The 72,089-nt window shown below is 39.4% G+C and overlaps 1 protein-coding gene across 1 annotated transcript; it reads right to left on the bottom strand.

Moving 5' to 3' along the window:
* Positions 1 to 15,201: 15,201 nt before the first annotated feature.
* On the bottom strand, positions 15,202 to 66,703 carry ATP10B (ATPase phospholipid transporting 10B (putative)). The gene is made up of 21 exons (XM_086758549.1): positions 66,201 to 66,703; positions 55,653 to 55,857; positions 52,190 to 52,275; positions 48,809 to 48,915; positions 45,041 to 45,172; positions 42,521 to 42,648; positions 41,135 to 41,387; positions 39,978 to 40,213; positions 33,658 to 33,837; positions 32,517 to 33,093; positions 31,879 to 31,985; positions 31,016 to 31,142; positions 29,336 to 29,520; positions 24,822 to 25,134; positions 23,560 to 23,636; positions 22,921 to 23,046; positions 21,363 to 21,563; positions 19,515 to 19,595; positions 19,301 to 19,405; positions 18,652 to 18,839; positions 15,202 to 15,709 (listed from the first exon to the last, which is right to left on the bottom strand). The coding sequence occupies exons 1-21, from the start codon at positions 66,701 to 66,703 to the stop codon at positions 15,202 to 15,204; spliced, it is 4,425 nt and encodes a 1,474-aa protein (XP_086614675.1).
* Positions 66,704 to 72,089: the final 5,386 nt, after the last annotated feature.

Raw genomic sequence — 72,089 nt, 5'->3', positions numbered from 1 at the left:
AGTTTTTATCCATCTAGAATGGAAGCTGATTTTCCATTGTTGTTGCGCGCACAACGTCTGGATGAAGATATGTCGGGCTTTTCCTTCCCAACACCTCCGTTCCCACCGCGCACCCGGTGCACACCAGCTCACAGAGACACGGCTCTGTTCAGCCAGCTGGGCATGTTTCAGGGTGTTCCTGATGGTCTCCCACCCACCAGCAGTCGTTTTCATAACGCTGCATTTTCTCTGCATATTTCCTGCTTTTCTCTTCTATCAATGAGATGAAGTACAACTACCTGGTGCTATGACACAGCCGTGAGAGAACATATTAAACTGAAGGCCATCACTTCATCAGCCTATGGGTTGCGAAGTATTTATACACAAGTCAAACTGTTTTCCTCCAAAATGAGGTCATTTGTCTCCTAAATGGGAACTTCCCTATGATGAAGAAATCCAAACTTCCATTGGGGTTACAGCTTCACTTCACCACTGCTTTTCTCCAGTAGCTGTGGAGAAATGTGATGATAAAAAAAAAAAAAGGAGAAAATTGTTTTTTATTATGTCAGTGAAAGGAGAAGCGAAGTGAAGAAAGTTTACTTTAAAAAAAAAAAGTCAGAGAGAGTTTCTATTACAGATGGAACTGAAAACACTGGCAATCCAGATCAAATGCCATACAGCTAGATTCCCTCAGTGATTAATTAGTTTATCAGAAAAAAAAATCAAATAAACTGTGTTTTTTGCTGTTTCTTTTGCTAGATCCTGTGTTATGCTCTCGGCGATCCCAAGGGGAGCCGTCTGCTGCTGTCACAAACCACTTTGTTCTGGTGCCCTCCGCTCGGTCCCAGGCTGCTCCCGCCCACAGGAGCACGAAAAGAGAACAGAAAAACCTCGACTCCTACGGGGAACAGTTATGGTTGGGGAGGGATTGTCACTTCACCTTTTGTTGCACTCTGTTTTGAGGCAACAAGGCTTTTGCTGTTCCCTTCTTTGCACGGTGATGTGCGTTGCTCAGTGACTTTAGGACAAAACAAGTTGCTCGTTCTCTCTCATTAAAAATACCCCGTGTCTGGGAGGGAGCGGGGAATAGAACGGGGAGAGAGGAAGCCTCACGATGGATGTGAATTGCTTCTCTGATCTGGTTTGGTTTCCTCCTAGCCTGTGGAATAAGAAGTGTTCTGACTGCCTGCAGCAATGTCAGAATAAGATAGTTTTTAATTACCATCAGTCATTATATACATTTGTGTAAGAGAAGAATTGCTCAGTAAAGTCTTTGTTTTGTGAAGCTGTGGGAAATTTGCAGCGTGAATAGATGTGTATACATTGGTGTCAGACCTTATTGCATAAGATATATATTCTTAAGAGGAAAAAAATATCATATTTAACCACTGCGGTAGTAATAATAGTGCTTCTATCTTGTACCAGGCCCGGCCACCCTTACCCTGGAACGCAGGAGCGCCGCACACCCGTGTGCCCTGCAAACCTGCGGCTCGGTGCTGAATGCGGTATCTTGGCTCTGCTCATAGCTCGGCTGGAGTAAGAAAGATTGATGAAAATAGAAATGAAAATGATATAACACTCAAGGAATAATCAGTATCCTCAATTATGTTTGTTAAGTGAATCTGGGAGTAAAATCTGCCACCCTCTAAGGCATTGCTGCCAGCCCTTCCCACAGCAGGGCAGAGGTTTACAGATGTGCACAAAGCCACGTTGCCCCCCGCACAGTGGGCCTGGGCATGAGGAGTCAGTGCCTTTTTTGGTGATTCCTCAAGCTGCTGCTGGAGACAGCTTGCTCTGAAGAAGTCCTGCCACGAGCTTGAACACACTCTCCCAGCTGCATTCAGCACAGCCCGTGCTTACCTCTGGGGCACATCAGAGCATCACGTCCCACTGACTACGCCGCAAAAGATGGCGTGTTGTTCTCCATCTGAGGAATCAGCTCCTCAGTCTGTCTTTTCTTTTTCTTGCTCCTTTTTCTTCTGGTCCTGTGGCTTCCTGAGGCCCTGCAGAGAGGGACATGGGTGAGATGCTCTCATCCCTGCATGAGCAGGATGAACCCAGTACCATGTGCATCTGAATGCTGGAGCACAAATCACAAAATTTGAAATTTATTTCAGGCTGCTGAAAGAGTACTAGCTGTGCCAATGATGTTTAACAAAACGTCTGTTTGTCCTGGGTCAGTAGGTACCAAGAGCAACCACCCAGTCCTGCCCATCCGCTCCCTGGCTGAGCAGTCTGGACCTGACCAGGCTTTCAGGCTGTCAGCAAAGGTATCGTGTGTGCCCATACAGGGCAGAAATGCCGGGTCCCACTGAGCCCAGAGGAGCTGTGCTGCTTGCGAGCAGCCAGGTACCCAACCGGCTGATTCTCAGTTTTAATGCAGGTTAAGCCCAAGGGTCACGGGAGACAGGAGGAAAGTAGAAGGGAAAGGTTTTGAGGCAGAGCTGTTAACAAAGCCCAGTAAAATATTTTTTCCACTCTCACTGCTATTAAAGTATATTTTTTTTTTTAAACACTCAAACTGATACTTATTTTCCAGGCTCAGATTTAATTTAAAGCGCAGTTAGGCTTCTCAGATCTATTTTTGATCAGCCTGTTTAGACAAGCCTGCAGCAGACCCCATTAGCACCTCCTCTTTCACCCACCTTGGTGGAGCCTTTGCGTGACCTGGAGGGTGGTGAATGGCTGGGAGTGTGAGCTCAGAGACAACCAGCGACTGCAGCGGTGAGCACACGTACAGGGACCAGCTAATTCACCCGCAGAGACCGTGCAGGTAAAGAGAAAATGTCACAAACAGCGAGACAACGCGATGCGATATGTACCCACTCGTCTCTTTTTCTAGAATATTTCTATTTCCCTTACTTTTAGCAAATACACTGATGCATTAGATGTCTGCTAATTCTTAGGAAAGCTCCTTGTCTGATTTTTTTTTTCTTCTGTGAAAGCTTTTAATAGTTCAAATCCAACCTAGAAAATCACCACAAGGGACGCTTTGTCTTCTCAGATGTACGGTGGAGAGCCTGGACCCTGCCTCCCTGATGCTGGACTCCCCCTTACAAGTTATTAGGTCTAATTTAGCTTTTATTAATTCTGCTTTTCCCTAATTTTATAGACCAAAGAGACTAGCTGGTTGACACAATCCTTGCCACAGATGATCCATCAGCCAAAATCAGTCTTGCTGACCAACGTGCCTGTTAATTTTGGCTAAGCTCTTCCGTATACAGAGAATTACCTACTCCATGCAGGCAGCTCTAGTAGCAATAATTCAAGGGGAAGTTACTGGATTTCAGCACTACAGACCACCCCGCGCTTCCCACCTCGACCCTCAGGTAGGCTGGCAGAGCAGGGAGGTTACGGAGGTACTGACAAACGAGGCATTGTGCGTACCAGGAGGTGTTAAATAGGATGGGCAAAACCTAACTGATTTCTTCTTTAACATACATACCTGGAAAAGCATGAAACTTATATAAAATAATATACATAGATACATGCATATATATATATGTATATAAATCTTACGGCTATGCACTTTTATATTTAAAAGCAGGGATACTGGAAATGCACACCTTTGCTTCCCAGGGTTGCAGCATTTCATGATTACTCATTCTGAATCCTCCCACTACATAACTGCCAGGATTGAAATTATTTTTTGATTCCTTTCCTCCTGTACAGTGTTAATTTTTTTCATGTCAAATGTGATGCTTTTGACACTCATAAAAGTACTAATTTGTAAATTAACTTATTTATAGGCTTTGCTATACAGTTCAACATCGTCAAGTCTGAATGTCCTTCAAAAGTTGCTAGGTGACACTGCCATGCCTCAGTCTGATGAACAAATGAGAGCTCGTAATGTTGATGCAGTGACTTCAACCAAACATCCTGCTTTCATTTTTATAGAGGCTTCTTTTTTTAAAATTTTCTTTTCTTAAAAATCCTTGTAGGTTTGTTATGAACTGCAAGCAAGCTCAAATTATGCTTTTCACTGGTTATGATTTAGTTCCTAACTAAACTAGTTCATAAAGTCAATGCAAATTTTTCCATGTTGTTTTCATGGAAACCAGAGCAAATTCATATATTTGCATGAGCAACGATATTCATAGACTGGTCCAGAAAAAAAACATTTTCACAACTTCTATCTTGAATTGCATTTATTGACAATGTAGCTAACGCCTTGTTTTCCTGCCCGCGCTGCAATGGAGTACAGCTAACCTGGAGTGCATCGTCTTTGTAACACTCCTTCACAGTCAGGAAGACGAGTTAAAAACAGCACACGTACAGTGAAGCCAAGGTCCTGCACACAAACCAGAGACATACGTGTGCATGTACGAGTTTGTCAACCCAGGACAGAGGAATCAGTTCTGACAACACGGATCCTTAATCAGAACAAGCATATTTTTTTCCTGGCTCCTTCCCAGTAGGTGGAACCACAATAGCTGATATTAGAGATTTATGGCAGGGAAAAAGATGAAAAGAGCAAACACCCTTTTGCTTTTTCCACATTATTTTCCTTCTTTTCTTGTTTTTTTCTTTTTTTTTTTTTTCTTAAAACAAATGTTTCCTGATTTCTTTCCTCACTGTTTTGAAATAGTAACGATGCTACATTGGCTCAGAGTGTTCACAAAGTGTTCCCGCTCACATGGAATTGGTGAGAAATGTGTTTCTAACAATTTCCCTGCAGACAGGAACCTACGGAGCTGGGAAATGTCTCTCAGTGGGGCTCATCCGCAGCAGAACTGTGAGTTTGAACAGGGATTGTTGATGGGCTTTCAAGGCTTTGGCCAGGCTCTCTCTCTAGCAACATTTTTGTGATCCAAATTGGCATCGATTCGAGATATGTTCCTGTGCAGGGTAAACAATAGCTTAAAGCAGCTGCTAATTAGCTGGGCTCTGTTCTGTTCTTGCTTTTCATGTCTAGATATCTCCTTCAGAAATAAGAAGCAGAAGGAAAACATCCAAGCAGAAGAATCAGAAGGCAAAGGAAAAGAAACGGATGGGGATTGCAAGTGAAAAATTAATGAGGAGAGACCTCATTTCACAAAGCTTATATAAAGCCAGGCTGCATCTGTGCAAGGAACTGTGACCCAGAAAGAGAAATCTGTAAAAATTTAGAGCAAGGTGCAAAACTAGGTAGCCTGTTTCCCTCCGAGACGCACCTACGTTCACAAACAAGGATCCCTGGTTTACAGCCGCTGCGAGCTCAATCTCTGAAGTTCCTAGCTCGATCCCCTCCCCTCCGGCAGGCCCTGGCTCAGGAAGGCGCAGGGCTCTTGGGGCTCACGGAGAAGGTCGTGCCAGAGGAACCATGCTGCGGGCTCAGCACGGCTTATCTCACGTTTACCTGGGGATTCCAAACCTCCTTACGCAGCCATTTTTTTTTCCTATCCATTGGTCATACATAAATATATGTATGTTCTATATCTATACTAACAAACAAATTTAGCTTCTGGCCAAGATGAAACCCTTTGTAACACATCCAGCTGCCTGGTGAGAATTCCCTTTCTGGAAAGTTCAGGATTGTTCCCAGCGTGGGCCAGAAGCAGGTAAAAGTCTGTGTTTGTGGGTGCAGCGGAAGTCTGCAGAAAGTCATTCTTGCTGAAAAAAAAAATAAAATACATAAAATGGCACCTGGATAGTTCTAAAAAGGATGAGGAATATTTCTCGTTATTTTACAGGTCAAACCCTTAATTAATGGGAATCTTTTCCATAGCTGATCCCAGAAGAAAAAGACCTTTAGCACCTTGCATGACAGGGCTGAGGTTGTCACTCCAAACACTCCCTACTTAATACCTGAAAAACCAGGACTCTTCACAGTTTCCCGGGAAGAGAGAGGAGGATCTGCAGGAGTGCCAAAGCATCACGCTAATTTGGATTACATTCCTTGCTTACTTGCCTGTTGCCCTGAGTGAAGAATTATTTAAAATGAAAACTTTTGTCTCAGGTAATACTGAGTAGCTTGCTCTCTGCGATTGATGGGTCTCCAGGTATTAACACAGCACTTATCTCTCCTACTAATGTCTCCTGCCAATCTTTGCTTTACAGTTCGAATAAAGGGGTCGAGGCATCATCTTCTAATGCATTGCATACGCTTTTTCTCCGAGTAGCCTCATCTGTGAGCAGTCAGTCTAATTTGATTGTTTCCAAAGCAGAAAGGACAGCTGTCAGCCGCCTCCCAGGATGGATTCAGAGACTATAATAAAGAAATCTTCTTCAAGAAGTTGTTCAAAGCTGGTGCTTATCGCTCTTCAAAAGGCTGTACAGACAATAAACTAGTCAATTTACACTAATGGACAGGTGCTATCGAGTATTTAGTGTCTCGTTAATATTGACTGGCAAGACTTAAAGGAATTTGAATGCCATGGATGTCAGCTGCTAGACTGGCAGGACATGAAGCAGTGATGATAAATATTTGTACTCACACAAGAGACTAATTCCAGTTTATTTTCTGAGGTGTTAACTACTGAAATTAATAACATTTAAAACTTGCACTTTGTGAATCTGTTCACATTTCCCTTTTAAATAATCAACTGTGAGTTCTCATAAGGTTGCGAGGAGCGACCTTACAATAGCAGGGATTTCTCCTGATGAATCTGACCTGGGTTCTCTCTACATTTGTTACCAACAGTTCCTGCCCTCTTCCGACTCCCCCACTTCTGCCAGCATCCCAGCCGCTGACAACTATGTCTTAAAGGATGCTTATTCTCAAATCACTTGTGCCAGGTAGGGCAAAGGATTATTATTTCCACTTACAGGCTGGGAGGGCAACCACAGAGGGACTGCTCCCCACCTGCTGGATGATATTTGGCTCTGTCAGCATCACTGAGCGGCACCTACAACTGCCGGACCCTCAAGCACCATGTTTATTTTCCTATGTGAGAGCTCTCCAGGGCCAGACCCCCTTGGGGGATGTCAGCTGGCAAGGCAGCCTCACCCCAGTTATTTTAGGGCATTTAAGTATTTTGTTTTTGTTTAAGAATGCTATTGCAGAGGGAGAGACTGTTAAACCATCTGTTGTGCTGTTAGATCTAGAAAAATACACACTTCCCAAAGTCTGGTTTCTTTCCATTTTAGCTGCACATTATCCATTTTGCTCCTGGCACCTGCATCTCTCTGACCCTGGGACCTCTCTGCTGCGGGAGGAGCGTCCCTGGGGACCGCCTCAGGAAAGCCGGTGTAGCCAGCAAGTGACTTCTTAACCTCGAGATACTAATTAAAAAATGCCCTTGAGTCCGCTCCAGGTCAGGAAACAAAACAAAAGGCCTTGAAAGACCTGGAGAGGGATGGATGTTCAGTAAATAACAAGACCTCTAAGACCTTACTGTTGGTGACAGGCAGATAGTTCCAATACATAGAGCTTGAGTCTTACTGAAAATTATTTAAAACCACTTACGTACAGTTTCTTTTTCAGAAATACAGGAAAATTGTTCACTTTTCTCTTCCCAACTATCTGATTATTTAGCAGAGTTGAATTATTAGTGGCTTAACAAAGAAAGAACTATACACAAGCTAATAACACTGTTTTTACAACAAATTCTTGGCTTTGCCTTTTGTGAGCTGTAACAATCTTTTCAATGCTGGCAGACAATTGATTAGAGCTAGATCAACAGTATTAAGCTGACAAAATTTTTCTTGAATGTAAGGACTTAGGGGGCTCTGAATAATTTCCTAACCCTTATCAATCTTTAAAAGGATTTTCAGTTATCACAGAACAGCATATCTGAATAAATTGCAAAACAGAGGTTTCCATGTAAACCATTGACTTTGACTATCCGGTTTTTATCAAACACTACTAATTTGCACTTTAACCTATTTCCTGCTTTTTTTTTTTAGATGATTGTAACTTTCCAGTATGACAATAAAACATTATTATATGTAACAAAATAATCCATATCTAGGGACATACTTTCAATGAAATAGTTTTCAAACTTTTGATATTTGTGGTCATCATCATGAAGGTTAATGATGATAAGAATAACAGCAAGCAATAGGTGCTGAAACTCTTACAACAAAAGAGCAACAAAGTGAATATGAAGCTTTAATGTACTGACATTTATATCCACCTATTATCCTAGTATTTTACAAACTCTGCAAATTCCATTTTACTTCAAGATTTCTGCATTTGTATACCAAAAGCATTGTACAGAAAGCTGATGTTTGAAAATGGACTGATCACATATTAATTCTGCATTGTGGTAAAACTTTTGCCATAAGCCCCGTGGCTGCTATGAAATATATGTTTCTATTTCAGTTGATTCAGAAAAAAAAATATCAATTTCTATATAGCATGGTGATACAGAAATCCAGAAAATCTAGGCTGTATTGAAAGAGATGAAGCCAATTTAGTTAGAAAAAAAAAGTGAAATTATCAAAGACTTGCCTATTTCTTAGTATATACAGGACCTATCTGTGCTGGTCAATGCAGTAGTGGCTTTGCCATTGACCCCAGAAGGTGTTGGGGCTCTGCCTCAGGCACAGCACCCACCCCTCCTTTCACAAGAGAATTCTACTGTCTCTTCCAGCCTGCCCTTCAAGTCTCGTACCTGCTAATGAAATTGCTCTAATCAATCAGTGATTACTGATCCAAATATAAAAAGGTAGCTCCCCTCAGCAGAAACAAAAAAAAAATGATGAAGCTCTCCAATAAAAAATTCTGTATTTTCAAATGCTGTGGTTAAAAATCCAGTTCCAGAAACACATAATAAATATAAACCAGCGAGAGCTCTTAAAGATAGGCTATAGCTGATTTCCCTGTACAGCTTGTCTTTCAGTTCCTCTGGTTGCTAAGATACTGGCAGTTTTACCTTTCACTGTGTCTTTGGGATTTGAAGATTTATGTTCTCTGACCCCCTGTAAAAGTCTCCTCCATGTATTGCATCCATACTTCTACCTGCACCCTTCCTTTCAGAAAGAGCAGGTGGGGAGTGTAGGTGAGATTCTCCACACTTACAAAGCCACAGACCTCCAAGTTACTCCAACGGAGCACTCCTACCTTCCAACCACTTACAATCTGGCCTGGTAAATACAACTGCTTTATTTAGAAATTAACAGTTTTGAGGTTGTGTCATACCAGGTAATGTAGACTCTTCTATAAATGCAAATAACTTCACTGTCCTAAAAGATGCCAGAATTATTTTATATGAAAGTTCTAATTTTCAAAGTTAACTTTCAATTTCTATGCTCAAATACCTGGTTGCTTCCATCAAATTAATTTTGATGTCTAAATACTCTACTGTCAGTCTTCAACCATCATGAACCTCCAGGCTGTGGAAGTTATCTTCAGGATTTTATAAAAGATGACGTCCATTTCCAGGAGAACTGAAGATGGAGTGATTTGAAAGAAACTCATTCTTTAAAGTTCATCACTCTCACTAAGCGTGATTAAACACTATGTAATTTAACATTATTTGCTGATAGAAAATCAAAGCATTTGCCCTCAGCATGCTGACATTTACAGCAGTGGAGAACATTTGCACATTTTATGCTTATAATAACAGATGAGGTATGAAATGGATTCTGATAATGCTTTGAACACCATGGAAGTCTTGTCATTTATCACAGCGTATGAGCTTGCTCTGGATCCCTGCCATTGTTGTGATATATTTCTATACAGTGGAAGTAAAGAAAAGCTTTATTTCAATGATGGATAGTGGATGAATCTTCAAAAGTCCAGTAAGCACATTCTCTTCAAGGAAGCCCCACTGTAGTGCTAATCTCATTTATTGCAGGGTTGGTTTTTTTTTTAGTTCCCCCCCCCCCAATAAAGATTTGGGTAGACAAATAGCTGATGTGGCTTGTCTGTAACTCCTTACTTCAAAGAGATCAGATTCTCTCTTGAGATGCTCTACTGTCTTACATTTCTACGAAACTGTGATATATCCCAAATAACTAGTTATATAGAGTAATCTCAAGAAACTGCAAATCAGTCTAATTTTTAAATGAATGCAAGTCAAATGCACATGTGGTGTCAGAATATTCCTTTTAAATAAGCTGCCTTCTGAATCCGTATTAGGATTTAAAATATTTATTTGGTGTGTGCTTGGACTCCTTTATCAAAAAGTGCTGGAGAGTTAGATTCCTTTGGGCTGTAAATTTTAGCTTTGGGTTTTTTTTCATCTGCGAACTAATAGCTGCAAGCACAATTCGGGCTCTTTGATGTCTCTGGACTACATTCCCTCCTTAATGTGAAACTGAAGATTATGAAAAGGAGGAAAGGACCTTAAGAACAGATTCCCATAATTTATATATGTTCAAAATTTTTGAGAAATCATATTTGAATCTTTACACAGCATTACCTTCCCTCAAAACAAGATTAAAAGCATTTTAGTCTACTACAAGTGTGGAGCCATTCTTCACCATCCTTCGTCCTTAAACGAGAACATACATGGATGCACACTTTACTCATTTTACTCATAAAACATGCCAGGTAGACACTTCAAGCCCTGAGTGGCCTCTGAACAATGCTTGAATATTTTTCAGTGTTTGGGAATAATACATTCTTTCCATTTGAGGTTCTTTGGATGCCCACCATGTCATGCGAAGTATGATGCCCAGGAAGACTAAAGTATCTATCAACCCACTGGAACATGGTACTAGCACAGCATAGCTACTATTAAACCCGTGCATTAACTTTAGAGCCCAGCTTTGCTTTTTGTCTGGCTTTGAACTCTTACAGGGACTAAAGGCAAAATGGAGAACAAGACCGACCAACTGAAAGCATAACTAAGGGCTCTGACAAGTTTCTTGTCCGGTTTATCTGAAGCAGTTGAAGAGATTATCTGTGACTGTGATGAGGGCAATAAACTGTGGCAGAGAAATAGTCCCCAGGGCTGGCAGCAATGATGTGTTAAACTCCTCCCCCATAAATGTCTTGATTCAGCTTTATGAGGCTGAACCAATGGCAACAACAAAGCAGCAGCTAGTGACTTGGTTTCTGTGAAGTCAAGGCCAAAATTCTCTTTCTGTAGAGTCACAACTTGACCTTTTATAGTGGTGGTCATTTATAGAGCTCTGCTCTCCTGTTGAAGAACGCGATAGCCACAGAAGTTCTTTGGGCACCAATATGGAAAGAAACCTGTGAAGTGTGCCTGGAGGTGGGAGCGTGCTTCAGCAGCTGCACTGGGGATGGTGGATAAATAACCATCGCCCTCAATGACTTCAGACAGCAGACAGCTACTCCTCTGATATTTTTGGAAAAATAATGATTCAGACTGTTCAATCTCAGTCTTGTTTATGTAGCTGAGAATAATCAGGTGTTATATTAAAGAGTCGGGCAGCAACTTCTGTTCACAGTTGTCTCATGTACTGATAATTGCAGCAAGTTCCTATCACCGGCAATGTCAAAAGTACTTTATAGATCTTCAGTGTTATTTGGTCAGCTCTCTAAATCCCACCCTCGGTGATCATTATCTTCAAGAGTCTCTTGTCTCCGCGTTTATATTTTTACTCATCAGTGCTGCTTACAAGTACCTAATCATGCCATAACCTGCCTGCAGTCACCTTACCCCTAAAGCAAATAGCTCTGTGCTTGCACACCACCTCAAACTGCAATCAAACAAATGAATTAAGCATTGCAGCATCAGCCAACAAAGTGGCAAAATCTATGCAATTCATCCTTTGGAAAAGTGGTTTCTGTGCTGGAGCACAGCAGCCCTATCTCTACATGGTTAAAACCCTGGTTTTGTATTGCTGAGATACACAAGAAAAGAGAACAAACTGGATTCCTCCCTCTATCTCATGAATAATTCTGGATTTTAAACCAAACAGTTATTGCCAATATCTAGTAGACAATCAGCTATAACTGTCAAAGACCACTTCTCCAGCTTACTGTGGTAAGACAGACACAAAATGTAGACACATGTATGCATTTTCCACACCTTGTATTAAAAAAACCCGAGCAACTTGCCTCTGTTGAGAATGACGGATGGGTCTTCACTGATCACTGCAAGCAGCTTGCGATTGCAATTGTTACTCAGCCAACAGACTTGGTGAGTCAGCTCCCATTCACCTCATACGAGATGCCACCTTCAGTTTGTCATGCAGGTATCGCTCTGTATAGCTCAAAGCACTGTTGCATATGCAGTATCATTGTTATAACAACATCATAGATCAAAATAAAAAGTATGCAGCAATTTCACAAAACTCTCAATAATTTTAGTGTTTTATAGTCCAAGTATATGAAATGTTGAATATTATCAGAGGATACATTAAAAAGTGAGACACCTGTTCCGTTGTGAAACATTCACATTAGAGCTAATGGAACATAAATCTTGACAGTATTATTAAATATATCTTGAAATTTTTTAAAAAAAGCTATTTTGGAAATCCTGTTAGGTCTAAATAACCCATTTAGTAAAGATCCTTCCTCTCTTGCTTTCATTGGAAAAACAATGCTTTTTAACTCTAGATCCTACTTCCCAAAGGGATGGAGAGTCTCAGCTAATTTACCTCATGATCAAAGGGAAGTACCTGTTCGCCATCTTTTTAACATGAGGTAGTTCACGATCACTGTTTACCCAGGAGTATAGAAAAGCACACACTTTTTAGCAGTGAATACAGGTCCTGAACTATGGCTGCATTGTCACCCAGGAGGAGGGGTATGAGGGGGGAGCTTCATAAAACTGTGGAGCCAGTTGGGATGCAGAGGCCAGGTCTTGCCTGATGCTGCCTTTATTTTCTGGTTGTTTCAGCTTTCCCTCTCCTCAAGGATCAGGGATGCTTTTCCTTTATGTTGCAAACTGTCCAGGTAAATGAATCTATTGGGCCATTTTGTTGTCATCTACCACACAACAGAATTAACAGATTGTAGGTCTAGCTGTAGAACTATTTAAGGCAGCCATGCAAATTTTGATTCTTTCTTTCTTTTAACTGAAGGAACTATTTTTGGTCACAGCCTAGAAGGTAGTTAGAGAGGGACCATCTTCCACTTCTTTCATCCCATGACATAGCAGAGACTCCATCACTATAGAGCTTTTAGGGGCTATTTTGCTGGAGATCATAAGCCACCCTTCCTTCATTCCCCTTCTTAAAAGGACCACCCCTTAACGCTACGCCCTTTCTGAACCTAAGCCCAGCTGTCAGGGCAAAATGCATGGTAAAACAGTTTTGCAGAAGCTGTGTTGAGAAAACATGAAATTAATTCTCGTCTTTGAAATCAGGAATGTCTACAAGTCTTTCAGATTTGCTTCAACATAACCTGTCTGGTCCTTTTCCATATGTGGTCGGTCCTCTTGGACATTCAGATAAATTTGTTTTCTAGTTTTTATGGTAGGCATTCCTGTAGCATGGCCTACTAGGTAGAGGAGTGGCCTCTGAAAACATGAGTTTGCCACTCATGGATGACAACAGGAAAATCACTCCTCTGCCTCTGTTTTTGTCCTCTCAACAGCACACCAAGTCATGACCATGTTACATTTATTACTATAAAAACATTTCACATTTTGTAATAAAATGTATAAGAAATTGACATCTTGTTTAAGTTAAAAGGAAATGGACCATTTAATGTAAAAAACATGGCTGTGAATCGTAAAGGCTTGATCTTAAGTCTTGTCACCCAAGGTCCATTCCCAGCTAGTGAGCAAACATTTGAGCAATTTCACACTCCATTAACAATAATCTCAGCTATGCCTAATTCCCTTCATTTTGTACATTATGCAAAAAAAAAAAAAAAATTTCTGAATTGTTTTACAACTGACATTTAATACTTCAACAATTACAGCTCTGTGTGTGCTCTTCCTCTGGCTACCAGAAATCTCAGTGGCAGATACACCACTCCATTTTGACTGAGCTGCTTTAAAGTAACAACTTGAAGACTCTAGTTACAGTGATTATTATAACACACATAAGTTAAATTACCATTTGCTAAATAGGTTATTAAACAGATCATACATTGTGACAGGTAGTAAATAGCTAAAATTAATATAGCATGTATAAAAAAAAAGGCTAAAAATCTACTTAAACTAGAACCAGTGGTAGATTCAAAAAAGTACAGATGCTTGAACCGAAAACATAGTTAAGATTTCACCCCACATTGTGAAGAAAAACTTGGGAAGTGGTCTTACTAGTCAACATTTCTATAAGAAATACCAAAGTCACCTTTCATTGCATTGCAATAAGTAGCGATGATGGTGACATTTTATTGTTTTTTTTTTTTCCTGCATCTTGTTGCCCCAAGATACTGAAAAAGATGAATGTATTATGCATTCTACACCATGTTCTTACTGCAATGTGATTAGTGACCTTCATATATTGCTTGTCAAAATCTCCGTTACTGAAACCTCCATCAACTACTAAATGTAACCATCTGTGGGGAGGAGCAAGATTTATACTTGATTGAATGCAGTAACACGACGTAATAATATAGAGAATGGAAGGAAGAAACTGAATTTCTAGGTGAAAAATCAGGGACAACTTTACAATTCTAGAACATAAATCCTTGAATTTGACTTGTTATATCTGTCTGCTTTTCTAGGTATGAAGAAGTAGACTCCACTTATCCCTGAGTTATCCTGTCAGTTCTTGTAATTCAGGATTTGCATTCTTCTACTTCATAAACTCATTTGTCCTTTTCTTAACAGTATCAGGTCTAATCACTGCCTGCATAAAAATACTAAGCTTACTTCTCAGGGAACACAGACTATAGACCTGATATTTTTATGTGTGTAGAGTCCATATATTAAAAACTGAAACATTCTCTACTCTCTTTCCATTGCTGTTATTCTGCAGATACCTTTAGTACCAGAAGGTAATATTTTTTCCAGGCAGAATTATAATTTTTAAGTTGGTAAGGACTTTTTGAGACTTTGATAGTAAAAGCCAGAGTGGGATGTGTTGTTCTAAAACTTGGCTTAATATAGAATGGATTCTCTTTCTATTACCTCAATAGCATAATAACATTGAAACATCACTGGTACAATTATTCCTTATTACTGTGAAAGAAAAATATTCCTTGATGAAAGAAAGTAATTGTACATTTCTCAGCAAATGTGTGATGCTCACGTAACATTCCTCTAATGAGACAAAACCACAAAGATAAAGAAGTCATGTAATGACAAACTGAAACTATACATGCACTTAGGAAAAGTTGCATATCAGAGATGTTATTGCACCACTCCACACGCCTCTCTCTCCTTTAGTAGCGAGCATCATGGTTAAGTATAAATAGACTTTTTATTTTCCCTACGTTATCCTTCTGCACATGGGCTGTGGATCCCATTTCTGAATGTTTATTCACAGCGTCACTGCACTCACAGATCGCCGATGGCTTCCGTGGATAAATTTGTTAGCATTATCTTTAGTCAGTTTGCCACCATCCTGTCCAGGAGCTGTTACCCTGCTGGGTACAAGGGGGTAATGGCCAGAGAAAGGTCCTGCTGGAGAGTCTGTAGCAGCAGCTTCTTCCTCTGCCCACCTATTAAAGAAATAGTAGCCTTCTTCAGGTGTCCATTTCCTGAGAGGATTCACTTCAGAGGCAGAAAGTCCCTGACTTTCTGTGTCCCCATGAGACACAGCTGCTGCTGCCGGATGTAAAAATGGTGACACACATAAGTGGCTGATGTTTTGCTCAAGGTCATCTTTAGATGCAGGTGATGCTACAGGTGCACCAGAAATAGTTTGCTTTCTTGATCTCAATTTCTGGATTTCAAGATCCTGTTGCCCTTTAGGAAGCTTATCTAGTTGCTGTGCTTTCAGAATCAGAGATGCTCCAATTGTTCCTTGTAGAGTGAAAATAAAGAACCTGATGAAAGAGGAAGGGAAAGGATTGCTTTACTAGTGCTTCCATAACCTCACATAAGACAAATACAGTTGCTAATTTTCCATTGCTCTACAGGCGTCTGCTAGACACCTTATACCTGGTAGATGAAAGTTAACTCCTGAATCTTAATGCAAAATGTAACTAACTATACACTTATCTTGACCCATAGAGAGTCAACGGCATGATTACAAATACTAAATAAATGATAACAGAACCATGTGATTACTAACAGCGCAACAAATATACACAGAAGCTCACTGAGAGATGTATCATTTGGGGAGGTTGATATTATATTTATACTGCTAAAATAGGTTAAATAATGGATTTTAATTTGGTAGATAACATAAACCCAGAAATCTAAAAACCTCAGCTTATGGAGAGAACTTGTGTAACTGTATATTATGCGCAGTGAGAGAGCATACATCCTCTCTCCATGTCATGTCAGTTTTGTCTGATAACCAAAGTGTCTTTCCAAGCATCTTTCTAATAGCATTTGACCTTTATGTACATGGCCTGAATACACATTTTAAAACAAACATGGGGACTCTTTGAAATTGCATTAATGAAGCTGCCATCTTCACATCCTGCTGCTAAATGTATGCATAAATAAGTACCAACATTTAAAAGCCTAACTAGCTGGACTAATTACAAAAGGGGCTTTTAAGGTGATGGTATCTGCACAAGTAGGAGTGGGTGAACATACATTGGGTGTGCCTGCGCTCAGGTTAGCCAATCCCATAACATCTCAGGTCTGGGAACTGCACGGTTGCTAGTTATGGTTGGGCAGTGAAGAGCACAGCTACAGAGAGCCCAGGTCTGTCTGCGTGGATCTGGTATAGATCTTACTGTCCCTTGTCTTTTCCCTCAAGCTTGTCCTCTGTGTCTTCTGTGCAGTTGCAGGTGGACCAGACAGGAGGACAGAGAAGGGGAGGTGAGCTGTGTCTTCCATTCCCTGAACTGCTTTCACTTGCTCCTGGCCTTCCCTCAGCCCTGCAAGGTCCAAGACTCAATTACCTGTTGGCCCCCTGCAAGGCTTCCTGGCAGACCGCAGTCTGCCTTCCACATCTGGAGAAATGTATCTGGCTCGCATGCTGAAATCCCTCAAGAGACACTGCGCCTTCCCTTGCCAATGAACAAACATGAAATTCAGGTCTCTTTCTTCTTCTCAGACTTTAGGGTTTTAGTACCTAACACTGTGCATTTGTGCCCCAAAACAAAGTTCAGAGGCAATTTTGAGATGAAGATGCACAGAGGATGCTCTGCAAAGCGCTGCCAGTGCTCCAGGAGCACACAGGCAGGGCACAGGGGAGACCCCCCCAGTGCCTGCAGAGCCTCAGAAATGTCAGCTATAGCACAGAAGGCTCTAGCAAATGGAAGAGCCAAGGAGAGCAAGGATTTTAACAAAACCTCTTAGAAAGAAACCAGAATCTCAAGGCTCCAACTGGTTTCTGAAGGAGATAAGAAGCAGGCAGTGTGGTGAGATGAACCAACTGAAAATTAAATGCATTTTAACAGAGGGTGTTTTCACCATTGCTGTGATACGCTGACACAGCTAGGTTGTAGCAGAAACTAGGGGCTGGGTATTTTGTGAACTGAGGTCTCTGCAGAAAATAATCTAGGGTACCTACATGAAGGAACAGCAGTTTTCCAACTTTGAAGATGTCAAGATACAAATCTTTAAGCTCAGTATCGTGCTGAGGCAGCAACAATCTTAACCTTGCTGAATTCCCAAGATGGAGGTACGAGTTCTCTAACCACATGTTTGATGTAGCTCTCAGTAGAAAGCTCAGGGTCAACAATGACACTGTGAATGAGGGCTGTTAGGAAAACAAAAATCACACAGGAGCGAAACAGACTGGAAAAGGGTGCCCTGCCTAGAAGACATGAGACCTTACTGAACTATGTGCTGTTTATCCTGACCTGAAGTTATATAACGTAACATGAAATCACAAGAGCATCTCAACTCAGATGGGGAAATAATAATAATAATAAATTTTAGAAAAATATTATCTAGTCTTAAAGGTTCCTTTTTAGACAAAGTTAGGGCTCAGATTCTAATGCCTTAAAGCACTTACAAAACCAGATACTAAAAATATTTTCCTGATTCTTGCAATACCAGTGTGCTGTTCTACTTCATGACAATGAGGATGAGGAGAGTAGCAAGACAGTCAAACAAACCCATCTATATCACTGTCCAAGTAGAAATGAAAATTTAAGTAAGTGGTGCAACTCACACAAAGCATATCTGCTTAAAGAATGATTAAGGTATTAAGCATCAAAAGCAGTAAAGTTACCATATACACATATATGGGAACAGAATAACTATGTTTTCAAATCAGATTTTTTCAGCAACCTATCACTATAATTATCCCTCTCTAAATATTATTCAGCCTCAGTTAAAGCTATCTTTAACATACGTGATTTGTTGCACAGGGTAAAACTAAGATTCTGGATGCAGAAAATTATTTGATATAGAAACATATTCTTAAAATTGGCTTAGTAATGCACTGTGATGTACCAAACAAATAGAATAAATTTTGTAACTCTCGAAGCATATAGACATATTTCAGAGACTTGCTTTCTAGTCTTGATCAGCTCAACAACGGTGTGTTTACAGTAGTGAAGAATTACGTAGCAGATTTGTACTGGTAAACTTTGGAGCACCCTAGAAAAGTTTTCCTGATGGGAAAACAAAAGTAGTAGATATGCAATGACTAATCTAGGGTTATATAACTGGATAAATCAATGGTTTGTGAACTGGAAAGTTGAACCCAGGCATCTGGCTTCCATGCTGATCACCTATCCCTGTGCAACACATGTGCCTGACATCTCTCATACCTGTATACATCATCATTGTTATTTCACTTAAATGCCTACAAATCCACAAAATTAAAATTGAGAGGAAAGCAGTGCATCATCCAAACCTTGGCAAGAGTGCGATGACTGGGGTAATAAGACACAGTAAGTAGAATGTGGGGTCTGAAAGCTGTTTCTCCATGATCCAGTAGGGGTTGGTGGGAGGGTTGCAGACCACGCAAGCAGCGTTGTAGATCAGAGAGAAGACGAGGTAGAACACCACACTGCCAACCATCGTTATCAAGTGGAAAAGGGTCTGTAAGCAGAATTGCACGAAATGACAGTGATGCTTGTGAGATCCTGACTCTGGGTGTAGGACAGGAGGGTACAAAGACTAATTGGAAAGGACATATCCAATAGTCCATGCTACTGAAAAGTGCAGTAGGAGAAATACTAGGAAATGAATTTACAAAACAACAGTGACAGTGAATACAGTTCTTTAAGAAACACATCTGCATATATTGAAGTATGGAAAAATTGTGTGCTGTCCTGTCCCAAGGCACAATAGAAGCAAATTCTGTTGCTGTGCACATGAAGGTATCATCATGAGGCTAATAAGAAATTCTGGCACATAATGAAATCTCAGTTTATCTATTACTTACTTTTTGTGACCCAGAATTCAGGTAAATGGCTCTGAAAGATAATGCCATGTCTACACAGTATGCTATGTTCAGAAAAGAAAAATAGTCCTGTGAACAGGACAGGTCAAACACATACCCATGTTTTCATTTCTAGAGCCTGGTGCAAGAGAATGGTCAGGAGGGAGATGGTATTGATGGGGTTTCCGAAGGAAAACACGTCTATGTCAGAATCCTCATACGTCTAGAAAACAGGCAGACAGACTGTGATGAATCCGGACTATTCAGAAGTTAATTTTTCTATGTTTTAAGGACGATAGGAGAATGAGAGTATTAAAGACCCTGGTACTTACCAAATAGGGGACAAAGAAGCAAATAAGGCTCTGATAGAAGGCATCCAACATTGTAATAATAAAAGTTGATAGCTTGTATATCTGCAGGAGATTACAGATAACAGTCATTACATCTCTAGTCCTTCCTGCAGACATAAATACTGTCTGTTTTTCTTCCATTCAAATTATTGATTATAGCTAACTGGTCTCCTTTCATGAGTGAATGCCTCCTGAGCAGCTGATTTAGACCAAAAGCTTATGTCTGAACAGGTATTTTCTCTGTATTAAATAGACACACCTTAGGAATATTAGCCAGTCAACTAAGGGTCTTAAAAGCTGAATGAATGCCCCATCCCTCCCCAAAGGACCTTGTTCCTCAAATTCTTTTTCAAACAAAGCTCTTCCCAGAGCTATAGAATTGGTCAAAAGTCTTTTCTGTGAAGGTTCTTTCAATTTAAACATCTATTTTGTGCCATTTTTATTTGACTACTTTTCATATTTAAACTTATCTAGCAACCTCTGGAGTCACAGCTCCCATGGAGTAGGATGCATTACTGGAGTGACAGTAGCTGGGCTCATGTTGTTTCAGTGCAGACAAAATACCAAAGCAACAATGACCCTATCAAAACAGTAAAGAACATATATTTTGCATATGTGTGAGGTTCAAGAGCTCCTAAGAAAAGGGATGTAAAGTCCTACAGAGAATCCCCAAATTCTGCACTCACTCACCTAGGTTTTTCAAACCATCATTAAACACGATGTGAATCACCAGTGTTCATCAGTGCTAAAAATCACAGTTCAGGATAAGGAAATTAGGTATTAGGAGAAAAAGGAGGAGAGAGAAGAATTCCTGAATACCCTGTGATTTAGAACTAAGGCCTCCTCATTAACATCTTCATAATTTCCTATTAAAAACGTTAAGGTAAGTTGGAAATAAGTGCTACTGTACTGTATGTATATGCAAAACCAGGTACGTATGTCTGTATATATGTGCTCCTTGGAAACATACAGAGATCAGACTGATTCTCTAAACCTGACAGGCAAACTGAGGTAAAAACATACTTCATGCATATTTTCTGAGGGTTACCAATACTGGCTATTCAAAGTAAAAGAAGTAAATAAACGAAACAGTTCATGTCTGGAACAGCCTAGACACCAAACTGTGACAAAATCCTTAATATATAAACAGATATATTTCTGAACCTGAGAACAGGAAAAAATTGGTTGTTTATTGATGTAAGGGTTTTGCATTTTCTTGGCACTTTTTGCTGTAAACTTTTTAACAAGCTTTTCTTCTTCAGTAGGTTGAGACTGTTCAAAGCACCAAATCTGAGCAGAGTTTAATCAGGGACCAGCTAAACTATTTTGCCCTCCTTCATTACATTCCTCATCCTGTTTCATTTATTTCTCCCTATGCCTTCACAGAGAAATTTTCTCTATATACAGTGCGTACATATGTACGTACATACACACACACACATTTGCCCCATCATCTCTTCTTCAGGTAAGAAATACCAAACACAGCGCTGATTCACTAGCACATCACTTTAATTATAATGCAGCATGCTGGTACCAAACTGGATTGCTCCAGGTATTTAATGGTAGAATAAACCTTTCCATTTACATCTTCCAGCTATGGCCACGCACCCAACCTCAACTCAAGGAATAAACTTCCATCATATATTCCTTCCCAGTTCTGACAGCTACAATTATACCTTCTTTTAGTGGACATCAGTAAAACTAGAAATAATAAATGAATCATTTGTTTCCAAGTAAGTCTAAATTCTTCTCTTCCCTCCCTCCTCACAAACCCCAAAAACCTGTGGTCCTTTGGCTTATCAAGCAGTTATTTCAGCAATCAAGACATACCTCTGAATTTTGTCCAATCTTGTACAACTCAGGCAAACCTAGGAGTGTTTTTGCAGAAACATCTTTATTCAGGACTCCAAAGAGAAGAGGAGGCATCGAGGTGAAGAAGAGATTGAAAAAAATCATCTGCCAATAATCTATCATTGTGCTGCCCGAGAACCCACAGAAGAACTGGTACCAGAAGAGCAGGTTGACGTAGCTCTGTAGGGAAGCAGATACAAACACAACGTCCTGTTATAAGCTGAACTGTGGCTCTCCACATGTGCAGAAGCACATCCTTCATGCTGATGGGATTTCATTTCTCCTTGGGTTGTGGGAGTCGTGAAGTTGCATCTTTCCTGTGGTCTCTCCTTTACGTCCTCTTCCTTCCCCCACTCTGTTCCTTACTATTACAGTTGATCTGGACCCTTTAGTTTCAATGCATAAATGGTGTCTGTCTCTCATAGTTACACCCACAAAGTTTATGTAGAACATTGGTTATTAAAAGAGTCTCCCAAGAATACATTATTTTGGTTAAAGGTACCATCAGCAGACAACTCTGCACTTGACTGCATAAAGCAGGATATCTTAAGGGACCGCTTCACACCGATCCACTGTGATACAGCTTTTTAAAAGCCATTAGGTTTCTTTAAGAAAATATCAGAGAATAATTAAGTAAACTGTCCACGGCTCTGAGCACCAGATTTTAAAATCCTTCTATGAACTGGTTGTCCACGCGGAATCAAAGGCCTCCTGCTCACTAATGGTACTGGGGAGATAATAGAACGGCAGCATCCCAGCCTGGAGAGCTAGTTCACATTCCAAATAAATATTCTTTGAACTCTGAAAGAATGTTCAATCAAGAAAAAGTTTCCATTTCCACTACAAATTCTAACACTGATAAGAAGTAATCCTTATTAAAAATAATTTTAAAAAATACAGATACTTTGAATTCTAAGTAAATAGTCTCTCACGCTCAGAGTGTATTTCATGTCAAATGGACATGTTTGCACAGTCTTGTAGAAACAGTATTACTATCAGGTTTTTTTCACTTTACATTATTATTCAATGCACAGCTTATTTGCATATACATTAAATTTTTAATAAAAATGCCAGATACGACTGCATCATTACTTGCAAGTTGTTCCTATCAAATTAAATGCAAAAATTCAGAGGTTTCACAGGCAACCAATTCTTAGTGCAGAGTCATCTTCTATATTCTAGCACTAATAATCCGCTCTTCCTTATGCAAATTTTATTTTGAGTCTCATGGGTATTATTAATAAAGTTTCTTGAACTACCATATAAAAGTTATTAGCCTTAAGTCCTTTTTCCCTCTGGAATAAAGCTATTTTGAAATATATTTAGAACCCATATTTTCCTCAATGCTTTATGCAACACATTACTAAGAAGGAGGTAGCATACTATAAACTTGCAAAGTGAATAAACAGGAACTGTAGCTTCATAAAAAGTGAGAGAGTATAACCTGCAAAAAACAAAACCAAAACAAAATAAACCCCTACAGCCCTGGACTTAACCCTTGCTAGGATGAAAACTTCCAGAATTCTAATAATCTTACCACATTTTTGTAGAAAAAGTAAATCACCATCTTTGCCAGGCGAGCATAACACCAGTGTCCGTGGACAAGAAGCAGTTTTTTGAGATGCTTAAATCGGGATATTGCAAAGTCACTAGCCATCACAGCCTTTGGTAAAAATAACAGAAGTTAATTTTCAATATATTTTTCCCACCCAATATGATGAAATTTGAACATGTACATCGAATTGATTTCCTACTATTGAATATTGTAGAAAAAAAAAACCCCAAAACCTTGAGAAAATAGTTGGAACTTTCTAGCTGGAGAACGAGGAAGGGGGATGTGTGGAAAAGAATTTGGGGCAAAAAGCACTGAAAGAATCAACAAAACTTGGAAATGCTGTAGCAGAGATGATTCAGAACCAGATGCTAACCTAACACTGGACAGGCATCTGCTAATTTTCCAGGCTTATGAGCAAACACACCTTTGTCCATGCATGCTAATTGCTGGCTCAAAACACTCTTTTTTTTGGCTGGACTCATAATGATGAACTACATACTAATTTACAAGAGTAACTTGTGTCTCTAGGATGACACTCAAGAGTACAGGGCTGCTATGAAACCTATTAAGCAGCAAGAGACTATGTGACAAAAGAGGAAAGGAAATAAATTGAAGGGATACCTGCATGCCTTCTTGGCCAGATATTCCAATTCCCACATCAGCTGCTTGAATCATACTTACATCGTTTGCACCATCACCTAGAATGGGATGACAGAATGGAACAATAAATGTGCAAGAAAGGTTGCTTTATACAAAATGCCTATATCAGAACAAGAAAAAAACCCCCAGCTATCCTGATACACAAAGGCAATCCTGTACTACCAGAATGAGATAACTGATACTCAGCATCAAGCAATCGTGATTCTCTAGGCTCTGGTCTTGGTTGGAACATCCTCCTTCCCAGGAGAGCTTGATCCATCAGGGCTAAGCCTGACATTGTGTCTGTTTGGGTGGGAGCATGGACACCCCGACACCATGTACATCTGCATTGCTTTGTATGATTCTGTTTGGAGAGTTCCATATGCTCAGCAACATGATCTGCAGCACCCTACTTCACGGAATTCTCCAAATTATATGATAAATTGTATTGCAGTTGATAATGTAACAAGCCAATTTCAGGAGTTATTCTGCTCATTTCTACTTGCAGCAATATGTTAAATACATAACCAAATTTCCATGGAAAGAACAGCCATGGTTGTTGCCTGCAATGTGGAGATTGTGAATTAGGTTAACTGGTAAGGCAAAATAAATGAAGTGGAAGGCTGAAAGCTTATATTTTGAACTCTAAGGCAAAGCAAGAAATTTTAAAATACATCAGAGTCTTCCTTTTCTGTTTGGTTCACAGAGGTGTATTTTTTTTAGTTTTAAATCAATTCTGCAAGCATTTTAGTGGGATCACTTCCCCAAAGTGGAGCAGGAAACTCAAACCATTTCAGATCAATTTGGAGGTAAAAATAAAATGAGTCAGTGCTTAATACCACTCCGGGGATAACTGTTTTCACCAGTTGGGAAAATCTGACAGGAAAAGGGCTTTATGAAGACAAAACAGTAACTACTATCAACTGCTTTCATGCCCAAAGTCAGGGCATTCTGGAGGGAACGTGTGCGTATGTTTGCACTGGTGTGCATGAAAGGGACTGTGGGCAGATTCTGAATTTGGAGTGCCTTCATCTTGTTTAAATGGGGGCCAGATTTGCTCAGTGAAAGCTGAAGAAGGGCTTTCATATGGCTTTTGATCAGGAAAGACTCTTCCATGCTATATTCCCGCTGTATCTATCCGAGGCACAGGAAATAGGTCATACAATATATTCCATATGTTTCCACAACTCATAAAGGAAGAACCCGCTTCCCTCTTTCTCCTGTGAGATTCAACAAGGAGGTACCTATCGACAGGGTCATCACTTTAAGTTGCCTCCGGACCAGCTTGACCACCATACTCTTCTGAAGAGGGGTGGAACGGCAGCACAGCACCGAGCGGCAGTGCTTTGTCAGTGCCAGGAACTTCTCCTCCAGGCCCCCTTGGAAGATGACGTTCAGTGTCCGTCCATCAATCACCAGTCCGAACTCAGGACTGGGGGCCTCAGAGGCTGAGAAAGATGTTGGGATAATGCCAAAAAATTTCTTCCGTGGACTTTCAATCTCATAATTCTTCCTCACCTCTTCCAAGGTTAAATTCAAGAGAGATTCACAAGTTTCCTATGAGAAAACACAAGTAGTTCTAGAAATAGTTATCTCTATCTCCCTTTACAGCACAGCACCTTACAAAGTGTATATTTGTATAATCATGCCAGTGGGTTTAAGCCTATCAGATAAACGTTAGGGAGAACTGAGAAACGCACTGATTCTTCAGATTGGAGATTACTTCAATGGCATCATCAAATCCTTCAGTGAAAACACTGCACATTTTATCAACTAATTAACTGTAGTAGGAAATCATTTTAAAAGAGAAGAAAATAATCTTCACATCAGGAGGACATATTTGTATTTGCAGTACTGAGAGTAATTTTTTTTTTTAAATATCCTTTTTTTTTTTCTAAAGGAGATTTAAAAAATCTAGTTCTGATATGGATGATGAGAGATACTGCAGCATTTGCTTCCCTCAGAAATAAACTACAGTAGAGAAACAAGAGGTTCAGATTTTCAGAATGACCCAATAACTTTGACAGCTTGACCTTTTCTAGGTCATAAATCAGGTGTGTGTCACAGTCAGAGACAGAAACAAAGCTTCATATTGCCCAGCACTGTGCCTCCAACACCAGCTAAGTCTTCCCCTCTTAGGAAATTTGCTCTATTTTGAACTGAAGTCTCCTTTCAGATGCAAACAACTGGAACTGGCTCAGTATCAAACAGAAACAGATTTAAGGGGAGCACTTCACCTCTCCCATGTAGATCTCCTAAATTGGCACACCACTATCAGAGAAAACCCGGAATGATCTAAAAGTTATTTTGCTGCCTGATAGTACTAAAAGTCCTCCTTCTGTGGCATGGCATCGAATACCTGAGGAGCTAATCACTCCCTTTTCTACCTTTTCTGTCAGCTTTATTGAGTGATGATTCAGTTCTAACTGTTATTTTCACTTTATGTTGCGTAAGGTACATGTGTAGGATGTTTGCAAGATTTAAATTACACTTAAGTAGGAGGTTCTGGAATCAAGTGTACCTCTGACATCTAATAAAAAGCTGCATCTAGACTGCATACTGAAAATCTCTAAAAAATATTGAAGTAGCAAAATATTTCTGTGAACAAACACAAAACTGTAGTGCAAATTCCTCATTTGTCTCGGCTTACCTCTTTAAATTACCCCCCAAACTACATACCTGTGTTGTTTCTTCCTAGAATATATTTAATTTTCAGTGTTGGAATAAGCCTTCCCACTGGAGTCAGTTCAAGGGTTAACTTTGGCAAAATTAATGGGTTAAACACGTGGTGTGTATTCTTTGTTTTTCCTCACTGCTGCCATTCGGAAACACTTTCAGAACCAGTGTCCTTGGCTTCATTTTGAAAGGGATGGAGATAAATCTTATCGCAGGGCAACTCCAGTGCCCACTGAACCACACGTATTCGCACAAGCGCCCAGACGCACACAGGCTGCACCTGAGCCCGAATCTAGGGCTGTATGGGGTGCGATGGGTTAAGTGTGCGCGCCTGTGTTTCCTGGAGGCAGGGTGGTCCTGCCTGCAGCATCACTTCTCTGACAGAAACCATCTTCTAATTTCCATCCCAAATATATTCATTCTGCCTTCCGTTAAAGCAGATATGCGTATCAAATGAAATTACACATTGAAGCAAGGAATGTATGCCGTGCCAAATTCTGTATCATCTTTGCATGTTTCCCTATTTCCATGACATTAAAAGAGAGAGACATTTGCATAGGATTTTATTCTTGTTTGGAGAGCTACTAACTGCAGACAAAAACAGTTAGAAAGTAGGCCATTTAACTGCTCTATACCATTGCCCATCACGAGAAAAACAGTCAGTATTTTAACTATATTTAATGAATCCCCACAACAGCTTTATAAAGGAAGGCAAGCTTGTATTGGTAACCTCCCTTCTGTGGGGAGAAAAACTGAGGCAACCGAGACAAGTGACTCGCCTGGTCACAGAAAGAAGCCCTGCCTTCCCTCGTTAACCTCCTATCTACCCATGGAATGGCCTGTCTCACCGTAACTCCTGTTACTGTTGAGTACGGGCCATGAGCGTGCGCTGTGTGAGAAGGATGGAGCAGCTGCTGCCTGGGATACCTCAAGGACATCCAAGGCTGTTTGGGAAGTAAGAGGTCACCAGCAAGAAAATAAAGAAGAGGGCAGCACAACTGGCATTTGAGAGTCTGTTTTTGAGCTTTAGGAATGGTCACAGCTGGCTTCTCCTTAGCAAATGGGTCCTGTTTAGATATAATGTCTGAACTCGCTCTCTCTTAAATGCATCTCATGCATCCTCTGTCCCACCAGGATGCCCAAAGGGGTGAGACATTAGGCTGTGCACAGCACTGGCCATCCAGCTTTCCAAAGGCTTCGCAATCTGCAAAAGCCAAGGCTGCTTTTCTAAAGCGTTTTACTTTCATCATCCTTAATGGCATTTACCCTCTTCAAAAGTTAGGGCTATTTTCTCTCTTCTGTTCAGATGTTTTCAGGAATAGCCATAGATTGCACCTCAGATTGTTCACTCTATTTCAGTGAGTCACAGGAGCTGACAGATGCGCCCTTGAAGTGATTACCCTCAGTTTGGAGGACGTTTGCTTTGCCTACCATCTGACCTTCTTATTGCCCATGGAAATTCGGGAATATCTGTGCACATCAACAACTACGTGCAGCACCCTGGAATGTCAAGAAAGTGACTGTGTTTTTAACCGGCCCACAAGAACTATATTTAGGTTTTCAAGAAGATGAAATGCTGCTTTACACAAAAAGATACTAGATTATATTCTTCACTAATAAATTTCTGATTAAGCCTAATCCTATCAGGGAACATGCGACTAGAAAATTCTGAATTTAATTAAATCTACACCTGCATACTTTTTCCACACTGACTCATACACTACTTTCCAAATGTCTTCCTACAGATATAACCTGGGGTTAAAAATATCATTCTAACTGAAATTTCCATTGCAAAGTGAAAACCCAGATATCAATACTGTTAAGGAATCAGACACTTAAATTGCATATTGTATCCTTTCTGAAGCTCACTATTCAGGTAATTTTTTAAAAAAGAATATTTTCATTTGGAAAAAACATTGTATGTTAATTGAATAAAACTCCACATAACTTGTCTTGACCTGTTCAACATCCTTGTCGGCGACATGGACAGTGGGATAGAGTGCACCCTCAGCAAGTTCGCTGATGACACCAAGCTGTGTGGTGCCGTTGACTCACTGAAAGGGAGGGATGCCACCCAGAGGGACCTTGACAGGCTGGAGAGGTGGGCCCGTGCCAACCTCATGAAGTTCAACCAGGCCAAGTGCAAGGTCCTGCACCTGGGTGGTGGCAATCCCAGGCACAAATACAGGCTGGGCGGGGAATGGACTGAGAGCAGCCCTGAGGAGAAGGACTTGGGACTGCTGGTGGATGAGAAGCTCAACATGAGCCGGCAATGCACCCTTGCAGCGCTGAAGGCCAACCGCATCCTGGGCTGCATCAAGAGGAGCGTGGCCAGCAGGTCGAGGGAGGTGATTCTGCCCCTCTACTCTGCCCTGGTGAGACCCCACTTGGATTACTGTGTCCAGTTCTGGAGCCCCCAACATAAGAAGGACATGGCCCAGTTAGAGAAGATCCAGAGGAGGGCCACGAAGATGATAAGAGGGCTGGAGCACCTCTCTTATGAGGACAGGCTGAGAGAGCTGGGGCTGTTCAGCCTGGAGAAAAGGAGGCTCCGGGGAGACCTGATAGCAGTCTTCCAGTACCTCAAGGGGGCCTACAGGAAAGATGGTGAGAGGCTGTTTAGTAGGGCCTGTTGTGATAGGACCAGAGGTAATGGTTTTAAAATAGAGGGAGGTAGATTTAGATTGGATATGAGGAAAAAAATTTTTTACAATGCGAGTTATAGAACACTGGAACAGGTTGCCCAGAGAGGTGGTGGATGCCCCATCCCTGGAAACATTCAAGGCCAGGCTGGATGAGGCTCTGAGCAATCTGATCTAGTTGGGGATGTCCCTGCTCCTTGCAGGGGGGTTGGACTGGATGACCTTTGAAGGTCCCTTCCAACTCTAACCATTCTATGATTCTATGACTTCCAATTCATCCTGTTACACATAGTCTAAAATGTTTCTGGCCTAATGCTGCTGTGTAGGTTTTTGGTTGGCTGTTTTCTTGTGTCGAACGCAGCCTGAAGCAAAACAGTGCCAAGCTGCAAGGCACGAAGGAAGGGAAAGATGGCAAATTCTGTGCATCCCTCTGTACTTACCTTATTTTCAGTGTTAATGGTGAAGACAGTGTCTCTTTGGTTCAGGAGTTTACAGGAATATGCAATGTTTACTGCTGTTTCCTGTTTGTCTCCTGTCAACACCCAGATTTGTATTCCAGCTTCTCGAAGAGCCGCAATAGTGTCAGGCACTCCATCTTGCAGCCGATCTTCAATCCCTGTGGCTCCTGAGCAAACAGGAAAAGAAGTGAATGAGTTTTCTTTAATTTGGAAATCACATTGCTGTTTTCTTTTTTAAGAAAAGGTTCTTGACATCCAACTCTGAACCTGAAGTTACGAAGAGCTGAGCCAAGGTAGTGTCCTGCAAATAAACATGCAGGCACAAGATCTGCATTTGGATTAAGATCTGGAAGTGTCAGCAATCAAGTTCTGGCTCTTCATTTTACTCATTGCTAGAACAATGCATTTCATTTCTTCTTAGTAATCCAAAATGACAATGTACTGGCAGAGGAATTAAACCATATGCATTTTTTAAGTACTGCATTAAGCTTCATCGAAGCAAACAGAAAAGATGAACTTTGACTATTAAAATGAATGCTCTCCCTGTGGTCAAATTAAAGGCTTCACCCATCAAAGGGAGAAGAAATGGTACAGTAAGTTTTCTTTCTGAAAATGTGCAAACTTAGAAGCCAAAGCCAACACTCATCCTGACGGTAAATCACCATCTGAACGTTACAACACTCCTTATCTCTTCCACTAGAGGTCAGTTTGAAGATGCTGTAACTGCGATACATTAAAGATAGATATCAATCCAAGCTAAAATAACACTTTTTGTGAAATAAAGTATGAAAGCACACAGAGCCTTAAGAGCTGGCAAAGGTAACAGATTCCGACAAGATCTACAGTATCTCTCATGTGGTTCTGCTTATGGCATTTACTGTTATTACTCTAAATTTTTGAATCACTGCAGAGATTATGAGAAGCCATAATGCTAATAGCTTGCAATCACAGAAATTCAGTATAATGAAGCACGGGCACAGATTAGATTCACAGAAAGATGAGACAGACAACTCTGAAAATCAGTCTTAAAGAACAAAACGTTTGGAAACAAAATAGAAAAGAAAGCACTGAAGTGCTTCGTAATTTAACAGAATAGTGCTATTAGACATGACGGTGATGGATGATGCACAAGTGCCAATGAATGTAAGTTTTAACATGGAATATCCTTCTACAAACTGCAGAAAGCAAACACGACAATGCAACAACAGCACATGTTCACTAGCAAAAATACCGATGTGTGGACAGCAATTTAAGTTACCTTTTTTTACTATACTGTTTAATTACCAAAATTCGCTTGGAATTTGTGATCCAAACTGAAGTTATAGTATTTTATAGGTTTATCTAAGGACACAGACACATGCCTGAATTATGGGAACTTCATTATCTACTGTGTCAGCTGAGGCAAAGGAGCAGCTGAGCTCATGTTCTTTGCTCCTGGCACGATGGTTTCAGTACACTTTTTGAAGGTTACTGTTGCTCAAAATGCACAAGAACTTGTTTAGACACTGTCACTGGATGGTATATCCTCACCCTGGGGTTTCCAAACCTCAGAAGAAGAATTTTTGATATAAATTATTATAAGCTGTTGTCTATCTGATTGCCAAGAATACCACAGGAGAGCAAACCACACTTCATGCAATGACAATTATTGTTTTTAGCTACCCAGCAAGGTGAGTTTGGTCTCCAGATGCTGCGCTGTCTCCATTAACAGCTCATCTCTGTTGTCAACGGCAGCTTCTGCCTCCCGACGAAAATTGGCCCATTTCTGAAAGTCATCTTCATTCAAGACCTGCATAACACAATTTAAACAGAGCTCATTTTAAATTTAGATAAGAGAAGAATGCCAGCATTCTGGATCACAGAGACTTAACTCCTATCCAGGCTGGTAAAGTGCTGTGTCACTTTTAAAATAACACAAACTTTTCTAAGAGAAGACTACAAGAACTAGTAGTACTGAGAAAAATAGACCTGCCTTCCTGTTTGTATAAATGGCCTACAGCTGAGACTTAAAAACATGACCTAGAGAAACTCTTGATCACACAGCCCTTAGTTGGGACTCTGAACTGGAACAAACAGTTTCTGAAGGTTTCTCTACATTTCTCCAGAGCTTGAATATGACCTATTTGTTCCACATAGACAACTTTGGTATTAAAGTATCAGAGTACAATGTACTAACTCAGGCTGAGGGCAGGATTTTTGAAAGCTGAATGCCAAGAAAAACAGAAAAAGGTTGGCTCCCCTGCGGACTTTTTATTTCTTGCTTGGAATCACTGTAGAGAAGGTCAGCTAGAGTTACCATAAGAGAAACAGAAATTAATGTTTTGAGGCTGGCTAAACATCCATCATCCACTCACACTGAGGAAAAAGAGGAATAAAAAAGACTGCAGAGCAGTCAAATACAGGGACAAAGATGAGCTGTATCTGACTTGTTCTCTGAAGCAGAAAGAATTGTAACCATTACATTTTTCTAATAAATCCATTGACAGAGCAAAGCCATAAACAATAATTGGCTAATGTCCTCCTACCTTCTTAGCTATGCACAGAGTTCGTAGGCCATCGCGCGCATAGTAGTCCAGATGCTTCTGTGTTTTCTCTTTTATTCTTTTCATTCTCTTCTCTGCACTAATGTCAGCTATGAAATAGAAGGAAAAGATTCCATATTTTAAGCACAGATAATTTCAGACCTAATGGCCTAAGAATGAAAAAGAGTAGGCATTAGAGAAAACTGGATTCCAGTATAATAGCAATTCTTTTAAAAGCTCAAAAGTGTTGGCTGTGCAGAAGCTGAAGCTGGCTAAAGACCCTTGTTTCCTTTAAGATAACTTTACTTGGATTTTTTTATTTGTTTGTTTGTTAATGTTCTAGCACTCTTGCTGACAAGCTGAGATACAATGGTCAGGCCCTTGTGACAGTATTATTGCAGAGTACGCAATCCACACGGGTTCGTGCTGTCAGTGTATTTTAATTAGCCCATTCCATATTCTGAGCGCTACTCAAGTTAAATAAATACCTCAGCTCTGATCTGCAAGGATAACAGTAGAGAATGCTGATTCCTTTTTTATACTTCTAATGCTTAGATATATTATTTCATGCAGAAAAGAGTACTGCAAACTTCTTGAGCTTCTTTATAGGAGACAACAGAAATAGCTCCTTGGCTAACTACCTTTGGCAGAGTCTTCCAGCAAGTCCATTATAACAGAGTCAGCTCCTTTCGTGTAGACGACAATCTCCTTGGTTAGAGGGTGTCTCACCACTACAGACATCCTTTTCCTTACTGAGTCAAATCCCAAAGTGTAGAGAATATCGAAAGTCAGAAGCGTGCCTTGCGGCAGCCGTACAGTCACCTGCTCAGGAGTTCGGGACACTAAAGTAAAACTGTATGCCTGCGCAGCGTAGACCAGCGCTGCCTCATCTGGGCTCTCAGCCTCATAGCAAAAGTCTGTTGGCAAAGAACTGTTAGTCACGGATTGAAAAACTTCATCCAAGGAAGCACTACCAATATCTGTGCTGCCCTTGCACTGGAGATCATCCCCTCTACCACAGCCGTCGTCATTGGCACAGCAATCCAACGCAGCAAGATGCTCCTCAGTGTTCTTTGCACTGAAGCTAGCGCCCAGGTCTGAACTAGATTGAGATGATGAAAAAGATTGACTAAGGCTTGCTAATTTTAGCCGTTGAAATATCTGATGAATCTTCTCCAGGGTGATTCCTGAAGGTTTTATTGGTGGTGGGACTGTAACCTAGAAATACAAGAAAACCTTAGGTATACTGTGGTTAAAAATAAATAAATGTGAAGTACAAGATACTTTCCAAAACTCAATATATTTCACTGTATTTAAATTACAATAATTTAATAAGTAGTTTTTTTTTTTTTCCTGTTTAACTGTGGTAGGGGAATTCAGTAGAGGACTCATAGGTGAGTTGGCATGCGAATGTAATGGTGATTTGTATCTCTACCTCTGCAGCAGAGATGGAACCAAGCCCCTTGTAGTTCTGTCAATAGCCTGAGAGATCAGAGAAAACACCATATATTCAACATACTACTTACAGACTACTTAATATAAAGTCTAAAAGAAAAAGTGCAGATACTGTGGTAGCCATGGCTATTCATCAAACATAAAAAGCCATGTTAAGAAGGGATACACACAGGCAGTGAAAGAGTAGATATTACAGAAAAGGTAAAAGAATCAGAGGAGAGCTCCCAAATAAACTATTTTTCACCATTTCAGGTTTCACTGAACACTGCTCTATCTTGTTATATGGAAGCATAATCAATTTTCCTCATACACTTATAGTTAGATTACCCGTTGTCTTGGCTCGGTAGCTGTGGAGACCAGGACTGTATTGCAAATGGCAAGGGCAAGAAAAAAGTCAGTAAGGGATGTGGAAGTCTTCATATGTATAAAAGGAGAAAGATTTTCAGTCTGGAGTGCAGCTTCTCTCACTCGCCTCAGCAGCCTGCTATCAGGAGTCACATCCTTTTCCTGGAAGACACATTACTTAATGAGGTTAATTCCCATTTACACTTGTCCCCAAGAAAGAACTATCAACTTGATAGTTTCTTCTTGCCTCTCACTGAATTTACACCTAGAATTATGCCTTTTGTACTTAACATCTAGGGGAAAAAAAAAAGATACATTTCTAAAAGCTGCATAACTAGATAATTAGAAGGAAATTAATCTTGAAATAGAACATTATTTCCTTTGAGATCTACTAGGAATCAAGAACAGTCTATACTGTATCCCCAAGCTTTGAAACTGTTGACTACTGAATTAAAGGGCGTTCCAGGTGGAAGTGGACTTGGGATCTCCCATTTCCATGTGGGAGCTGATTGTTATTTCAACAGAGAATATATTGGGCTTATGGCTGGATTACAGCAGTATCACTTTTTGTTTCCAGAGTCATGTTGTTTTGCACTCAGAAAGAGAAACTGTCCTTCCTCAGTTTTTACAATAAATACATACATACTTCATTTGTTCCTGAAATGCTACTGTAATTTTACTACCACACTCTTTCTAATCAAACCTAAATTTGCAAGCCAAACTACTTAACAATGTCACTTACCTACAATTTAATCTGATATAGGGCTATGGAAGTATTACTTTTAATGGAAATTTCATGTTAGCTGAGTCTGATTTGGATTTAATTCAGGGCCATATTTAACAAGAGCTTCCAAATTTAAGACACACTTTACTGTAAGCCAACACTTTTGGATGCCTTCTTCAAGGAACTGCCAAAGTGATTTAGCTGCATTCTAGTTCGTCTCAACTATTACCCTCTCCTCTTTCAATCTGGCACAGTTTTCCTAAGTCCCCTAAACACGCAACAGAAGCCAACCAGCCACCTTCACGGCTGTGTTGTGCTGAGCTGAATATGTTGCATTGTAACTCCCACTTGCTAAAGTGAATAGAGGTTCTTAAATCATCCTAATAAATGCAAACAAATCTACTGCTCATTTTGCAGCACAGAGCTCAATTGAAAGCCAAAGATGGAACAAAGATGGAACGTTCTCTGCTGCAGGAGGCTCTGGTTCCTGTGCCTCACTGTTTTCCTGCTTATTTGTTTCACATATGGGGAAATATTTTAAGTATAAATGCAGTCCTTGCTCTAGCAAACTGAGGACAAGTCTGATTTTTCAGTTAGCTTCTCAGGTCTCTTAAAAGAAATCAGAGTCTGAAAAGTTAAATGAATCACAGATTATTACACATGGATCTCAGCCATTCCATCATCACACCACCAAATTTCCTTTGCCTCTATATCCTCAATATCTGCCTCTAGTTCATGCCAAAAATGACAATACACTAGTAAGTATTCCACTTCAGCAGAAACTTTCTGAACTAAAAATCTTCTTCTGGAAATCCAGAAAACTGTCAGGTCAATTATGGCCCCAGAGACAGGTTTTTTGTTTTTTTTTAAATAATAATTAAAAAAAAAAAAAATCAATATTTATCAAAAAAAGTTTTCCCATTTTTTTTTTTTTTTTCACATTCAGTGAGAACAGGGCTGACCTGTGTTTCCAGACTTATGGAACTTCAGGAGACAAAAATTCAGACAAAAGTCTGTTCATTGACCATCTTGAACATATATAAAACTAACAAACAAAAAGAAAATGAAATAAAACAACAGTAATGATGATGATCAGTTAAACATACCATCTTTTCAATGTTAGCAATTTCTTTAGTGAAACTGCTGACATTATAAAATGGCTATTGGCATTTAGTTTTTAAGATTTTCTCCTTAATTTTATAGCATTTCTTCTACTTGATGGCACTAAAACCTGATCACAATAGGATAAGTGAAATCTTCATGAAATGTTTCTAATAGCAAGGCACTATTTATTTGAATTATTAAATCTAGAAGAAAATGCATTGTAATGATCTTAATTCATAAGAACACCTAAAGGTAGACAGTGTAAATGTTAATGCTCTGTCTTGTTCCAAATTTGCTTAATTTTATATTTTTCCTACTTTTAAAAAGTTTCCTTAAGTCCTTCTGTCAGCCACAACTCTGTTGTTTTATAATACATTATTTTATTTTTCCCTCTGAGAAGTTGCAGCAGCCACAAGGAACCAAATTAATTAAGTATACTGCCATTGTCTCCTTTTGAGTACCCAAAGAAACCAGTAAGTTGGCCAATTCCACCTTCTAGGTTCTTAAATGAGATGGTGTCCTCTAGTGGGGCTGAAAGTTGTCTCTCTGGAGGGCTAGACAGGCCAGACAAAAATCAGTTTCTGTTTTAACAGGAGGTGTGAAAGATCAGGTATGTCTGTTCTTTCTCCAGTTGCAGTAGATACTTTAGATATGGACGTATCCATGAGCAGATGATGTTTTCTACCTGGACTTCAGTAAGACCTTTGACACTGTCCCTTGTAAGATCCTCATAGACAAGCTGTTGATGTATGGGCTGGATAGGCAGGCAGTGAGGTGGACTGAAAACTGGCTGAGCAGCCAGGCCCAGGGGGTGGAAATCAGCAGTGCAAATTCTGGTTGAAGGCCAGTGACTAGCAGTGTACCTCAGGGATCAATCCAGGTCCAGTCCTCTTTAATATGGGATGAGGGGCTGATACACCAGAGGGTCTAGCTGCCATCTAGAGGGACCTCAACAGGCTGGAGAAACGGGCTGACAGGAACCTCATGAAGTTCAACAAGAAATACAAAGTCCTAGGAAGGACCAACTCCAGGTACCAATATAGGCTGGCGTCTACCCAACTTTAAAGTAGTTTGGTAGAAAAGGACCTGAGGGTCCTGGTGGACACAGAGTTGAACATAGGCCAGCAGTGCGCCCTTCTAGCAGAGATGGCTAATGCTATCCTGGGCTGCATTAGGCAAAGCATTGCGAGCAGGTCAATGGAGATGGTCTAACCCCTCTACTCAGCACTGGTGAGACTACACCTGCAGTACTATGTCCAGTTCTGGGCCCCCCAGTTCAAGAGAGACATGGACATACTGGAGAGAGCTCCATGAAGGTTCCATGAATTTTTGGAAGTCGTAACTGGAGACAGAATTCATCATTTCTGATGAACTGCATAAATTGTATGTAAGGAGGTTCCACAAACTGCCATGGAACGTGAAGACTATGGCAAAAATATAGGAAGCGGCAAAACCAGAGGGTAAGCCCTAGGAGTTCGGCACTGCATCATACCTGTGTTACTTTTACAACAGAAAAGACAAGCAATGCTATTTAGTTATTCCTCTAGGATCTGCAGACTCCAGTTTAATTAACTTTATCAAATGCTGTGAAAAACCCGTCATCCTCATCTCTATCTCAGAGACGCACTGAGATGAACATGTTAATTGATAAGAGCTTCTTGGATTTCAGCAAAACATCAAAACTTGTCAAGCAGAGAACACTCTCACAAACAGGCAGGCAGAAGTACATTCTGTAGCTGCAGAGCTTCCTCATTGCAGAAGTGCTCAGAATACTGAGACAAAGTTAAAACATGCTGATTTGCAGGCACAATCAATTACCGCTGCACAAATGCACTTAAAATATCATATGCAACCTGCTTATCACCAATTCATGTAAGGCTGATTGAGAGAAAGTAAATTTTGTGATCACTGCATAGATAATTTTCCTTTAAAAACTGCTCATTTATAAATTTGACATTTGTAAATGATTATCTTTTGTTTGGCACAGTCACTTTCCAATTAAACTCCTTACATTTTGTAGGATACTTTTAAGTTAATGACCCTCTTGCTTTAAAATGCTTTTCTTGGCAACAGTTCTGACATGCAGGTGCTGACAGCAGATGCCGTGCTAACCTTTACCCAAAAACCACTTTGTCTTCTCAGCGGTACAAAGTTCTTCAATTTTACTATTACCCGAGGCTACCAGATTTCATGAATAGTTTCATGCGGTTGGCACATCAAACCTTGGAAACTTGACATTTGTTAAGAAAAAGGCCAACAACAACAAATTGTTCGATACCAACTACTGGCCTTTGGACTTTACGTGGTTTATTATGTAAAGCAGGTTTTTTTATTCTCTTGCAATTTGCTGATCTGAAGAAGCCGAGTCTCACAATTTCATAGTGAGGGTTGTGTTTGACAATTATTTACTGCCACTGAACACTTCAATACTTTTATTTTAACAGAGCCATTTATCCAGAGGGGCTCTGCAAGCCTTAAATTATCCAAGTCAAATAGCAATCTTCGTGTCTTTAATCATGCATTGTTCAAAGACGGATTTTTCTTAAGAAACTTTGGCTACTGAGACACATTCAGGCCTGCAATAATGCCTACATAACTGGAGTACTCAGGATGCTCCAGATTTGTAGCAAAGTACAAATGCATCCGACAAGGTGATATAAGTTCCAAAGGGCAGGAACCAGAGAGACACAGAAAATTTTAATATCCTCATTTTATTAGTAGGGAATTGGCTTGACTGGTAAAGAAAAACACTACTATACATCATTAGAAGGATATCAACATACAGGACCGCCTCTGGGCTATACCTAAGTGTCTCCATTTTTACTATATCTTCATATTTGTCATAGAGGTTAAACGATTTATCCAGATAGCATGACACCTATTAGCAGCTAAGGCTGGTTATTTCCATGACAGCAGCTTAATCTTCCTCTACAAAAAAGATGTTTGATACTAGGTTCCTCAGATATTGCTTTTACAGTGAAAAAAAAAATAACCTGGCAGTTTATTTATAGAAGAAAGCAAAGAGCGCTGGCAGTAAAAAGCATAGTTGGGGAAATATACTGGCAAGAAGTTCCTTTATCACACTTCAAAGTCATGACCCGTAAGAGGTTCTCAAGAACCCATGGAGAGGTTCTCAACATCCCATGAGGTCTGGGCTGGAAAATACTAGGATAACAATTGACAAACCTCCCACTCCAAGAGCAGGAGGAGTACTGACTGATATATACTACATGACAGAGCAACTGAATGAGCCAAGTGGGACCTTATAATGCAACTACTTTGCCAAGAAGAACAATTGCAGAAAATAGACTTCTGAAAATTCTGTATTTATTAGATTTTTTTTTTTTTTTTTAAAAAAGAAACAAAACAAGATTTGGGAAGCTTTTCCAGGCATTGAATTTGAATTGGAAGACTAATTTTGAAAGTGTTCAGCCTGGAGTCCACAAGAGCCTTATCTAAACGTCTATTAAAAACTTTCAAGAAAAAGAGTATTCTGACTTTAATATATTCTGACTTTAATTAGATTATGTTAGATTTTGGGAAGTTTCAGATCTAAAATTCAATTAGTCTACAATTTTCCTAGAATTGCAAGGAAGACAGGTACTCCAAGTCAGTACTTGAGGTGAGGCAGAGGCCACCTAGCTACTGAAGGTGGACAAGGCTCTTCAGCGTCTTGCAGCATTCAACATCTCACAGGGTTTACGATCTTATTCTGATAATGTCTTTTGGCATAATTTATATTATCTTTGTGATAAGTGCTGCATTTTTTTTTTTCCTTGAAAAATGCAATATTTATGTTTTGACACAGTAACAAACTCCCAGAATTCTCTGGAAAGTGCTGCTTGGCCATTTTGCATGCACAGTGCAGGGGTGGCTGAACTTTGTTTAACAGATGGTATGTTGCAGTGTTAGTACCAGTAGTAGTCTGTTGCTTTCTGAGTTATCTTCAAACTCAGACTTCAAACCCATATTCTCTTCTCGACCATCATCTCCCACGAGGACCTTCAAAGCCAGGCCCCACACTCGTGTCCCTATCACCTCTTGCACAACCCCAGCCTAGAATCCCCACCTCATTTTCCTTGGCATTTTAGTGCATGCTAACAGTACAAAAAGCTCATTCCCCTTTGTGCAAAGTACCTATTGCTGTTATGAACCACCGCCTGAATCCTTGGACCCCAAATTCATGTCTCATCCTCCTATCAAGCAACCATCCCAAAAACCTCACCTGTGTGCCTGCACTGTTCTGGCTGCAGTCTTTGATGCAAGGACCCAGATTCCCAAGCCCTCACCTAGCTCCCCTTGACTGTAGCCTGCACTCTCAAAGCATGGACCCCAATGCTTTGCCTCCCCCTTCCCTCTCTTAGCTCCATCAGGGCTTGGATTTCTCCTATCCACCTGGTGGCTTTGCATCACAACATGCAACAGAACGTTACAATTCTCTTAAAACATGTTAGCTCAGTCTGCTGGTACTCACAATGGTACTGCTGAACGCCACTTGAGACTGGTTGCTGTCACGACGACCAAGTGACCTGTTCCTTGTATGCCCCTGAAAATGAGCTCTAGCACTCTGGCATCTCCTTAAAGGTCTCATGGTCCTCTGCTTATGAATGGCTGGTCTCTCAATATTCATGGGAGGAAGAGTGAAGTGTTGAAGTTTTGCAAAGTCCTCATCATCTAAATCCAACTCTTTGTGGGTTTCTAGGCGCCTGGCTGGAAAAAGAGAAAACGAAACCTCATATCTTATTCTGTTCTTTGCATTGCTCAGGAGGAACTCTTTGGGTGGTTAAAAAAACTGGAAGAAACTAATCCAAAGCCATCTCAAAAACCAGCAGCAGAAAAACTTCACTATCCACTTCAGTTTCTGGCAACGCCTGCTTTCCAATGTTTGTTATTGCAAGAAAACAAAATGCATTTTAAAAGCCATCAGTCACTTTTATGGACTTCTGCTAGTGCCTGGTCCTCTTTAGCTGCATTTTGCAGTTGACTGGAATAGGAGAGTGAAATATGGTAATTCACAAATTTGCTAATGTTTTCAGTCACAGAGCACAAACATCTTTTTGGCAGCTGCTTGCCAGCTTAATAAAATCCTTCACACTATGTAGAGAGAGAAAGTAGCGACCAAGCATGGGGCTGAGTCAAACGCCCAGATTCAGAGCAATGAATGCCAAGAGACTTCAGATAGGGACTGCAGGTAGGGTTGACTCAAGAAAATGCATAGCTGTACCCTTCATATCACTCAGAAGACTATGGTAATTACTTTTGGACCCACTGAGTTTAATTTCTAACTAATCTCAGTTTGTGAGCTCATAAAAGGTTGGCTGGCATTCGTCTTGAACTGAAAGAGAAAATGTTCTCTTTGCGCTCTCATGTGGATATTGAATGCAGGGCAAAGCTTGAGATGCCTGTGGAGTGAACCAGAAAAAACAGAAAACCTTTCCCATCTGACTTCTGAATCATTTGGAACACCTTCTTTTTCATGAATCTCCATAACAGGAGTCCCTCACAAAATGAACACAAATCCATAAAGCTCTACATTCAGTCAGAGGGCTCGGTAGGGTTAAATATTAATATTTAAATTAATAATGTTTAGCTGCTCCGAGAGAAAAGCAAGTAGAAAAAGGTGTTTCTCACCATTTTCCTGATGTGAAAACTCAATTCCATCCACAGTACAGCGTCGGAATACCATTTTGTTTTCTGTTAGTGTCCCAGTTTTGTCTGAGAAGATATACTGGATTTGTCCAAGATCTTCAGTAATATTTAGAGCGCGGCATTGTATGGGCAAATCTGCTTCTTCATCATATAGGTCAATGTCACTGTGAATTAAGAAGACTTGGCCCATCTTGACTAACTCGATGGACACATAAAGAGAAATGGGGATTAAAACCTGAAAGAGAGATGAAATTCTCAGTGAGAGGTGAGATAAGTCTTACTGCTTTCTGACAGCAATGTCCTGGCACAGGTATAGTAACAATTTTCAGAGAAATAGTTCTTCCTAGAGACATATGGACTGAATAACAATAGTTCAGGGGAGAAAAAAAATGCTGCAAACAACAGGAATGGATAAACAGGGAGAGTAAGTGAAAAATTTAAGACAAGATTCCTAGAACATCAAATGCAAAGATGGGTCTTTCAGAGGATGCACTTAAAAAGCACATCTTCTGGACTGAGCTGCATGCTGCTCTTACCCTCCTGAAACTCTGAGAGGATGAACTAGCACAGACTAACTCTTAAAGTAAAAAAGTTTCACAAACAGGTACTTTGCATGCAACACTTCCCACCCACTAGCTTCCCTGCCCTGAAATAATAATGAATTCTTAAGATGCACAAATATTCTATTTCAGTAACGAAGAATAATCCCCCGAAGGAATTTTGAGCAGCTCTGAAAGTTATCTTCACATTTCATTCATATTAAAAAAATTCTGTCCACTTAAATCTCAGCAGTTACATCAAGAAATCTGAAAGGTAAATGTGATTTTTTTTTTTCCCCCCTCATCCTATAAAATGTTCTCTCCCAATTATGCTAAATCAGACTCAGATATACAAGCATCCTACATCTAATTTAGCTTCTTTCTTAAACCAGCTGAACCATATTCCCAACTGGCAAAAATGACAATTTTTGTTTCGCTGTTTTCCTGAGACATTAAGTGGCATTGTTATTTCAAATTCTGCACATAGGTAAAAAAAAAAAAAAAAAGCTGACATTTAGATGTAAATATCCTCCTTGGGGCATATGCTGGAAATTCTGGAGTTATTTAAAGATATAATACATGTCCTTCCTATCTATATCCTTGTGAACTTTCAACAGCAAGTTGAAAAAAATCTGCAGTTAGAAAGGAAAAAAAAAGGACGATACATTATTTCATACTTGGATGATTTTAAACACTTCTAGCAGTATTTTCAAACAGGATTAAGAAGTTACTGCAGAGTTATTAGTTATTATTAATCGTTCATTAGTGATTATACTAAGTTTTGGATAGCTTCTTCCTTGGAAATAACAGAGAAAGTTTTGACTTTTACCTGCAACAGGATTATCATTGTCAAGAACATGTAGAAACCAGCAAGAACAGGAGACAGAAAATTGCCATTCTTGTCTGGGACCTCATAAGGTGGATGTTCTGAGAAGTTTCCAGTCCAAATGCCATGCCCTGTAGGAAAGATAGACAGTATTGAAACACGCTGAGTAGCAGGGTGATTGATAAGGCTTCTGAAATTTGCAGATATGGACTGCTATGACAATTAAAAAGAAAGAACATTTCCAAAGCAACAGTCCCGGCGCAATGCTGTAAATCTATTGGAGAATGCAAAGTATATGCAGATCTTTGTAGCACATGCATATAATTGATATCCTGGCAAGAAATGAGCCATCATGGATATTCTTATTCACCTCTCCTTCAGCAGGTGTCCCCCAGGGCTCTCAGCTCTGCCCAGTTCTCTCCTCACTCTACATCTTGCTGCTGGAGGACTCCATCTCTACCACCTATCTTCAAAAACCCTCAGTGCAAAGACTGCCATTCCTCTTTCTAACAGAAGGTAACTTTATATCCTGAAATATTTCTTTCCCTTCCTGACCATTCTTGATTTCGATCTGTCTTTGTTAGAGTTGACAAACACCCTATAATTCAGCTTGGGCAACTTCTTGTTACTTTCCCTTCAATTAAGTCATACTCCAGAACTACTTCTTCCCTGTCTCTTAAATATCTGTAGATATCATGGCACTGCTACAACAAAGTCTCCAGTTCAGGACTTACCAACATCCCATCATGATTACTTTGCCACTTTCAATCTGCCCTTCCTGAATTAAGCTTTGCTCAAGGATGTTGCTAACTTTACGGCATCAGAAACTTCACACAGAGCTAGGACAAACAACTCTCTTTCCCTCATTGCATCATCGCTCCAAATGCCTTTTACCTGCCAAAAACCCCTATTAGCCCACTTCACATATCCAGCTCTGATAAAACTTCTATTAGCACCAATTAAGCAAGCAGTTGTTTTGCAGCATCTGCCTACTAAAATGCTGCCAAAGGAATTCAAATTATTTCAGCAATACTTTCTAGCTGCCAGAGACCACAATCACATCTGAGCAAGGACAGCTATGCTCTACAAGCCACTTATTACCTCGATTTTTCACTGTGTGCAAGAAAAATACTGGTAACCAATCCACTAGTGATATTTTTCCCTTGAACTGTACAATCAGACAAGGTTGCAAAGTAAGATTTTTTGGCAGAGCTACAGGACATTCTGAATAGATGAGAGCTAATGGACTCATTACTGTTCTACATGTTTCACTTAGACTATGAACATTTTATGTTCTTTTTTTTTTTTAAAAAAAAAAAACCTGAGCAGATAAATTGTTTTTTAAATACTGCTTTTTTTTTTTTTTTTTTAATCTGAGACCATTTTAAATCTTAAATTAAAGGACTTTGTTACTCAAGGGCCCCTACACACCAGACAAAGACAAGTCTCTAAATCTACATGACAGCAGCCAGGGAGCAATGAAAATAAAGTCTCTCTCTCTCCCTCACACACAGCTCAGCTGTCAAACTGAAATCCCAGCTCTGTGCCAAAAAAAAAGCCCAGTGCAACATGAAGCAGCAAAATTTAAAAAGCGATGAAGTCAGTTCAATTGCTCATCTTTTTGGATGGTCCTTACTTCTAATGGCATTACACTGGTGACTGGCTGGTGTATCACATCACATGTCTCCAGGGCAGGTTCAGGAAAACTTGACAGGGCCACATCATTTGACTTTGTCACTACAAAACTAATTCAGAGCAGTAGCACTACGCAAGTTATCACTGACATGAAATAAATTAAAAAGAAAAGGGACTTTGAATGCAAAATGCTCAGGGGAGCCTCTGATCCCTTTAAAGCAGTGACCCTTTCGAAAGTCAATAGGCTTAAAATTTGGCTATGTCCTTAGGATTATGAGATCCTGTTAATCCTGACCTGTCTGGGGCAGACTGCAATCACAGCTGGAAGGCAAGCAGGCGCTTAGATGTTGTTTTTGAGATTAGCAATCTAGGAATGCTGTAAAGGAGCTTTTGAGAAGCTGTGGAGACTGCAAACTGGACAAATGAGTGATATGCAGCTCTCGGGTTGTAAATTGGGTAGCTCTGGCTAACATCCCCCTGAACATAGTAGATGAAGATGTTACTGAAATGAAGGTAAGGTGACATCATTTTACTTTTGCTGTTACACACAAGGAACAAACATCCACTCAGGAAGCACATCTCAATTAGCAAGTACTGATTCCTATGATGCATTAACCCAATGGCTTTCACTTGCTTGCTTTACATGTATTTTACCACAGTGGAGATGGGGCTTATCTGAAATATTTACAGCCATGACTGAGTTTTCTTCCATTTGAATAGCTCAGATTTGCCATTTTTAAGTTGTCTATTGGAAAGAACAAAGAGCCTAAAGACCCCAAGAGCATTCAGCTCTAGATCTGATCTCGCTCATATCTATAAGATTAATTTTAACTACCATTTAGGAAAAAAGCAATGAAACAGAAGAAGATTTTTGTTGGTGCTTCATACCTACAGCTCCAACAAGACACATCACGAACAGGAGTCCCACGCATAAGAAAATATCCATATTCATCTGTCGCTCTATCTTGCTGCGCTTGTAACGAGGACCGTTGTTATTTAGCATGGCCTTAGTTTCGTGACCTTCAAAACACAAATGAATATCATCATGTTATATTTTGTAGATTGCTTTTTTTTTGTTTTTTTTTTTAAAAAAGGTATTTATCTCACAAAACAAGAGCAGGATGCTCATGACCAATGTTAATTTGACTCCAGTTTCATTCAGTAATTTTACTGCCCATCTTCTCATTTGACTGAATAGCAGAATATATCAGAGACTAAATCTAAAGGTTTACAGAAGACCTCCATTACATTAGAGATTTCAGCTGTCATATACATTTTACTTTTCCACAGGCAGCAGATTTAGTACGATTTATATAAATATTCAAATGCCAAATCTCCTTGAGAATAAAAGGGATAAGAAAAATAATATTATAGTTTTGCATTTTACAAACAACTTGATTAGGTGCTCTACAGATTCCTGAAACCTACATTTGAACATTTTTCAGCAGCTATTTAAAAGCCACTAGACACATTTCATGTATGAATTTAAATAAAATCCAACATGAGAGATCCAGCAGTGAAAGACACTAATGTTATTTAGGTTTTTTTTTGCTGTGTGATTGTAAAGTGGTAACAAAACAGTAGGACAAGAAATAAAATAACCCCAATCCTTAAAATTTACTGAATTAGAATTGAGTTGGTATATTTGTAATGGAAAAAGAGTAGTGCTGTAAGAAACCAAGAAGCAGAAATTGCTTTTTCTATTCTATTATTATTATTTAAACTGTGGCTCTGCAACTGGGATATCTGGATACCATCTGTTGCTATATTAAATGGTATTTTTTTATGTTTATTTCTACAGTTCTTTTCCCTGAAAATACAGACTCTGCAGACTTGTGTTTAGTTTTCATTTGTATGTGCATGACGTGTGTGAGAGAGACTGTTTTCCAAGCTACCTTTTGGCTTTCTCTAGGGGAACGATTTGAACCAAAAGGTGGAAGTTACGTGCGATTCAATCACATCTGCTGGATTCCTTCCAGGTTTACATCAAAGGTTATTAAATGAGGCAGAGATCAAGAGAGAAAATTACTCTCCAGCCTTATGTTCAGGCCATTCACCCAAGAGCTGGGACTCTTGGCTTCCAGTTCCAATGAATATGCAATTATTTACACAACCTGGAGCTATGTCGGGAGCAGCTTATACTATCAGTGCTCCTTCCTTTCCAACGCACGTCTGTGTTCACACCTACTTGTTCCACACAGTCAGGTATGCAGGGTACAATTTGCAGAGCAGAAGATGTATGTTTACTCCCATACAGGCCAAACTGAGAAAAAAACCCAAGTCTTCCCTTCAGTGAACAAATGCTTTAACCACCGAGCTACACAGAAGAGGAGGGTACTGCTGCGTGCACTTCTGTTCCCTCCAGCAGCTGTGTGAATCTTGTTCCTCACTTTCATGTCAGGCTTAATGGAACGTTTTGTGTTGGAAACAAAACAAGATAAAACCCTTTAATCCATCCCAGAAAACCCTCCAGGAAACATTGATGGATTTATTTCGGGAAGAAAATGGGAAGAGATTTATTTCCAAGTACCAGCTTTATCATTCCCTTCCACTTCAGCTGAGCAACAGGAAAAGAAGACATCTGTAATACAGATATCACCTTGCAAGAAATAGAAAATCAGAAATAAGAGGAATAAACTACTTTGTTCTCCTCTAATCCTTACAATTTCATATGCTGTGCAATACAGCATCCCACCTACCACCCCACTACTACCGTGTCTGTTTCTGGACGCTGATGGGCTTATCTAAAACTTCATTCTGGTACTTCATTACTTGAAAAGCCTATAATTCTTGCTACTGTCCCGATCACAATGAGAAAACTACATTGGCTGTTGCTCTGTAATGGGGTTTTTGTGCATTAGCACTATTGCTTTGTGTGGAACCATTTGGGTAGCCATGAAAAGTATAACCATATTTGGGTCAGATGAGAACTGCACAGGATAAACAATCACATTAAGTGATGGCTCTGCTCTTCACAAAGGCTTCCATTAGAAACTAAGTTTGAGGAGTAATAGAGTTATAAAAACGGAGAATGTGCCATCTTATAATGTGATTGAACTTGATTGTTCAGAAAAGGTCACAGACCATGATTAAAAGCCAGAGTATAATCAGTGTCAAAGAACCTTAGAAATGAAGCTGGTACTGGGTCAAGTGAGTCTAATTTTAGAAGGAAAAGAATAAACTTTTATACTGACATTAATAATAAGATGTCAGTTGGAAATTGAGTTGAAGACTTACTCAGATTAAACAAACCATATTTAAAAGTATGACTTTAAAACTCCAACCTTTGCTACTAGCAGCTTAAGCAACATTAACAGAGGTCCACATCAGGATCTGTGGTGGTGGTCAGAGGAACATGCTGTGAAATCTTAACTAAAGAGAAGAAAAACAGGAATCCAAACAGGAGAAGGGAAGACAAGTTAGTCCAATTCTAGAGGGAATGACCCCTGCAGAGATTTTTATACAGTAGTTACTTCCAAAAAGAAGTGATGTGTTCGGCTGTGGCTCTCCTCCTCTATCTGGTAGGTACAATCTTGGTGTTCAGAGATATAGGCAGTGAAAGACCCAAAAAGTGAAGGATACTTTGGAAACATATGGGAGATACAGTTGTTTAGAGTCCACTTCTGCAATAGAGAAGTAAAATGGCCTGTTGTGAATGAAAATAATCTGCATTGTGGAGATTAATCTTAGCTAAATGACTCCTGCAAAGATGGTGACTTCTGTTTTCTCTTAGGTGGCTCAGCCTCCAAACCCTTACTGTTGATTAGACATAAAACAGGTGACATGACTCTGCTGGAAAGATACAAATAACCAATAATGAGATTAACTGTTGTGTTAAAATTGACTTTTATTTAATCTACAAATAAAGAGGGTAGCTGATACACTGTGTCTGAAGCAGAAGAGGGCACAGCTGGCAAAGCCACTGATATATCATGCTCACTGAGTAAAAGCAGTGGTAACACTCCAAAGGTGAAAGATGCTGAGAAAAAGATAAGCTGACCCACTGCTGCACCTGGCACCGCTGCATTTGATCTGGGCACTGACACTGTCTTGCTTGGTTCATGTCTCTACTGCATGAAATTCATGGTTGCATGGACACGTTATGTCTATGTCAGCAGAAACCTGCGCTGCTGCTGCTTCTTCTGTCTCCTCCAGCTGCTGTTCTCACTGCCTCCTGTGTGCTGGCACTGGCACAGCTTGGCTTTGTGACGATTTTATTTATTTATTTATTTTCCAGGGTAAATCTTCAGCTGCATCAGTTTCTACCCCAAGAGGCCAGCCAGACCTCCGTTAAGGCAGCTGTGTAGATTTTATGCCAGATGGAATAAGTGTTATAATCACAGCTGCAGAGCTGAGAGTTAAAATCATCCTAGCATTTTTTTATTTGTCTGGATATTTTTGCAAGATATTGCAAAGACAGCAAGATATTTGACATACACAAGGATACTGTCACTTGCCAGGGACCCAGCACAGGACTTGCTGGCTTCGGGGATGGATGAGTAATACCTTTACTTCAAAAAGTTACGTAATTTTCCCATACGCTCCCAGTTATTAAAGAAAAATGCCAAATTGTGATGAAATATTAGACTACACATATTTACTTAAGGATATTTACAAGGAAATTCTATGTTTCACTAGACAGAAAGTCCATCTTACCTGCATATATAACAATTCCTATTGCAGCCTCAGTATTTCTGATTGTACATCCACGAAGCAAGAGGCTTTCAATGCTAAAACCAATCCGTTCGTGATTTGGCAGCTCCCTAGAAGAAAGACAATAAAATAAAGCAATGCCCTTTTCTGTTCTAATATAGCATTAAACCCAATTTTTGTGTGCATGTCTGTTTCAAGTTGCAATCAAACAACTGTGAAGGCCCTATTTCACTTGTATCTCACTCAGCTTCAATAAAGACTCCAGTGAGAAGTTACAGAGAAGCTCCAGTATCTCTTTTAAAGCCCACTTGCATGGTGCGTGTATCCTAATGTCAGCATGAAGCAAGTTTGGCTTTCACTCGGTACCTTATCTGGCAGATCCAGTATCTCATAAATGAAGCCAAGACACATCCTGTGACTTCCTTCAGATGAAATTCTTTTAGAAAGCTCAGCAGGCTTCATCTGCTGGTAGGGTTTCAGATGAATACACCTGCACCCTGCAAAAGCCTCTGTCTCCCTGTCAGCCACCAAACAGCTGCTCATCTTTGTGAACCTCAGTTCACTTGAACAGTCTTCTAGGCTGAGGCTCTCTTCCTCACTCTCACATTGCTTGGAAGAGTTTTCATCCTGGCTGAAGATGCCCCATCACACCAGATCCTTCTGCTAGCAGAACAAATTGATGAAAAATTAATGGAAATTATAAAGTCAATGCTTCATCAGGCAGGCAATTTGTTACTTGCCTTTGAAAATGAAAGCATAAAACTACTTTTGCTCACAGTTTTCATTATACACTCTAGTAAGGCTCCTCCTGAGATCTTTACCAAAGCTGAGATTTTTCTCTTCAGTCACTTCATCTGGTTTTGTTATGTAAATATCAGCATAAAAAAAGATTTTTTTTTTTTCTAGAATAGGTATCTTTTGCTACTTTCTATTTTATATTTGGCATTGCATTTACCAGTGAATTGCAGCGTCACTTAAATGGAGGGCAAGGCTAGGTGCTCTCCCAGGGCTAGGTACAGTCCTATATCTGTGTGCAGCTGCGCATGATTAAACGACATTAAACTAGATAAGTGAAAAGGTTTAGGTGCCAACAACCTATAGCCAATAGAACTGTAAAAAAAAAAAAAAAAAACCCGCCAGAAATTTGCTTTTCTGAGAATCTAGATTCAGCCTCGGTGAGCTCATTTAACAGAAGCTTTCTTGCATCCCCTTGAGCAGAATTTGCTGTGGCCAGGTATGTCAGATGGATGTCACCAAGTGCTTTCTTATAATTTTTACCGGAGAGGAGTGCTACAGTTCTATAGCAAGCCACCAGAGCCTCAATAATTTATTAAGAGTTCTTGGACAAAAATGTAAACTGCTCCAAGTAATTTGTGTTTACAAAATCGGTCAAATAACAGCAGAACGAAAACAGAAACTGCACCAGCTGTTAGTAAACAATTTTCACTGGTAAATTCTTTCATCTACCCTTAAAGTGGGAAGAGAAAAATGACTAATTCCATATTCCACTAAGAAGGTCAGATAATAGGCATTTCCAAAAGAAATTTCTGTTATAGACTTTCAATAGAGGTCTGAAGATTTTGAAGCCAATTCTGGGTCCTGAGAATGCGTATTTGTGTGTGTTTTCTTGCAACGTATCACCTAAATTTGTATCATTTCAGTGCTCTTGTGCCATGTTACAGCAGGCTAATTAGAAGGATTGCTTCCATTCAGATTATATCCAGTGTACAAAGCCAGCAACCACAGCCAGCCATCAATACAATCTTGACCTCTTTTTCCCTTTTAAGATATCACAGCAGAGGGGAAATGGCATTGCTATTAGAGGCATCATTCTTACAGAATACTCAAGACCAGATTAGGCACGGTCAGTGCTAATCATGGAATGTTTTGGGTTGGTAGATTATCTAGTTGCAACCCCCCTGCCCTGGGCAGGAGCACCTTCCACTAGACCAGGTCGCTCAAAACCCCATCCAGCCTGGCCTTGAACTCTTCCAGGGATGGGGCATCGACAGCTTCTCTGGGCAACCTGTTCCAGTGTCTCACCACTTTCACAGTGAAGGAATTCTTCCATATGTCTAATTTAAATCTACCTTCTCTCAGCTTAAAGCCATTACCCCTAGTCCTATCACAACTACTGAAGATTTTCTCCCCATCTTTCCTGTAGCCCTGTTTAGGTACTGGAAGGCCGCTATAAGGTCTCCCCGGAGCCTCCTCTTCTCCGGACTGAACAGCCCCAACTCTCTCAGCCTGTCCTCATAGGAGAGGTACTCCAGCCCTCTGATCATCTACGTGGCCTCCTCTGGACTTGCTCCAACAGGTCCACATCCTTCTTATGTTGGGGGCCCCAAAGCAGGATGCAGTACTAATGGGTAGGAACTCCTCGGTTGACTCATGTCAGAGATCTAGCCATTTGCAGCTACTCCAGGTGCAACACTCCCACTGCATCCTTGCATAAACATTAACTACTAGTTTAGCTACCAGCAAACTTAATAGAGCCAAGGCATGGACAGGGATGCTGGCACACTGATACAGTTAAGTTATTTGCATAACATGTGACATGCATTTGGTCTGGGGCAGGAAGTATTTCAAACAATTCTCTGCTGTGGTGTGGGGATCAGCACGGACCAAGGATCGCTCTGAAGCAGGCCTTGGGAAACACCTGGCCTGTATTGGAGAGTAAGAGAATTTTAGGAAACCAGCCATGCCATACACATTTGCCTTATAGACAGGGAATGGGCTTAAATCTGCTGAATTTACTAATATAGATTTCCTCGTTATTCCTGTGCCAGAATTATTTAATGAAAAAAAGAATATAAGGAACGGAGGATATGTCCCCCCCCCCCGACATATATAGGTTTATACTTAAAAAAAAAAAAAAAAAAGCACTTTTTTTTTATACTAGTCTAACACTTTGTTTTGGTAGGATTTTTCTTGCTTGCTTACTTTTTCTGACTGTAAGAAGAAAATCAGATTTGTTTGTTAGATCCTGGGATAGATTACCTGTGGCCATAAATATGAAGAAACTAAAGCCATTCAGCTGAATATCTTTAAACATTAACATTTTTAACATTTAAACAGATTTAATACTTAGCCTAGCCTAACTCTCAGGCCAAATGTAAACGACCTTATGTCTGAGTTCTGAAAAGAGCTGAAGCCTTGTAAGAACAGCTTGTATGAAACAACTGCAAATTCCATGTCAAGCCTTGGTCCTTCCTTCCCTCAAAGCACAGATTCCAGTCTACATCTTATATTGACTTCTGAATCGAGAAGCAGATAATAGTGACCTCCATCAGTTTCTGAAAAATACATTCCTTCCACCCAGTTCCTCCAAGAGAAATATTAAAGTTCAGATACAAAATGCTTTTATGGATAACAAATACTTACATGTACCCTTTGAATTTATTGAGATCATTGTTAGGCATTTCACAGATGATGGTGTTTTGGAAAAATTCTGGTTCAAAGTAAGTACTCTGCAAGAGGAAACACACTGAGAATGAGTATCAGATCCAATGAATACTTGAAATGCTAAACACTAAGAGCACCAGGATATTTGGAGGCTGGAGAGGAGCCCTGTTAGCAGAAGCAGAGGAAGTTTAGTTTGTTCAGCCTGAATTAAAGCTTCAGAGCAGCTGAGTAAAGACCTGAGATTTTCTTCCCCTGCATTAACAAGTGGTTAAATTCAATGAAAAAAAATTACTGTATATTGGACAAGACATCATAGATGCCAATTAGTGAAAACATCTGTCTGTATTTAAAGTGAATTTAACAAGTAGTTCATAGTATTTGTGAAACAAAAATATCCTCCAACCAAAAGCAAGCTACAATGAAAATAATTTCAGGATTCATCAGGATTTCGAAATGTTAGAAGAGTTACTTTACTGGCCAGGATGGTATAATCACAAAATAAGAGTCCACACATTTGAATAAAGGTATCACATTCAAACAAGACTAAAAACAAAAAAAAACCAAACCAAACCGTAACCCCGAATCAAACAAACAAACCAAAAGAAGGAAAGCAGTAGAATAAGTCCAAACTGCGGAGAGAGGAAAAAAAGAACAAACAAGAGAGAGCTTTTCAGTCTAAAGTGCTCACTCAAAAAGAGCTTGGAGCTGAACGACAACACACAATTTTGGTTGATTTCCTGTGTGTTCAGGGAAACAGGCTTGGGTTTTGTTCTGCATGAAGCAGTCTGGAAAGCAGACAGCGTGAGAGGTACTCAACTGCCGTAAGTGCTGGTATTTTTCTTAACTGAAAAAATACACAAGACTTTCATTTTAGATTAAGAAAATATAATAAAAATAGGATGTGAGAAACATGAAAGAGAACCATTATTGCCGTGCAATAAAATGTTTAGAAGAAGCTAAACTCACTTTAATCCAAACTGCTCCCATTAGAAAAGCTGGAAATCAAGTCTATGGCTGGGTCTCCCTACCTTTTTCTACATCAAGAGAGGCTTCGGAGATTAGACTCCTGAAACTGCAAATCCTAGGAATTCTTCATTGGAATTCACAAAAACTTTGCCAGACTGCAAGAGGAATTCTTTACACCGCCAGTCCTCAAATCTATTTTTTTTTTCTCCACTGTGGTTTTGCCAATGTGCAGGAAGCTGGGAGGGGTATAGCCAGTACAGGTGACCCAGATTGGCCAAAGGGAGAATTCCATGCCACAGACGCCATACTCGGTATATCAGTGGGGGCTTGCCAGTGGGCAGCTCGCTCGCTGCTCGGGATCATTCCAAGATCTCTCTCAGTTCTGTTTTGTAATGGTTGCTTGGGATGAGCTGTATTTTTCGTTGGGCGGTGAGAAACTGCATCGTTCACTTTGTATATTTTATTATCCACATATATTATTATTACTATCATTATTTATATATACATAATTATTATCTCTTCCTGTGCTGTCCTACTAAAATATCTTTATCTTAACCCATGAATTTTCCTTCTCATTCTGATTATCTCCCTCATCCCCCTGGGGAGGAGGAGGAGTGCGTGGCTGCATGGTGTTTAGTTGCCAGCTGAAGTTAAAACATGACACCTCCTTAAAGAGACGCACTTTATAGATACAATTAAATCTGAGTAAGTTTTATGCAGCACACAAATCACGGGACTAAACAAAGTTCAAAGAACAAGGAAGAAGTTGGCACATAAAACCTGTACACATGATATTTAGTGCACTGGATTTTTTAGCCAGCATACTGTTTACAGTAATACGTTAAAATAACAGGGGAATCTAGTTGACCATTTAAGCTCTGACCTTCCCGAGCAGCAGCTATCTCCATGGTCAGACTTGCATTCCACTCTGCCAATGTAACAAGACTTTGTCAATATAAACACTTCTGGGCGTACAGTTTATATAAATAGCAACTTGATGTCTAAAGAACATAACCATAAATAGTCAGTCTGAAGCAAAATTCAGCATGCAGGGATTTTCTGATTTAAAGAAAGACTTCCTTATAACTGACTGAGGCAAAAGTTCGCATTTTGTATGATAGTAGAATACTCTGTTTTCCTTTAAAAGCAAAAATACAAACTCTAACGTGTAACCTATGACTATGTGACACAAATGCAGCATTCTTATTTTTTTCTACTTAAGTAGCCAGTTTATTGCTTTTTTTTCTAGATCTCTACATACTAAAAATTTTCTGTGTTTCTCAGGAAAAAACCCCTCCCATAATCATCACTGGAAAGCACTGGAAAAGGTATGCTTTATACTATGGCATCCACAACCTGCGAAAGCGCTTAACTGTGCTTGCAAAGTGATTTACTTTTGAACAAAGAGCCAGGGGCACTGGAGTTACAGTACCTGACCACAACTGGCCACGGAAATGCTGTAATTTTATTTGATAAATCTGGTTGCTCACTGGCAACTCTGTCCCACTCACCAATAACCCCAGTTCCTAATGGCACTGCTACTAATGGCTAAATAAACGCATGTAATTCCTAGAATTACCTGTCAGGCTTTTGGATTTCCTGTCTGCTGGAGTGATTCCAATGGAACAGAATATTGCTTTTCACATGCTACAACTCCTTAAGCTTTTTCTGTGTTATTTGAAAAACTGTCCGCTATGTTTGAAAATATATTTTAAAATGTCCCTAAGTCATATTTTCTTGTTTATCAAACACGAGGCAAGAGAACATACCAGTAAAGTGTTTGTAAAAAGGAAATGATACAGGCAATGGAAAAAAGAATGTGATTTTAAGCAAAGTGATTGTCTGCTAACAAACTGATGTTAAGCACATTTAAAAAAAATTTTCACATTTTAATTTAGCTTGAGTTCCTATTCAATTGCTTATTATACTCCTATAAAAGATTTCATTATTTTGTTATAACTTAGTGTGCCTTAGAGCAGATCCTAGTTGAACTGCCACACGTTGACCTGCCTACCAAACCAGCAAAGCTATGTCAGCTGCAGAAGAAAAATCCATAAGGAAGCCCATGGCCACTTTGGAAAGGGGGCTATGAGCTTTTTTCCAATTTCCATGCAGAAATAATTAACTTAGCAGCAGTGGCTTTGCTGTGAGACGTGCTGTGGGTTTATATGTAGGGAAGACTTGGGGATGTCCTGAACGGTGGTGCTGTGTGGTATTGCTTAAGTGTTGCTGCAAAAACCTACTGAGATAATCTTCCTTTTCACACAGCCATCCCTGTATGTGCCTGAGTAAGAAAAATATTTCAGGACAAATTGCTGCTTTCTGCACAGAAGATTAGCTCTAACAGCAAAACACTTCCATAGCTGTACCAGCGCAACCAGCCCGTCAGAACTGGTGCCCTTCATGGCTGGACCTGGTGTGCAAATGGGCCCAGACCAGGCCTGCACTGCATGGGCCGCAATTTCGGCAGACTTACCTGGCTGGAGAAACCCATCACGACTTGTCGCTGCTTAAGGTTGGTCTCACCGTCGAGGTTGGCAGTTTCCAAGTGACAGATCCCATTCTGATCAGAAGAGTGCAGCAGCAGGATATCGGCTGGGATGGTTTCATTACACTGCAGCTGCACAAAATCCCCAACTCGTACGTCTTTCCAGCATTTCTCAACATAAGCACGTTCTTCCCTGTTATGTTAAAAACATGTCATGTGTGACTGCTGACATTAGGAAGGCAGGCTTCCTGGTTAGTGTGGCTTCAAAAAAATAAAATAGAAGGGTGGTGGCACATTGCTGCATTTTTTAAGACAGCACAACAGCCTAAAATTAATGATTTAGACACTTACATAGTATCACTTCACCATATATCACGCTCAGATAAAATATTTAAATGGAATTATAAAAAATACGACAACAAAAGTTTTTTTTCCTTCTAGTATTAGCTCTATAATCTCCACAGGAAAAGTTAGAAAATTCTATTAACAGAGCTGTTTTAAAGTATCTTATTCAAGAAATTTAGCCATTTCACTAAAAAAATATCCTTCATTTTTGACCACATCACTATTTCTCAGATACTTTCCAACAACATATAGATCCTGAAAAAACAAACTACTATCAGCTACACTTGTTTCAGGTCTCTCCAGTCTGTAACTCTCAAAAGGTAATTATAAACCTTGAGCTTAGGTGACAGAAACATCTTCAAGAGGTAGAACAACAGACAAATGACCTCTTAATATTAAGCAAAAAAATGCACCTAGAGTCCAGGTTTAATGGCAAAGTTACGATAAGAAACAAAGAGCTTCTAAATTAAAGAAAAAAAAAAAGGAAAAAGGGCCTTGGGGTTCAAGGAAAATAAGTTACTATTTCATCAACAAACCTGTACTCAATGATTCAGGAAATAGAAAACCTTTTTTGACATCACCTTTTCAATAATTGATCCTTTAACTGCTCTTAATCACCTAAGCAAACTGAAAACTGCACAATAAGATTTAAAATTAGTTAATGGGAAAACTGCACATGCAACAATGGCTTGGTTCCTCTAACTCTTTGAGAGGAAATGATTTTTTCAATATGAATAATTGAACCATCTTATGCCTTGCTCTATATGAGGGAAAACGCTCATGATACTTTACCAGACAGAGAGTAAAAAGCTTTTTCTAATGACTGAGTCTTGTTTTTGCTCAAGTTTTTAATCATCCTTTATTGCCCAAAGAAAACTATCCTTCAGTTGAGTGTTTGTATCATGAGAAGGGGAGCAGTGATACAGCAAATCAAGTCTTTTGCTACAGTCCAAAGCACACGTCCAAACATTGCTTCAGAGTAAGGCCAAAGGCTGCTTCCTGCTAACCTACTTTCCTGGCCTTTGGTGAAGGAGAGCCAGCCACGATGGTGTCAGACAAACCCTTGCACTTGGCTGATATCCTTATCTGTAGGACAACATGAAGCAACAGCTTCCTGCAAAGGTTATACATGTGGGTAGACTCTGTGTTTTTCACAGTGGTATCCACTTTTAATAAAAAAAAGAAAAAAGAAAAAAAAAAAAAGCATGCCCAACTCCCCTCACAACCTAACTATTTAAAGCCCTTTCATGCTAGATGTGAGGTGCCTGCTAAATAATTGTATTGTAGCTATAATTTTTCCTTCTTAGATTAATTTTTTATTCCTAAGTTTTTAATTCTTCTTTTTTTCTTCTGCTCAACAAGAGACATTAAAGACCACATTGAAGAATAGAGGTTTGCTGTAAGTTAATTTGACCTTGCTGTGCATTTTTTAAAAAAAAATTGAGACAAATTTCTATTTAAAAAGCAGAGGCATATTGAGTATTTATTGCTCTACAAAGCAGAAACTAATGCTAATATAGCAAATCAACTAAGTAACTATGAATCCTTGCCATGTCAAACACTTACCAGGTAGACCTTCTTAATTTGTTTGTTTAAAACATAAAAATGAGAGCACAGAAGCAGCTTAGAACAAGTAGATGGCTTGTCTTGACGTTTGGATGCCGTGTACAGTTTGCATATACTGTTTGCTCTGACTTGTACAGGGCAATTCTATCTCTCTGCATATCAACTTTGGCATAATTCTGAAGCTTATAGAACACACTTCTAACTTTTTCTTCTCATAAAATGCTATAGAAGGGCCTTGCCCAGCTGGTTATCTTCCATATCAGCCTAAAGAAACCAGGTTAGCAAAAATAATCCACAGGAATAATAGATTTGTGATATTTTTTTCCAAGAATTGCCTATGATACATACATTACACATAAAGCTTCAGGTTCTGCCCATTCACTAATTACAGAGAAGACAGTGAGTCAGAAAAACCAAATGACCTCTTTCAGATCAGAGGACAAGTCTTAGCACAGGGACTAGAGTTCAGGAATTGCTAGAATCCCAAATCTGTGTTCAGGGGGAAAAAAGGTCCCTCTCCCCCAGCCAGCACTGAGGTTAGTAAAGAAACACATTTTCTTTTCCTGAAAGAACTATTCAGCTGGAGCTGTAAGATTAACAATTTCCTACAGTATAAAGGTTTTCTACAACTTTGTAGAGAATTACCAGTGCATGAAAGGAAGAAAAGTACTTCACAAGGAAACTGGTGCACCCCACAGCAGCACTGGCCCAGTTGCCTAACTAGATGTTTCAAACGAAGCAGTTTCCTTTTAGCGATTCCTGTAACTGGGAACACTGCCCATTTTCTGTTCAGTGATTAAAGTTCATAGCACAAGCTCCGGTTGCTAAATAAACAGAGGAGCTTCATAAATCTAAGATGGCCTGATGAGGAAGCTATAAAAAGGGCAAACACATTTATCCAATAAAATAAACAAGATGTGGTGATTTTCAGTAGGTGGAAAGCTGGAATTCTAATTCTTGTAGCATGTGGCATCAGGGTTCTGACATGTCAAAGACACTATCTAAGATAAAAGTTTCGCAGTACCTTCTTTCCTTTACCAGTCAATTTATTGACAGCACACTTAAAAAGCCTTCCCTTGCTGTCCTGGGATAATGGGTAGCATGACAATGCCCATCAGAGGATACTGTAGACAAAAAGAGGCAGTTAGCCTTGAGCAGTCAAAGTGAGGTCTGCCAGCATTTGTTATTGAACTCATCATATCTGACCAGAAGGCCTGAATTAAATAGACTTCATAAAATAATTTCTGGAAAGAAAGGATCATTAAAAAAATCCTACTGTGGCTGGAGATTGTGGGCGAACATGAATAAATTATTGACTTTGTGTCAACAATTTTATTTCACATTCTTGGATTCAATAAAGATAAATTTAAAACAAAACCTAGGTCAAAATATATAGCGAATAGGAGCAAATAAAAATTATTGTTCTGCTTACTAGAGGAGATTAAATAAAACTAATTTTTCATGTGCACTCCACAGCCCATCTTTGAGGCCAAGCTTGTCTTAGAGAAAGATCTTCAGAAATCTTCATCACCCAGAAGTACCTTATCAACTAATTAGTTGAGTGAGCCTTATTTTGTCAAATTCCTGCAAGCTCCATCTCAGGATCCTTTGCAATTTGACATATTGACATTGTTTGCTCTACCTTTCATCCCCAAAATTGCCACTAGGTAATAACACTTAAAAAAAATAATATCATTGTCACAAATAGACCAACCCAAATGTTTGTACTATATAATTTAAATTGACTAGAACATTATATTTGAAAAAGACCTCCCTCAAGCATCACCTGCTTTATAAGAAATGCTCATATTCTAAGATTCTCAGTCCTACACAGACAACAAGCACAGCTACTCACCTTTTACAGTCTATTTTTGCAAAGAGAAATCCCACGCATTTTTATCCTATCAAAGTTTATACCAGCTTTTATACAGAAAAATGTCACAAAATGTTTTCAGAGACCGCTTATGGCCATGACCTTATGGTTAGGAGAGATTGCCACAGAACTTTGAAAAACTGACAGCAAAGGAGGAGATTTAGGACTTGAGGAGGCTACTAGACTGGAAAAGAACTGATTCTGAAACCTGTCCATAGGTCAGAGCACAGCACCACTATTCCTGAGCTAGAGATATTATCTAGGCACAAGAAGGTGCTGCGTTGTCCTTGCCAGTTCATTGGCTTCCACCACGTTACTACTACAGGGTTGTTTTGGTGATGTGGACATCAGCCCAGCAGCTTCAGTGAAGAATGTCACTAAGCAGCAGTGGGTCTGTAACAAGCCCTCATTAACAAGCAGCTATAGCCTTTCCCCATAGCCCCAAACTCTCTCCCAGCATTTGAATACTGCTTTAAGATAGCAGTGAGCGTCTTTTAAAGATAACGGGAGTGAAATTTTTCTAAAGTCTAATAAAATACATCTTTAATTGTATAATTTTGGCATTCCAAATTCCTTAATGCTAGCAACAGATCTTTTTATGTGCTAAAACTGTCTATAGCATTGTAACAAGGAAGCTTTATCATTGACAGAAGACACGTTCAACTTACATAGTCATTTCAAGTTTATGTGGACTTTAAGTAAGTATCAGAACTTTATAAATGCATCACATCCGTATGCAAGGTTCTGGATTTCTTTTAACTCTCCTTTTTAGATCTCTTTCTTAATTTTATAATGACTTGAACCAAATGAAGAAATAAGATAAAAGTAGAAAGTATTCTGAGAACACCTTTGTTTAGACTTTACTGGGTTCATTTTGTAAGTTATGGATTAGTGTATTTAGGAAAATCTAATTTTTTTTTTTTTTTTATACTACCTTGAACAAAATGCTGTTGCTACAATTCTACCTGGCACCAGTTGGAACAAACAAGTAACTCCAAGTCACTTAATGACTGCTGATCATTAACATCAGTTTCTAAGGACTCCCATTAACTTACCGAGTTTCTGGAAGCCACAGCCTAGATCAGTTTTTTTTTTTTTTTTGCTACAGTTCTCTCCTTATATGACCATGTAGCTCTTGAGGTCACATGGTAGAAACCAGCTTCTCTGCACGTTTAGTGGTGTTTTAACAATTTAGACAGTTAGGATGGAATCTAATGCCATGAGGCGTGATTCTGCAGGTCTCTGAACCAAAACCATCGGTTCTCATTTATTTGCCCTTTATCTTTAGTTGTTAGTTTCTGCTGCTGTCTGCTAAACCATTGCATCTTTTCTGTGAAGCAGCTTTAAATGCCTTGGCAGGTAACAGATCTTGAAGAAAGCTCTGATGAAGCAATACACAAACTGGTGGTAGCATTAGCAATGTATTTACGAGTTTTCTTCCACAGAGACCAAGGATCCTCACTGCAGCGATACACACTGATTGACAAGAAGTGCTAGCTCGCTGCTCTTTGACTTTCAAGAGCTGCTGCCTGTACCAGCTGAGCGTAGAAAATTAGACATTTTTCTTTTGCATTTATTCAGTTCGGCACATCACACATTTCTTCACCACACAATCAGCATGCTCACCGTAAGATGAATTCACATTTCAATTACTTCTTCACAGTTTCAGTGTCACTGGTTTCAAGCAGTTGCATGGTGACATAACAAACCCAAGTGTACTGCTGGTTTAGGCCATTCTTTCCGCTCACTGGAAGTCTGAAGAATGTCTCAGCTTGTACAAACAGAAGGCACTGTTTGCACCTTCAGAAAACCCACTGTTAATTCAGGTATCTAAGGTTGAACTAGGCAGAAAAATTCCATAGTACCTTAAGTACATACAAAAGTTATATGGACAACAGAGCAGAGGATGCCCACTGCCAGTGGCAGTCCCACGCAGAGAACAATATAGTCATGTTTGACGTGAAGAAAGGGAGAGGCATTGGATCTTTCCTGATGGATAGTGAGCTGCAATACTATCAAAGCACATAATAATCCTGCAGTCATTAAAACTTATTCATATTGCTACTTTTATAGGAAATAATTCATGTTTCAGTGGATCAAAGTTCATGCTTTGTGGCTATCATAGGAATGCACCTTCAGCCATGCAAGAGATGATGAAATCGATGCACCACTCAGAGAAGGCACCACTGAGGTGTAGAAGCCTTGATATCGCTATGTCCAGAAAAAATGATTGTAATTTTGCCTGAGGGAAAGTGGTGGGACTTCAAGTGGGCCACAGGATTGAGACTCCCTCTTTTTTTTTAGTGTATAAAATGAACCCAATAAAGTGTCCAGCAGGCTCCTAGTCTTTTAAAGTTATGCTTTGTTAGAAAACAAAAATAATAAAGTGGAAATAAAAGTCTCTTTGATAAGTGAAAACTCAGTGCTGCTGAACAAGACTTTAAAATGAAAGAATTAGCAACAAATTTATTTCTGCTTGCTGTGCCCTTGGCAGGATGGTATTTTCCTCTCATTCTGCTTTCTACTCTACAAACTTTCAAGTTCACCCTGGGTTGAACAAGCTGCGTATGATGTTTCCTGAGCCCAGAGAAAAGTTGCCTTTTTTTCTTTCACCTCTGAGATTTGACAGTAGGTCAATTCCTGTTTTCAAGCATGCTCCCTACTCTTCTCTGCTCTCTTCCAGATGCCACAAACTTGTGTCAGTCGTAGCGTCTCTGGCCAACCCCAACTGCCTCCCAGACACGGGGAGCATCCAGGGGAGGTGCAATTTCTCCTCCCTTTAGAAGGTCCAGCTGATCACAGCATATGAAGGAGGGTGAAACAGAAAGGCAGCTTTCACCTTCGCTACCTGGCTACCCTAATTTTAAGAAAACATAAAGTAATAAACTATACTATATATAAGGTATCCTGCAGACAAGCAGATCTCCATTGCTGTCAGAGATTTTCTAAACAATGAATCCAACATTTGCCTTATAAATTGAATTACATTACATATTGAATTATAGAAATTCAACCAATTGCAATACTTCAATTCTCTTTCAAACCAGTGAGTCTAGCTTAAGCCATTTCCAGCTTTTTAGCTGTTGGCAGTTCTGACTTCATGCAACACAGAGATGAGTTCTTTGTTTTTTTTTCCTTATTTCCACTTCACTGCTCTAGGACTAACCCAGAACTTGTGCTGATGCAGGAATCTTTAAATATTCTAAAAGCTTACACTTAGCAGATAGCGAAGACCAGCCTGACTTTTTTTGTATCACAGACATCAGTGGACCTCTGGAGGAAGAGGAGACTGCCACTTGTAGGAACTACTTGAAAACCACAGGGCCTGAAAGTATCACAGAGGAACTTTCTATTGAAAGGGTAATCAGGCTACCTCATTTAGGATGCCTGTTGACTTACGTAGTTATCTGACAGGTCCACAGGATGATTCAAAGCATATGAACTAGGCTTTCTCTGAGTCACTATCTCAGATATCCAAGTTTAGGTGCTTAAAATTAAGTTATGTGAATAGCTCAAATAATGTTTATGTTTTTATGGCTACTGCTACCTGATGTACGTACATTCAGTCAAATGTGATGCTGTGCCATCTTGAACTGTGCACAGTCCTTGCATTTGTATCTGGGTGTCTAATGAGACACAAATTTAGGTTAAATCTTCCAGAAGTGTGAAATTGATGTAAAAACCTGTCTGGATGCTATGGAGTATTCGCAGACTGTTACAGCTTAATCCTAGGGGTATATCAGATCCAGGTTGTACATTAATTACTTATCAAGCAGTTCCTTGAACATCATAGAACTCTGAGAAAATTCAATAATAGCTGTCAGCAACTGTTGAGTTGGTATTCATTTATAGGTTTGTATACTACATTCAGTGCCGGCCCCTGTTGCTAGTAGTTAATGACAACCTGGAGAGAGTTCAGAGAAAAGTAACTAAAGTAGGTGTGGAGAGACAAACTGACAAGAAAGATGAAAAGAGTTACCTGTATACAGATCTTGACTAAAAGGTGTCTGGGCATAGCAAAATTAATACGATAAAAATCACATATCATTTTAGATTATAATAAAATGTTATGGATGAAAAGCAACTAATTAGTTGCATGAAACCAGGTGACTTAAGGAAATTGAATGCAATTAATAATAAAGCACAATGTCATAGAAAATGCTTTGACAATCACATTTTGTAGTAACGGAAGCCCTGTTTCCTGGAAAATTTAAAATTAGATAAAGTGTATTTTAAAGAATAACAGGAGAAAGGAGGCAACAAAACACAGGTCTACACCATCTACAATTGAATTATTTGTTCTCTTCTTTCAATATTGTGTGATTTGTTCTGACAGTACAACAGTTTGTATACAATTACTATGATTCCAAAAGTTTTGGTTCAGAAATTAAAATCTCCACAATCAAACACCAGAACCAAGTTATTGCATCTCCCCAAGACACTTTAATGCCTATAAATGGTCTCCCATTTTCTCAATTAAGCATTCTTTAAATATGCTACTGGAAGTGTCTTTTCCTTCATTTGACTAGCAGACTAGATTACCCATTCCAGCTGATCTCCGTGAAAAGAAAATTAGAAGAAATGTGTTTACAGGACACCCTATTTAAATTCCATTTCCCTTGCTCTGTGCTGAAAGAAGGCAAAGTTTCCCTCAGTCTTCAAGAAAGTTTTGAAGAACATTTAGTATTTGGAAAAGATTGTTCTGCCTTTGTACTTCTTTTGGAAGAGGAACCAGCGTTCTTGTTATTGAAAGATGAAATAAAGACAATATACTCTCCATGATTAACTCTTAAAATCTAAGTAATTTTTCATCTTAGGATGGAAGATTAGTTGCTCTATTAAAAAGAATTCTTTGCTGCCACAAGATTAACAAAATCTGCAGTGTCTTGAAAATGACTTTCACCTGTGTTAAAAAAATTACCTACAGCAGATGATTCATAAGGAAGAAAATTACAAGACATCATGCTCTTCCATGACTTTGCAGCTAGCAAGAAGAACAAGAAATATCAGCTTCCCTAAGCACTACAGAAGCCTGGTTAAAATTATTCATGATATAACAAGTTGTAGCTACCGATCTGATGGCAATTTTGACTACCCATGATTTTTCCAGACAGGATGAATGCTGTAAGTCTGAAGCTCTCCTCATTTTCCTTTCCCTTACATCATCTTTTTGGGCCATAAAACTTTGTTGAAAGACAAGATTCTAGACAAGATTTATTCACAGATGAAAGTCTCTTTTATGGGACGGGATAACCCATTTTAAGATAGGCTTGTGCCAAGTTTCTGCATAAGAAAGTACTCATGGCTGTAACTTGAATCTGAATATGTATCTATGTTGTAATTCCATGACGGGCATTTTCCTCTTATACAAAACAACTTCTATTGTATTCCCCACTTCTCATATTCTCATGCTAAAAGGCTTTCAGATATAAATTAACATGGTTGCTTTATGTAAAGAGGAATAAATAAGATTCCTATGCGAGTTCATTCACTAGTACCTACTGCTCCACCAATTCTCTTTCCTACTGGTTTTAACAAGCGTTAACAACAATCCCTTGACTCAAGGATTAATGCAACATTGAAAAGATTAAAAATCCAACTAGATTGTAATCTCAAGGGTAGGCAGAAAAGGCAATTTTGCCACCCTACCCAAAGAGCTACAATTATTGACAGTCTTCATGGTGGAAGAGAAGAAACCTGAAATTAATGATATTTAGAAACTTGTAAAATGTCTGCTTTTTCAGACAAGTTGGGAAGGAGAGCAGTGCCATTTTGTTTCTGACGGGTCATTATCTACATGTGGGGATAAGTTTAGCCCTGAAACAAGCAAATCCATTGTTTTCCTGCTTAACCAGCAGGATATAAAAATAAAAATCTGACAAACACATGCCAGAGAAACAAACAGAAATGACAGCACTGTGTGATAAAAGCCAGAGTTCTGCAAGATCTTGCTTGTGAAAGCGTACATTATATAAAGCACTGTTGATTAATTTGAGTTATGACAAGCAACATTGACGGAGATGGAAAGTTTTGGTCTCATTCTCAGATGTGATATTTTAACAGGGAGAACATTTTGAGTACAATAAAACATAATTTTCAAAATTCTGAAAGTTCTAAAAGCAAGAGATCATGAAACATTTTGAAGAACTGAGCACAGACACATGTAGTTAATTCATTTGGAGATGACTAAACAGGGGCATATATTACTAACCCCCAATTTTACACTGCATTTGTACAGTTTTATTTTATGTACAAGCTAGTAAAAGAAATACAACTGAAAGCTAGCCTACAGTGCAGAGTATAACATTAAATGTAGTTCAAAGATCTATATTTTTAAGAGGTTTCTTGGCATCTAAGAATGCAAATAGGTCCCATGACTGATCTTGTTCTGTGCTACCTTATAGTGATAGAATCAAGCCCTCTTGAAAATTCCTTAGAAATGCAGATGCTCCATAGCTATTTAAGCACCTGTTTTCACTTCACTCTGCATTTAAAAGTCCAATAGCCACCTCAATTCCATGAAACTCAAACTTACCTTCCCAGTCTGAAAATGAGCCTTGAATAACAAAAAAAAATTCTTTCCTGGTATCAGAACAAATACCAAGTGTTATGTAGTCATTATGACGTTTCCTGTTTTACTTAATCACCGATTTTCCAGCAGTTCTTTATTAATTTTTTTTAAACAAAACCCCTCATCATTGATAAAAGATCTCAAGCCAACATTTTAATAATAAAAGCTGTGCAAAACTCACCTGCTGTAAATGTAGCATCCCATATGGTTGATTTCTTTGTCTAATTTATACCGCCGAAAGTCCTCCCAAGCATCTTTAATAGCTGTAATGGCCATTATAACACAAATTGGGATCACAGAAACTTCTGGTTGGAAAGCATTCACTACTGGCACAAAATTCAGCAGTGCAATGACCACAAAATATACATTGGCAAAGCGGTGAAACTGTTCATAAATATTTTTAGGGAGGAAAGTCAAGATGCTATATTTTGTGGTCTTAATTTTATTGGAGTCATAGTATCTGTTTGGATTTTCCTTCCACTTCTTACTTCCAAAAGGCAAATTGGAGATGATAACTCGTTTCTTTTCATTTTTCTTCTTTCTTTTCTTTACTTTTCCTCTTTTCTCCAGCTCTTCATTTTGGTTTTCAGTGTCTGCAGCACCACAGCGGCAGCAACTTTCCTTGAAGAAATGTTTTTTCCACGTAATTCTAGAGAAGCAGCCTGGAACACATTTTCTTGACATCTTGTTTTCCTCTCAAAAAAATAGCCTCAAGTTGAATACCAACAAAGTTTTAAGAGTTCAATAATCCAAATAGACTCCCAAGTGCTGGAGAGAAGAGTCACAATGTCCAAAGCCCAGAGCCGCCTCTTGTTAGACTCCAACCTCCACCTTCCTAGGGACAGGTATCAACCTGACTCAGCTGCTCAGGATCCTAGAGCTTGCCAGGAAGGCTGTACCTCACATATGACAAAAACATCCTGAATGTTTTGTTATACCTGTTAGCAAATGCCTGAAGGCTCTGTTCAGAGCATTTCCCTGGCACGGACTATCTGCTCACATGAAGTGTCTCTGTTTTAACACAGAGCAGCGACAAAGCTAAGAACATACACACAATTTTCACGGCTGACTCCATGAGTTTCAGAATCACTTTATAAGCCTGGGAGGTGCCAGGAAGTCCAAAGGTAATGAGCAGAGCTCTGTGTCCCAGAAGTCAACAGAATATTGCTGTAAGCCTCAGCACAGACAGTATTTCTCTCTTTCACTTCCTCTATCTGCTATTTGTTTTCATGACCATAACATGGATTAGTAAACAAAAAAAGAACCCCCATTCCCCCAAACCAAGCAAACCTATGATTTGGTAGTTGTGAGAATTGTACACAGACATAGGCCACAGAAGGGCAGTCTACCAGATTGCCCCTCAGTGTGATTTTTCTTCTCTGATAGACCTTCTGCTTCTTGGCACCCGGAGGGTCCCTCTCTCACCCAGTAACCCCTTCCAGCCTCTCATTTCTTCTTCCCCATTGGTCCTTGTGCCTCTGACACATAAGTACGCAGCATAGATGAGGCCTAATTTCCAAGAGAGCCAATGAGTTGCATACAAACCATAGCAATTTTTTCTCCATGGCCTGGGCTTAAGGAAAGGTGAGAAAAGCAGGAGACTCAAACATTTAAAATTATTTCAAATGAAAATTCCTATCTATTGCATTATGTAGTGACAAGCTAAGTAGTCTCAAGTCAAGTTAGCACTTGGACAAGAAACTCTGACGAAATAAAAATGTTGCAATAAGAATTGCATGTGAAAATATTCTGTCTGAGTCAGTACTGAGCAAACATCGCAGTTTACTGCCAGTATTGTACCATCTCCAACGTGAAATCGTGCTGTAAAGATCACCTGTATTTACTGGAAGTCCTATAATTTTTTTTTTTCCAGTTCCTGGTTATGCTTCACCTTAAATGTAGTTGATTATTAATTTTTGTATTAATGCTTTTAGTGTGAAACATCTGCAAGACATTGCTCCAGTTTTTTTAAACGGCCTCGGTAATCCTTTCCAGACTTGAATATATTTCATTTTCCCTCCAGATCCTTCTGCTACCTGGAGAGGACATTGTGTATGTTGGCAAGCCAGTTTGGAAACTTGGAATGAAAACTTGTGTATCAGCACACACTGCTGTGACATGAAAAAAACTTAAGAGATATCAGGATGACTTAAGTGAGATAAAAAAGGCATTTTTAAAGGCAGAACAAAACTCTTATATAACAGCTTTACCAAACTTACTGTACTCCAAAGGGTCAGAGAGGGAATGACTGCAACATTGGATGAGCAGTTTCCACCACATCAAATGTAAGAAAAAAATAATTGGTTTAGTTTACTTACTTGTCATATATCCTGGTTTTAGAGAAGTTTATTGTCTTATCAAATTGATATTTTCTGTAGTCTTCAACAGCATCCTTAATCATACTGGCAAGCAGCACCACAATCAGAGGCAGCATAGTAATCTCCCTGTGGAAGACTTCCACTTGTGGGAACAAGTTCAGAACCGCCAGAAAGAAGAAATAAAGATTACCCAGCCTGAAAAGGTATAAAATAGATTAAAAGTAGTCAGAAATTAGACTGTGTCCTTTTCTTAATGAACGTCCCCCATTTTGTGTTAAAAGAACATTAATCACTTCACTTTTCTACCCTCCTCTTCCTTTCCCAGAATGAATTAATCAATTGTTTTACTGAGTTGTAATTTTTTTTTCTTCAGAAGAGCCTGTGAAATACATTTTCATAATATTACAGGTACCTCAGTTTTTCCATATATTATGAACACTTTTTATCTCTAGGATCTAAAACTTCTTTAATGATCCCCCACTGCCTGAGTCTTGAAAATAAGCACAAAATTTAAAAAAAGGTCTAAAAATCTAAATACCCCAAACCAATGTAACAGCATGGGCGTAAAAAGTTACATGCTCAGAATTATGGAAATGTTCCCATCAGGAATCCATGAAGGATTCCACATGTGGAATATCAAATTATTGATTTGTAAATCTAACATAGAGAATGAAAACTCCAAAGCTAGAGACAGACATGCAATTTTAATTTATCTTTATCGTAATGGGCATCTTACTGACACAATTCATTATGCTGAGGGGGAACATAATTTCAAACCAGCACTTGGAAAGAAACCTGACCTAGCACTTGCATACACGTCTACTGTTTACAAGATTGTAGACAAAGTCACTGGCATGCCATTGAAAATGTACCAAAATTAATCTATGAGCCTCTGAAATCTACAGAATTTCATAGGTGTCTCAACACATCCAAATAATGTCTTTTCATGTTCTTAAAAATCAGAGGTTGATTCAACAGAGAAACTGAGGGATTTTTAAATAAAATCTTCAAATTATTACACAGAAAACTGTTCCAGCATTCGAACAAGAAAGCTGGCCACACCATCAGTTAAGCACACTTAGCAATTACTTGCTTTAAACTTCCTTTTCAGAGTGCATTGGGTGACATTTGGTTACAAATAATCATCACCTAAATTTCAGTAATGTGGCAACTACAAAAGCAGCCCTTCTTCATCACCCTCAAACATTACTGTGTCAGAGAAAGTTCTTAAATCTCATGTACCATTGCACACATTTATTTTACCTGTGAAACTGCTCAAACAGATTTTGGGGCAAAAAAGTGAACCATGTATATTTTGTGGTCTGTATCCTGTTTCCAGAATAAAACACAGGAGCTTGTTTCCATTCTTTCCACTGTCTCCCGCTGCCGGGAAACACAATCCTCCATTTGTTTAAGTTGAGTTTTGGTTTGTCTCTGACAGAAAACAGCAGCGGTGTCGATTCTGACAGAGTCTGGGAGGAACTCTCAGTTCCTAGTCGCTGCCAACGGTACAAAGCAGAGTCCACAGACAAAGCCATTCACAGCAGGGATGTCAGGCTGAAAGACAAATGCATGACAAGCACTGAAAACCAATTCCATTCTGGTAGAAAATTCACTTGCTAGCAAAGGCTTAAAGCAGCAAACAATACTCTTGTTCAGTGCGTTATATGTTCAGTCTTCAAGCTCAGCATTTTCTGCAGAGAAGGAACAGAATAAAAGATACAACAAAATCTTCCATATGGAAAAATCTATTTCTGTCTCTGGGGGGAAAAAAAAAAAAAAAGAAAAATCACAAATCTATTTTCTATGTGTTATAACAGCAAACTAACATAGATAAAGCCAATTTAACAGAGGTGAACAATGGCTTTTCCATCACAAATTCTGTATGATTTTCCCCAGCCATAAGCTATTCAGGCATTTTTCTTCAAATGTCTGACTTTCTTACAATGCTTTTGCTATTCACACTTACTTACAAAGGGATGGGTTCAGGTGTTGAATCTTAATAGCTCAGATAACAAAGAACTGCAGCATCAGCTGAATCTCATTTACACTCATGTAACAGTTTTCCAGAGTCTCCATAGAAATCTGATTTGAATGGAAAATGCCAGCCAGCACTAAAACAATGAATGTTTTATTGGTTGGAGAGATAAAGGAATTAAATCTCCCAATACTAAGCCTATTATCATTGAACACTTGTCTTCTGACTTGTTCACACATCTGCAACTGCAATTGCAATCCAGGATGCTCAGCTCCAGCAGTGCAGGTGTATATGCTATTATGCTCAACCCAAACACAATAAAATCTCAATCCAACAGCAGGAGTTTGAGGACTGGAAGCTGCCTTACAATGGTGAGGCAGTAAATGTGAAAAAGCAAGCAAACAAAAGGTACAGGTCTTGTGCAACTTCAAGGTTCCATTGAACAAAATGTGCAAACTGAACCCACCTTGCTTAAACTGTGGGAAAAACACAGAAAAAAATGTATTTCAATCTCAACAATTGTAATTAATATTAACTCATGGAAAAATTGGTTCAAACTTTATTTAATAGCGACTGTATTTGAAGTATATGAGAATATCTGTACATGTTTGTACAAGTCTCAATAAACACATTTCAAATACGTTAAAACTTTAATTTATTTATACCTTTATTACCAGCGAGTCCCTTGTTTCTTTCTGTTTTTCAGCTTCCTCTTCCAAAAAGCCTACCTTTTACTGTATGCAATATGTGACTTCCTTTGGGAAAAAATAATATTTAATAATATGAACATGTTTGAGTCTCGGAAGAGAAAAATATACTGTACTGAATTTCACTAACACATTTGAAGTGTATTGTTTATGCACTGTTACTCAGTAGCTGCTCAAAGACCATTAATTCAGAGTTCAGATGCTCGGCAGTGCCAGGGGTCACTCTACAGTGCTGAGAATGGAAAACTTATGCCTATCAGAAACTTGGAAACACTGGCTCAGTTGATACAAAATTAAGTCCTAATATGTAATGAATCTAGACTTAATGTCATGTTAGCCTGATAGAGAATGTTAAACTATGAATTGCCAGGAAGATGCAAGGGAAGGTAAACATCCTTTTGTCTGGATTTCAGTGCACTTGGTGCTTGTTTACTAGGGAAAATCAGTCATCTGAAGGTATTACATTAACACATACAAACTAAAGCTCTGAATAGCTTCATGCAGAAGTGAATAAACTCGTAGCTTAATCTATAGACAGGACCTCCTGCAATCCACGTTGACTACTCTGCCAACACTCAAATGAATAAGCACTTCGACGGAAATCAAAATGATATCCAATTTAAACTTAGAGCTAGCACTTCTTACAGTATAATTCTTTATCTGTGGTGCTGAAAGATTTTACAATGAAAAGGCAACAATTCAATTGTTGGTAGCTACCAAAAAAAGGCACAGTGATCACTCAGTGAAAATGCCATAGAGAAATGATGCAGCTCATGTTTGCTGGTTAAAGGCTGGACGCTTATGCCACCTTGTTCTGAGCAGTAAGCTCCCCAGTTGACTTCAGTTACATCATAAATTAAGATCTGAATGGTGGATGGAAGAGTGGTGGTCTTCAGTGGCTCAGATACACACATATGTCTTTAACCACATTATGTATGTATGTATGTATACATATATAAAAGTTGCATGTAACAGAGCTACATGAGTTACACACAAGCTACCAGAACACCAAATTTTTCCTGTATCTGAGATACATCAAGGTAGACTGAAATTCCTTAGAAATTATA

The sequence above is a fragment of the Chlamydotis macqueenii genome, chromosome 14, assembly GCF_036417535.1.
Source record: "Chlamydotis macqueenii isolate bChlMac1 chromosome 14, bChlMac1.mat, whole genome shotgun sequence".
In the NCBI taxonomy this organism is placed as follows: domain Eukaryota; kingdom Metazoa; phylum Chordata; class Aves; order Otidiformes; family Otididae; genus Chlamydotis; species Chlamydotis macqueenii.
The sequence above is the reverse complement of the archived record's forward strand: the minus strand, read 5'-3'. Positions and strand labels throughout refer to the sequence as shown.

What these genes read in the sequence shown, in the direction of transcription:
- ATP10B (XM_086758549.1), bottom strand. Translation starts at nt 66,703, where the DNA reads ATGTCAAGAAAATGTGTTCCAGGCTGCTTCTCTAGAATTACGTGGAAA. An exon ending in CAATGATAATCCTGTTGCAG is followed by an intron (nt 41,388 to 42,520) that starts GTAAAAGTCAAA and finishes TCTCTCTTTCAG; the next exon opens with GTTTTAATCCCCATTTCTCT. An exon ending in GCTGGAAGACTCTGCCAAAG is followed by an intron (nt 31,986 to 32,516) that starts GTAGTTAGCCAA and finishes TCTATTTCATAG; the next exon opens with CTGACATTAGTGCAGAGAAG.